The 71,730-nt window shown below is 44.8% G+C and overlaps 5 protein-coding genes across 5 annotated transcripts in view; 1 reads left to right on the top strand and 4 right to left on the bottom strand.

The window, feature by feature from the left end:
• Positions 1 to 2,387: 2,387 nt before the first annotated feature.
• On the top strand, positions 2,388 to 32,938 carry slit2 (slit homolog 2 (Drosophila); the record flags this gene model as incomplete). The annotated part of the gene is made up of 32 exons (XM_071541100.1): positions 2,388 to 2,459; positions 3,622 to 3,693; positions 4,390 to 4,461; positions 4,795 to 4,958; positions 5,463 to 5,601; positions 6,701 to 6,772; positions 6,981 to 7,052; positions 8,564 to 8,635; positions 8,902 to 9,045; positions 9,686 to 9,849; positions 13,475 to 13,625; positions 13,828 to 13,902; positions 14,277 to 14,420; positions 14,677 to 14,820; positions 15,184 to 15,350; positions 15,740 to 15,872; positions 16,850 to 16,918; positions 17,387 to 17,458; positions 18,499 to 18,570; positions 18,743 to 18,814; positions 19,896 to 20,059; positions 21,146 to 21,270; positions 21,502 to 21,599; positions 23,008 to 23,147; positions 25,077 to 25,170; positions 26,078 to 26,215; positions 26,574 to 26,814; positions 26,906 to 27,036; positions 27,170 to 27,324; positions 28,305 to 28,665; positions 29,259 to 29,473; positions 31,022 to 32,938. Coding segments are annotated over 32 exons (4,261 nt in total), but the record flags the coding sequence as incomplete, so codon positions are not given.
• Positions 32,939 to 47,869: 14,931 nt separating this feature from the next.
• Positions 47,870 to 49,273, bottom strand: LOC139662263 (D(1) dopamine receptor-like). Its single transcript, XM_071540907.1, has one exon. The coding sequence runs from the start codon at positions 49,271 to 49,273 to the stop codon at positions 47,870 to 47,872; it is 1,404 nt and encodes a 467-aa protein (XP_071397008.1).
• Positions 49,274 to 50,666: 1,393 nt separating this feature from the next.
• On the bottom strand, positions 50,667 to 52,641 carry LOC139662274 (uncharacterized). Its single transcript, XM_071540919.1, is given in 5 exon segments — positions 50,667 to 50,892; positions 50,894 to 50,925; positions 50,927 to 50,951; positions 51,771 to 51,912; positions 52,425 to 52,641. Coding segments are annotated over 5 exon segments (642 nt in total).
• Positions 52,642 to 62,705: 10,064 nt separating this feature from the next.
• chrna9a (cholinergic receptor, nicotinic, alpha 9a) lies at positions 62,706 to 67,042 on the bottom strand. The gene is made up of 7 exons (XM_071541000.1): positions 66,904 to 67,042; positions 66,521 to 66,666; positions 65,597 to 65,751; positions 65,075 to 65,255; positions 64,164 to 64,515; positions 63,184 to 63,800; positions 62,706 to 62,984 (listed from the first exon to the last, which is right to left on the bottom strand). Exons 1-7 carry the CDS (start codon positions 66,947 to 66,949, stop codon positions 62,814 to 62,816), a joined length of 1,668 nt encoding a protein of 555 aa, XP_071397101.1. The 5' UTR covers positions 66,950 to 67,042; the 3' UTR covers positions 62,706 to 62,813.
• A 4,650-nt stretch (positions 67,043 to 71,692) lies between these two features.
• rhoh (ras homolog family member H) overlaps positions 71,693 to 71,730 on the bottom strand; it is a 4,423-nt gene continuing 4,385 nt past the window's right edge. The window contains exon 2 of the mRNA XM_071540969.1: positions 71,693 to 71,730. This exon is cut by the window's right edge and continues 2,557 nt beyond it. The gene's annotated coding sequence lies outside the window, so the exon portion shown is untranslated.

The raw sequence follows: 71,730 nt of genomic DNA on the forward strand, positions 1-71,730 counted from the left end.
TTCACCATTGAATGTGTAGTTTACAGTGCGGCCCGTGTGCCGGCTGTGAAGTCCACACACAAACTGTCAAACTGTCAGACTGTCAACTCACATATAACACATTAACAGATTTTTACCTTATGTCTATATCTGATAGGCAGATATACTGGATGTAGACTCTAAGTTGATTATCCACACTATGCAGATGTGTGTGTGTGTGTGTGTGTGTGTGGTGCGCGTGTGTGTGTGTGTGCGTGTGTGTGTGTGTGTGTGTGTGTGTGTGTGCGTGTGTGTGTGTGTGTGTGTGTGAAGCAGGAGGGGAGCACTTTCAGAGTGTTTATTTGGTCTTAGAGTTGCAGTGGTTAAAGGAACACGGCTGTTTTCCAAACCCCCCCTGGTCTTGTAAAAACAGTATCAGGATACACTCTGATTTGATTCAAACCAGCATGTGTGTGTGTGTGTGTGTGGGGTGGGTGTGTAAAACAGCAAAAGGTGAGCCCTCTCTTTGGTCTATCGCTGTTCATTGATCTCAGCATCAGAGAGCTAATAATTTTCAAGGACAAGGTTACAACCACTCAATGTTTCTGCAAATGCAGAGATCCAGCCTTTTAAACGCTGCTCTCCTTCATTTCTCTTGATTCTTAACAATAACCTATCATTTCAAATGAGCGTGTAGAAGAAGCAGGTGGAAGTGCAGGAGACGGACGATAGCTGCAGCGGTGATTATATGATCATAGCCCAGGGAATGTGAGGAATGTGGCTGGGCATTAGCGTTAGCCGATTAGCATGCTAGAGGTCAAGGAGCCGCGGTAGGGGGTCAAGAGCTGGAAGGTCAAGGGTGAAAGGTCAGTTAGTCTGTCTGGGTCCTGGAGCCCGTGTTAGCCAGAGGGAAGTTGGTGGCTGTCAGACCCACACACACCGACACACACATAATACACACACGCATAGGCAGCCAAGCAGTGTGGGATATCATTAAGATGTCTAAGTGGTCCTCCCTCCAGTGAAGTTGAGATGTTTCCCTGTTAGTCGGGGATGATGTATATAGCTGCATGTTTTTCTACCAGCCACTGGGGTAGCACCTGCATCTCACAGCCTGGAATAAATCTGCACCATCCAGACAGCTGAATTCCTTTTGGGTTATAGAATCCATATCTCACACTGTGGTGTCTGCTTCAGATGGCTTTGTTTATGCTTGTGTTCGTGTTTGTGTGTGTGTGTGTGTGTGTGTGTCTATGTGCTTGCATACTTGTGTGTTTAACACCTAATTTCATTAAACTATGTGTGTGCGCATCCACTGGTGCAAGTGTGTGTGTGTCCTCACTAAATTAAGTTGCTATACAGCCAGTGATAGCGTGTATTTCACTTAGTGGATTTAGTGTATGTCAGACACCTGTGTATTTGTGTGGGTGGGTGGTGCTTGTGTATGTGTGTGTGTGTGTGTGTGTGTGTGTGTGTGTGAATGTACATGCATGTGCACACGTATGTCCACATGTATGTGCCACTGCAGTAGATTTAGTGTGTGAGAGTTTGCTGCCATATTCCAAGCTGCAGCTTAGTTAAAGTGGCTGGAAATTAAATCTCTGTAAACCCCAGCGCTCACACACACATCCATCACTCACTCCTTAAAAGCAGAGGAGAAGGAGAGAGAGAGAGAGAGAGAGAGAGAGAGAGAGATGAGTGGGAGTGATGAGAGGAGGAGGGAGAGAGAGAGAGAGAGAGAGAGAGTGAGAGGCTGAGGGAAGCAGAGGTCGCTAGTGCCCCCTACAGGTCGTTTCAGCTCTCTTTAGTCTCCTACCTGACTTGGATGGATGTTCAAAGCAGACAATTGAATTGTGCCTAGGTCTAGCTATGTGGACACTTGTCAGAGGCAGCGTTTTTTTGTGTCACTGAGAGATGAATAGCGACAGCTGATTATATTTGGAGCCGGAGTGCTCTGTGTCGAAGGAACTCAATTTTGCAGATGATCTGTCTGGCTCTCAAGTTCCCCCGCTGCATTTTGGTGATTACATCAAGTACTTGTGCTGCAAAGCAAGTGGTTCTGTGACAGCTTGGCTTAACTCTCAGCATTCATCTCTCTCTTTCTCTCTCTCTCTCTCCTCTCTGCATTTCCATCTCTCTCTCTCTCTACTAAGTGTAGTACAGTTTTTGTTTTTTTGTTTTTTTGTTTTTTTAGCATCTTGTGTCATTGTTTTCCTGATTGACTGTTTTCTTTGATGTAATCACGATTTGATTGTCTCTGGAATTGTCAAAATAAAGGTGTCTCTCTCTGTCTCTCTCTCTCTCTCTCTCTCTCTCTCTCTCTCTCTCTCTCTCTTACTCCCTCTCTCTCTCTCTCTCTCTCTCTCTCTCTCTCTCTCTCCCTCTCTCTCTCTCTCTCTCTCTCTCTCTCTCTCTCTCTCTCTCTCTAGTGATCTCAGTGAGAACCAGATCCAGGGGGTTCCAAGGAAAGCCTTCAGGGGAGCTGTGGAGATCAAAAACCTGTGAGTGGCACTTTGGCAATACTTTCTATGTGTGTGTGTGTGTCTGTGCGTGTGTGTGTGTGTGTGTGTGTGGCCCATATGCATGATTGTGTGTTTGCGTGTGTATGTGCGTGCACGTCTGTCCTTTGCTTTTTACCATGTGTGCAAATCTGCACAGCCCCCATGCGCCTGTGCATCAATATTTCATTGTGTTAAATGTCATGTGCCTCCTGCCTGCTGTATTGACTGGCGAGCGCACACTGCTGCTCGTTAGCAGCGCTGGAGCTTTTCTCTGTCCGTCACGTCAGTGGCTTTTCTCTGTTTTTTTTTCTTTCTTTGTTTTCCCTCAGTCATAGTTATGATGATTGAAGATAATTGTTGGTCATTTTGCAGGTACAGTAATTGCCCAGAAGTAATTTTCTAAATATGGATTTTTTTTATATATTTTGCTGCATCCTGCCGTTTTTTCCCAGATCAGATAATTTTTTTGAAATGCCTTGCAAAAATTATTGTAAAAGGACACGACAATGTGTGTGTATGTGTGTGTGTGTGTGTGTGTGTGTGTAGGTTTGTGTGTGCGTGTGTGTGCATGTGTGCGCATGTGTTTGTGTGTGTGTGTGTGTGTGTGTGTGTGTGTGTGCATGCATGTGTGCGTGTGTGTGTGTGTCTGTCTGTATTTCTGTGTGTGTGTGTGTGTGTGCACAATAGTGCGCGGGTGACAGCACATGATTTACTGTCCTTATGTCTTAATTAAATTGTTTCAGCAAAGTGATTCAGAGAGAGAGAGAGAGAGAGAGAGAGAGAGAGAGAGACAGAGAGAGGGGGGGTAAAGAGGTAAAGAGCAGCGCATACAAATTAGAGGACAGATAGAAGAGAGCAGGAAGAGGGGAAGGGATGCAGAGATAAATACATTGAGAAGTACGCCTGGAAGGAAGAAAAGAGCTCAAGAGACACAACTAAAGCGAAAGAGAAAGTGAGAGAGGGGGCGAGAGAGAGAGAGAGAGAGAGAGAGAGGTTGTTGATGAGTTTGCTGAGGGAGTCGATGCATTTTCATCTCTAACTGGCTGTCTGGCTGGAATTTCGCCTGGAGATATACTGTAGGACACCTTTATAGCTTACAACAGCTTCCTTTTTCTTCCTTGTATGTGTGTGTGTGTGTGTGTGTGTGTGTGTGTGTGAGCAGCCAATTGGACTATAACCACATCAGCTGTATCGAAGATGGAGCCTTCAGAGCGTTACGTGACCTGGAAGTGCTGTGAGTACCTCTTTAACCAGTCACCTTGCTGACAGCAGTAGATGATTGGTGGATGATGCCCACCACCAGCAGTGGGATGAGGGTAAAAATAATAACCTGGTTGACCTTTGAAACACTGCATTGTCTGTGCAGCAGCCAAAAAGCCAGGACAGTTTCATATATATACTGAAATGACGCTTATTACCCAGCCTCTATGGTATTATTATCATCATATAATTCATACATGTATTGTTATATCATCAGTGTGCCAGTGTACAGAGACCTTGTCCATCCAAAAAGTCGACCTTTGAGCACAGAGAAGCTTGTTGATATTCTCAATGACAGCCATTTAATTTTGACATTTGGCAAAGCATATTCAGCGTTTGCTTTGGGCTCAGGGTCATTAAATATTTCATATTGGGAGCAATGCCAGCTGTCAATTAGAGTAAAAAAAAAAAAAAGAACATCACACAATGTAAAAATTACAGATACAAGTTTCTGTAGGACTCAAGGGCAACTACGTAAGAGGAATAATTGGCTCTCATATTAAAGCAGCATGTGTCAGAAAATAAGTGAATCCGCTGTCCAGACCTGTCCAGAGTGTCTCCCCTGTCTTGCACCCAATGCATGCCGGGACCGTGACCTGAAAAAGAATAAGAGGAAGTGCATCATCCGTGACTGAATCTGTGAATCCGTCGTATGTCTCCCTCTCCTCAGCACGCTCAACAACAACAACATCAGCCGTCTCTCTGTGGCCAGCTTCAACCACATGCCGAAGCTCCGGACCTTGTAAGTGGCACCGTTGAGTAGTTTCCGCACATTCCTGCCCCCGGGGGAAAGGATTCCTCTCCTCCGTGTCCGTTTGTACAATTGATCGATCGATCCATGCTTCCCCCCCCCTCCTGTACCCCCCCACCACCACCACCCACCCACCCCCCCTATCCTCCTGTCTCCCCTGTCCTCAAATCCCTTATTTCTCCTCTCTCCTCCTTCACCCTTCAACTCCCATCCCCTCCTCTCCGACCTGCTGTCCCGTCTTACACCCCATCGCCTCCCTCCCTCCGCTCTCCCTCCCCTCCCGTTCCCATCCCTCCTCCCCCCCCGCCCCCCCCCAACCTCCAGTCGCCTGCACTCCAACAACCTGCAGTGTGACTGCCACGTGGCCTGGCTGTCGGAGTGGCTGCGGCAGCGCCCCCGCCTGGGTCTCTACACGCAGTGCATGGCCCCGCCGCACTTGAGGGGGCACAACGTGGCCGAGGTGCAGAAGAAGGAGTTCGTCTGCACAGGTAGGAGGAGAGGGAGGAGAGGTGGAGAGAGTGTGTGGCGTGTGTGCGACTGTTTCTGTTCTTTTTGTCTTTTTTCATGACTTAACATCCGCTTGCTGTTTTACCGTCGCGAACCCATCTTTCTCTCTTTGTCTCGTTTCCCTTTTCTTCCTCTCTTTCGCTCGTGCTTTTCAAGATTGGGACGAAGGCAAGTGCTTCATTCTCCCGTTCCATTGGCTTGGCTTTAACCCCACACACTGCATGCACTGAAATACTGTATATGTATTGGCTTTTCTCTAAAGCACTTTGTAGGACAGAACACAAGATTAAAAATGATACTGTAGCCCTGACAAGGTCACTTTCGCATTTATGGGACAATATCTCCTGCACATTGTGTGGACTGTCTTGCTGCTTCACTCTTTGATTTTTTCTCACTGCTTGAGCGTCCTTCGCCTTCCGGGAATTTACGCTGAGCACAAGCTATTATCAATGGGTAATATTGCCCCTGTGTCTCTGTGTGTGTAGGTCACCAGTCGTCGTCGTCTTCCTCCTGCAGCGTGCTTCAGTGCCCAGAGTCCTGCACCTGCAGCAACAACATCGTGGACTGCAGAGGGAAGGGACTGACAGAAATACCCACCAACCTGCCTGAAACCATTACTGAGATGTAATGAGACACACACATAAGTACACACACACACACACACACACCTGCGGTACTGTACATGCGTGCGCCCATGCACACACACACACACACACACGTCCACACTCGGTGATATCTCTTTTCTCCCCTTGCTCTTTCACTGTGTTGCTCTCCGTTTTCTCTCTCCATCTTTCTCTTTCTCTCTCTCTCTCTCTGTGCAGTGGAATAAAACCACACGTCTGTGAAATGAGAAAGCCTGGTCATGCAGCTGGTTGAGAAAATAATGAAGGGATGAGGGAGGAAGAATTGAGAGATTATTCTGAAGGACAAGACAGATCATATCACTGTCTAAGAGGGGACATGCTGAAACGAGGCCGGATTAGAGCCTTACACCAGATTTACAGGCATAAAGTATTAAGACTTTTTTTATGCAGAGCCTGATAGAATAGAATAGAATAGAATAGAATAGAATAGGAAAAATCCTGCACGATCGATCAGTGAAACATCTTGGAACACATTTAGTACTCAGGAGAGGGCTGGAGCGGGGCTGAACAGAAGAGAACAGCAAATGAAAAACAAACTGATTTTGGGGGAAATGTTTCACAATGAGATGGTTGGTTTGCAAATCATGTTCCACAGCCTTTCTTGTCACAGTGACTGAGCATGTGAAATGTTCAGAGAGCGGTTGTTTTGGTTTGCTCTCTCTCCCTCCCTCTCTCCCTCTCTCTCTCTCTCCCTCTCTCTCTCCCTCTCTCTCTCTCTCTCTCTCTCTCTCTCTCTCTCTCTCTCTCTCTCTGGCCTGGCTTGATTTGTTTGGGCCTAACTGACACAGAGTTAAACTGGCACTTTACGGAACACAGTCCAGATAGTTGAGTGTGTGTGTGTGTGTGTGTGTGTGAGCGTGTGGGCGCACACACATGTGCATGTTAAAGAGGGCAAAAGATCAGAGGAACATGACAGACTTTGGCAGCCGTCATCAAAGCGCCTTATCAGGAAATGTTCCCCTTAGTCACTGTGCCCCCCCTGGGGAAACCACCAGGCAGCGATACGGCAGAGATAGCTCTGTGATAGGGGAATGTTAATGTCGCTCCTCAATGGTCTGTGTGTGTATGTTTGGTTCCAGACGGCTGGAGCAGAACGCCATCAAGGTGATCCCAGCTGGGGCCTTTTCTCCCTATAAGAAGCTGCGCAGGATGTGAGTAGATGAGGAGATACACGCAATTGTACACCCTGTCAACCATCGGCGAAAAACCGCACTCCCGTCGTGTTTGTTCGGTCTTTGTCCTCCATTTTTCACTTTCTCTGTTTGTCTCTCTCCCTCTGTCTCTGCTTCTTGTTTTCCCTTTCTTCCTCCCTATTCTCTCTCTCTCTCTATCTCTCTCTCTCTCTCTCTCTCTTCACAGAGATCTGAGTAACAACCAGATATCAGAGTTGGCCGCGGATGCCTTCCAAGGTCTGCGCTCCCTTAACTCTCTGTGAGTACTGTATGATATTTATATAAGCATATACAATGCAGTTGATTGAAATGACACTTTGCCATAATAAAGCCCTTTGAATCTCATAAGGAATCTCTAAACTCTTATTGTCTAAATCTACTTCATCCCTCCTCAACCCCTGCCCCACACTAAGCAGTATAAGTAGGAAGCTTTCTCTATATTTAACTGAACAGTGGTGATCAGTCTTTGTGTGTGTGTGTGTGTCTGCAGAATGTGTGTGTGGCAGACGCTAAGCCCAAAACAATCTGATGCAAAAAGAGAACAAAGTTTCATGGGACTTTTTAGATGAAATCCCCAGTGTCTTCAGGGGGAACAGTGGCTTCCTCCTTGGCCCGAGTCTCAGGTCGGATGGTCTGCGGTCTACTTTGCGTGTGAAGGAAGCATGGAAAGGGAGATGGAGAGAAGAGGAGAGGAGCGGCGAGGGGAGGGGAGGGGAGGGAGGGATGTAGAGTTATTTCATGAAAGAGTTATATTAAGGTCTCGTCTCTCCAAAGTCAATAATTCATAAATGCTGAATTGCTGAATGGAGGCTTCTGCCACCTCATTACACATTCACCACAGAGAGAATGGGACACACACACACACACACACACACACACACATTCACGCTGACACACCACATAGAGTATGGCTTTCGCATTAAGCTGCAGTGTGTGTTCACTGTGTGTCGGTGTTTTGTGAAGTTTTGGTGAGAGAGGACGTAAATGAAGCATCGACTCCCTCGGTTCATGTGTTTGAGTGTGTTTGCATGTGTGTGTGTGTGTGTGTGTGTGTGTGCGCGACAGTACATGCTTACGTGTGTGTGTGTGTGTGTGATATAAATGAAGCGTCCACTCCCCGCACCGTATGTTTCCCAACCCCAGGTCTCTTAGGGACAGCCACTCAGCGTGATGAAATAAAAGCCGATCTAAAACACATGTCTTCAGCCTGCCTACACACACACAGCTCAACTCGGCATGGAGCGGAGAGATGACTGATAACTGTGTGTGTGTGTGTGTGTGTGTGTGTGTGTGGTATTTGTCGGGCAAGGCAGCGGCAGCCCCAGCCTTGACCTGTTTGTGTATGTAATCTGATGTATTTATAGAAAGCCTCTCTCCGATAACAGTGTGCATTCCTCACACTGTAACCCCAGCTAGATTTATGGACTATTTTATTTCATCGTGACATTTATGTGAAAAGTGTTTATCTCTGATTTTCTGCTCTACTTATGCCTCGTTTTTTTTAACGCCCGGTTCGATATACAGTGGGCAGTCAGTTAGACCAAGTCAGTGTTCATACTGTGTATCATTGTGTTAACATGATTTAACCTGTAGGCCAATAAAGCTTTGTTTGCTCACATTTATCATTCTTTTAATGTCTTTTCACTGTATGTTTTCTCCTCAGCACATTTCTATATATGTTGTTTCTTCATATTGCTTATACTCATAACAGCTGTGGTCTTTCTGTACTTTATTTGCATAACTTACTCATGTGTTGTGTATTCTCTATAGGGTACTATATGGGAATAAGATCACTGAGATTTCCAAAGGACTGTTCGAGGGATTGTTTTCTCTGCAGTTATTGTGAGTGAACACACACAAACACACACACACACACACACACACTGAGCTACAGTGAAGAGCTCACATCCACATTGATATTCACCGAAAACTGCTTACCAGAAACATTGTCGTCGAAGTGCGGACATCATGATTGAAAGCTCCCATCATTGACCTGTAATATTCAAAATACTTACTGAAGAGTGATAACAGCATAAGCCATCATCCTCCATCTCTCTGTCTGTTGTTCTCCTCTCTCTCTCCTCCCGTCTGTTTCTCCTCTCCTTCAGGTTGCTGAATGCTAATAAGATAGCGTGTCTGCGTGTGGATGCGTTTCAGGACCTCCACAACCTCAACCTGCTCTCTCTGTATGACAACAAGCTTCAGACCATTGCCAAGGGAACCTTCGCATCGCTAAGAGCCATACAGACACTGTATGTACACACACACACAGCTCCTACACACATATGCGCACATACGTATACTCAAAACCAGTGATGTCGAGGTAAATAAGTAATTTAAACACAAATCAATTATATTTTCAGAAAAATATAAAAGGAAAAATCCACCCTAAAACAAGATATTTCCAGTGTGACTGGATAAATGCTTACTACGCTATCATTATCGTTCTCTTCACTTACATCTATAACAAACAGCTGAATGGAACAAGCTCACACCTGTTCTCTGGGAGTGGTCAAAAAGCATTCTGGGAAATGTAGGAAATCACTAACTGAAGTAGAATTAGACGAGACAAAAAGGTGAATTTATTTTTACAGATTGGTGAAACATAACTGTGTAAGAGTATCCAAGGGTGGAATTTTCCTTTAATGAATGTCTTTTTGCCAATCCTCATATAAGTTTGATCAGTTAATTAGTATGATGTATGCTATGAATTTATCTAGTAAAGATTTCTATCAGCTGAAAAAGTGGTTAAACTATAAATAAAAAGATGGGTACATCCCTGCTCAAGACATATAGAAGAATACAGCTGTATGTTTTTCCGACAGCTTATTTTGTTTGTGTGTGTGTTTGTGTCCATGTCTGTGTGTGTGTGTGTGTGTGTGTGTGTCTCAGTCACCTAGCCCAAAACCCATTTATCTGTGACTGCCATCTGAAGTGGCTGGCAGACTACCTGCAGGACAATCCCATAGAGACCAGCGGCGCCCGCTGCACCAGCCCTCGACGGCTGGCCAACAAACGCATAGGACAGATCAAGAGCAAGAAGTTCCGCTGCTCAGGTATACACACATGCACACAAGTATACACACATTCACACACACACACACAAATGTAGCCATCGTAGAAGTTCCTGCTTTTACATTATGTTGCTCCACCCCAAGACGAATGATTCAACAGAAGAAAACATCCTGCAGTGCTAAAGCAGCATATAAGGGCAGTGGGTTGGCCTCTACAATGGCTACTACTGTATACAGGACATACACACACATACACACCAGAGAGAAATACACACATACACACACACACACACACACACACACACATAGACACAGAAATATTTACCCATAATATCCGAGCTGACACACTGTCCTCTCCTGTGTGATCATTATGTGTCTTCCTGTCAGGATATTCCCTCAGCCTCTCTCTACTAACCTCAGCTCCCCACTATCAGCAATATTTGGGGTCTCTCTCTCTCTCTCTCTCTCTCTCTCTCTCTCTCTCTCTCTCCCTCTGTCTCTCTCTCACACACACACACAAGCATACATACAGACCCACTGAGTACGCTCCACTACTCTCTTTACCTTCTTTTGTTTTTCACTCTTCATCTCTCTCTCTCTCTCTCTCTCTCTCTCTCTCTCTCCCTCCATTAGCTAGAGAACAGTATTTCATCCCAGGTACTGTAAGTCGAGCATGTATGTGTGTGCGACACTCTGTTTTGGTCACTCACGGCTGATGCTGCGCACTCACACTCTCTCACAGCGCTCGGAGTGACTTGCCTTGACTGACAGCCTTTGAATGTTTAAGTTATAACACAGGTCTAACCTCCTATGCACCACAATGCATTAGATCTTGCTAGATACTGTATCACGCTCTTGTCCTTGCACTGGGTTTTCCGATGGCAACTGTGACCTTGACAGCGGTGGGAGAGAAACAATTGGATTAATAAGGTTGGGTCGTGGTCAGTCGGATCCTGCGTGTGAGACTCTGTATAAACAGACGTGTATTTGCACAGGGATCACACAGACTCAGTTTAATACTAGTCCTCCTCGCTTCTTAGCACATCTAATGATAGTTAATGTATGAGCGTGTGTCCGCGAGCATCTGTGTCTGTTTCGCCCACTGCAGAACATCAAAAGGTCACAGAGTTACCATGCTCAGAGGGGTGTTGGGAAATATGTAAATCAGACTTGCATACGAGATCAGTAGTAGGGCTAAAGGCGGTCATTAGCACAGCGGCACACAGAGGAGTTAGTGTGAGTGTGTGTGCAGGCGCGCGCGTGTGTGTGTGAACGCTCACTGCAGTCATTAACTCTGAAGCTCACGGGAGGACAGAGGTTTCAAAGCCCAGATACCACATACGGGGCAAAGCTGAATAATTTAAGAACGTTTGCGGTTGAAAAATTGAATAAACACGCTCTATTCTGTGTTACAAGCACACTATCGCGCTTTAGATCAGTACCTCTAAAATCTACCAGTTTCATTTGCATGATGTCCCCTATTTCACGCTATGTTATTTTGGATCCTGTCTCATGTTTTTCATTAAACTAATGTTTGCTCGAAAAACTCTGGATGCTTTTATTCCAGTTTTACCCTTCCAACCGATTCTTATTTTAGTCTTGTGAACCAGTGATGTGAGATTTAGCTGCTGACTTGATTGCTGCCAAAGAACGCACAAAGCAAGATAACGCCACTTGCACTTGTGAGGGTTAACAGTTGCCGAAATATTATTTTCTTATTATGTTGGTATTATCTGGCTGCTGCGCTGTTTGCTATCCAACGATCCAAAAGCACGTCTCACATCACTCTACCTTTAAGCAAATTAGTCTGGGCTGTGTGTTGGATAAAAGCACCCACCAAATGTCATGTTATGCCAGCGCGATGCTCACTCTTCACGAGCCATTACCCCTTTAAATGAATCACCGCCTAGGGACTGCACACAAAAACATAGCAGCAGTTTGCTCAGTTTTTCATCAGCTTTCCTCCTGTTCAAATAAAATGTGAAATCCCTTCTTCTTTCTCCTACTGCCTCCTCTCTCACACACTCAGGAGTACACCATGTCGGCTGTAAGTAACAAACACACACACACACACATACACATACTCTCTTGCGTCAACTCCGCCCCCCCCCCCCCTCCACCTCTCGTCCCTGAGCCGGCCTCTGACCTGGTTGCACCTTTTTACCTCTAACACAGTGACCTTTGACCCTTCTGTGACTCCTCTTGTCTGTTTACAAACAAAAACAATGAGAATATTCTTGAAGCTTACATCATATCATAACGGTTCATGTATTTCTTCTCCACCTATCTGTGTGTGTGTGCCTGTGCATGTATGTGTGTGTGTGTGTGTGTGTGTGTGTGTGTGTGTGCGTGTGTGTGTGTGCGTGTGTGTGCTTGCGTTCCTGTGTATGTGTGTGTGAGTCAGTAAGTTGTGTGTATCCTACATGTCAGGGCTTCTCTTGCCTTCAGCACTGCTGTAACTCTCCTCCCACTCCTCTGCTGTCTGCAGCTGTAACTGCTCCTCTGTTCCTGCTCTCACTGTGTTTTGCCTCTGAATTAACTCTCCTTTAGATGTTCCAGTCGCGCTTTCTCCTCGCGCCCTCCCTCCTTCCCTTGCTTTCTCTTGATCACCTTCCTGAGCGTTCCTCCCATCTGATCTTGTCTTCTTGTCCCCCCTCCCCTTCTCCACCTATGCTATCCTCTATCTTAGTTCCAAGTGGTACGTTTCTACCTCCTCTTTCTCATCCCTCATCTTCCCATCTTTTCTCCTTCTTTGCATTTGATTTCCCTCCTATCCTAATCTCCTTACATTCAAACCAACCTAACTTTCCTCTCCTCTCCTCTCCTCTCCCCCTCCTCCTCCTCCTCCTCCTCCTCCTCCTCCTCCTCCTCCTCTCCCTCTGTCCTTCCCATCCCCGTGTTCCAGCGGAGGAGCAGTCAGTGAGCAGGTTGTTCCTTTGTGCTTGATCTAACCATGTGGCTGCCAGGTTCCTAAAGTGGAACATGGTTCCGTCAAGCACCATGGAACGGCCCTGCACAACCCTGCAGCATGGCCAAGACGCAAGAGACAGCACACTCCTGTCACCCGTACAACCTCTGTGTGTGTGTGTGTGTGTGTGTGTGTGTGTGTGTGTGTGAGTGTGAGTGTGTGTGTGTGCGCGCCAGTGTGCCTGTGCAATATGATAGATGACTGCCTGGGTGTGTGTATGCATTTTTCTGGTATGATCTCATTCTTGATGCTGTTTTGTTTGTGCTGTGGTTTCTAACACTCAGCAGTTGCTTTGCAGTCTGACAGGACTGAAAAACTCCTATGTGTGTGTCTTGAGCTTTAGTTTGTGTGTGTGCGCGTGCGTGCGTGTGTGTGTGTGTCTTGATCTAGAATTTGTATGTCTCATGTGAAGTTTGTCTTTAAAGGTCATGATACGCGGGCAACATTTTGAAGTAGCAATGCTGATGGGCAACGTTACAGACATCATAACTGACACCATTTTTTCCGTCACACTTGATAAGTCCCGTTCCAAATGAAAGCAACGCAGCCCGTCGACGCTCTCTCTCAAAATTCTCCCCGTGTATCTCAGCCTTCGCCCTGGCCTTCCCCCAGTGTTTCTGTTGGAACCGGCACCAAGTTAGCGCCCAGGCACTGAACAGTTAGGTGACACTTGTGCTTGTGCTTTGTGCTTGTGGCCAGGTACGGAGGACTACCGCAGCAAGCTGGGAGGGGACTGCTTCGCCGACTTGGCCTGCCCCGAGAAGTGCCGCTGCGAGGGCACGACGGTCGACTGCTCCAACCAGAAACTCACCAAAATACCCGACCACATCCCCCAGTACACCGCCGAGCTGTGAGTCACGCTGCGCTCCTCTACTACGCGTGTGTCTCTGTGTGTGTGTGTGTGTGTGTGTGTGTGGGCACGCTTACAGTAGGACTAGCTGAAACTTTCCCTCATTCTCCTACTCGGTCTCCTTTTGTTCTCTCTCTCTCTCTCTCTCTCTCTCTCTCTCTGACTATATGTGTGTCTTTCTCTCCTGTCTCTCTGTTCCTAGGCGTCTGAACAACAATGAATTCACGGTGCTGGAGGCGACAGGGATCTTCAAAAAGTTGCCGCAGCTGAGGAAGATGTGAGTCAGACATGGTGTAGATGTAACGAGAACAAAGCGCCACTCGCGGTGCTTCGGGAAGTCATGCGCGGGTCACACAGCGAGTACTACGAGTGACGAATGAGGACACGGAAATAGCTTTCGAGTGACTCAAATGAACTTTTCGCACTCTCTCTCTCTGTCTCTCTCTCTCCCTTTCTCTTTCTTACCCCTTCCTCCTCCTCTTCCCTTTCCTTTTTGCCGAATTCCCCCTCTCGCTGCCTTTCCCTGTCAATCCCTCCCCGCTCCTTCTACCTCCCTTTCTTCTCTCTTCTTTTCACTCTCTTTCTTGCCACCTTTTTACCCTCCCACCTCTCTCTCTCTCTCTCTCTCACTCCCTCTCTCTCTCTCTGCAGTAACCTGAGTAATAATCGCATCACTGACATAGAGGAGGGGACATTTGAAGGAGCCTCAGGGGTCAATGAGCTGATTCTGACCTCCAACAGACTGGAGAACGTACACCACCGCATGCTGAAGGGCCTCAGTGGCCTCCGCACACTGTGGGTACACGCACACACACACACACACACACACACACACACACACACACACACAATACATGCATATGCAATGACATTATCATATCAAGTATTAATGCAAATGCAATATTCAAATATGCACTCACACACTGTGGACATTGACACAGATGTTTAAAACATTTTTAAACATACACACGTGAGCATGCACAAAACTTATTTGTGTCTGTGCGTGCATGTGTGTGTGTGTGTGTGTGTGTGTGTGTGTGTGCGTGTGCAGTATGCTGAGGAGTAACCGCATCAGCTGTGTGAGTAACAGCAGCTTCGTGGGATTGAGCTCGGTGCGTCTCCTGTCACTGTATGACAACCAGATCACCTCCATGAACCCTGGAGCCTTCGACACACTGCACTCCCTGTCCACACTGTGAGTACAAACACACACACACACACACACATACACACACACTTTCTTTAGGGGCCCATGTGCACCCCACACATTTACCCAATGGAAGTACATCATCCCTGCACTCTATTTTGCTTCTAGATATATGCTTATCCACTATTCATCAACATTTCCTCTCTCATCTTTAATAAATGAAACAGCTAAACAACTTGAAAACACTTGCTGAGATCAATTCATATGAAAGGAGATAGACTCTGCACATTGTTTAAGAAAAATGAGCATCTAAAAAGAAACTGTGTCTCTTTTCATATCACTCTTATGACAAAGAGACGGCAGAAACCTCCACTCAGCACTTCCAATCCTTCTTCATTCTTTCTTCCACAGGAACCTTCTGGCCAATCCCTTCAACTGTAACTGCCACCTGGCCTGGCTCGGTGATTGGCTGAGGAGGAAGCGTATCGTCACGGGCAACCCTCGCTGCCAGAGTCCTTACTTCCTGAAGGAAATCCCCATCCAGGACGTGGCTGTGCAGGACTTCGCCTGTGATGACGGTTAGAGAGCAGATAATAGTTTTTGCACATGAAGCTCTGAGATGAGGTTTCCCTAAGCCCAAATATTTCTCTTGACCAGGGGCAGACGGGTATTTTGTTTGTGTGTGCTTTGTTCTTGGCATAAGGGAGTTTATCCTTTTACATTAACATATATAGAGTCATACTAAATGCATGCAAGTTATGTAGGACTGGTTGGAGATTGAAGTTGCTGAAAGTGCTAATGCTTTCTTTTTTTTATCCCTCTTTACCTCTTCTTTCACTCTTTCCTCCTCTTCTACAAAACTCTCTTCACCTTTCTACTTCATCTGCCCTTTTTCTCTCCCCCTCTCTCCCTCCTTCTATCCATCCATCCTTCCCTCTCTGCCTTTCCCTCCCTCCGTCCCCCTCAGGTAACGATGAGAACAGTTGTTCTCCAGTGTTGAGGTGTCCGGCAGAGTGTTCCTGCCTGGACACTGTGGTGCGCTGCAGCAACAAGGGCCTCAGCACGCTGCCCAAAGGCCTGCCCAAGGAAACCACTGAGCTGTGAGTCAGAGACGGACACACACCACACCCTTTACCACCGTGTAACCAATTCAGCCATTGCACTAGCCCCACTTTTTACATGGCTGCTTCGCTGTGGCTGCACCTCCTGAGAGAAGTCTGTATTGAGATAAACCAAGCGGTACCAGTGGCTGAACACTGTAGCATCAAAGTTGGAAGTTTTAGAAGAAGTTCAAGGTTCTCAGAAAAAACAATTAAGGCAAAAGTCATGACAATGTATTTTTAATTCAGTCTTCAAACAAACTTCAATCTTCTAACTTCAGTCTAACTGTAGAAACGGAGAAACTGTAGCTAAATATATTTGAACAAATATCAGCACACAGGCTTCGAGATACATATGTAGGCATAAGCTTGCTGAAGATTTTATTGTAGAAACAGATCCCACCACATACACACACACACACACACACACACACGCACACAGACAGAAAGAGACAGTCACGCACACACCAAATCCCTGATAATCAGAAAGTAATAGCTCTAAATGAAACAGCAGACAATGGGCTAGGTGGTATTTATCCTGTAGGGAACATGCATTTCTCCAATATTAACAAAGACTTAATTAATACACGAAATTAATAGCAGACTGTCACGCAACGACAGCAATAGGATCTCAGCTGCGTGCGTCTATGTGTGTGTGTGTGTGTGTCTGAGAGAGAGAGAGAGAGAGAGAGACTGTGTATATTAGGATGCCTGTGGGGATATTAAACTCCAGTGTTTGTTATGGCTCTAGCAGTAATGACTGTTCACACTGCTGGAGATGAGGAATTTCCCACATGGTTAAATAACTTCATTTTCTCCCTTCCCATTTTCTCTCGCTCTCTCCCTCTCTCTCTTTTCCTTACATCTTCCATATTGCTTTTTGCATGTACTTTTGTTTCCAACTCTCCTCTCTCTCTTCTCTCCCTGCCTATGTCTCTCTGTCGTTCTCTCTCCCTCTCTCTCTGCGTGTCTCTCAGGTATCTGGATGGTAACCACTTCACTCAGGTCCCTGTGGAACTCTCCAATTACAAGCACTTAACACTCATGTAAGTCTCGCCCACGCACCCTCAGCCCACACACACACACACACACACACACACATACATACATTCACACACATACACACTCAGACATTAATTCACATATAATGAAGACAGAGTTTTACGCCCGCGCACACACACTTTTAATTGAAACGTGACTTGGCCTACAGTATGTTCCCTGCACTCTGCCGTTGAAAACCAATACTAACTGACTGGAGTTCTGTCAGCGCTCTGTGTTGTATCACTTCTGATGTTCTCCTGTGTTTTTATGACCTGCTGTGGCCCTGATGTGGGCATAACTACCTGACTGTCTCTGCAAGCATAATGAAGTACAGTAGTGTAAACAAGAGCATCATGTACTGCATATACTGTAGTCTGTGTGTGTGTGTGTGCGTGTGTGTGTGTGTGCATGTGTTGACGTGTGCCTGTGTGTGTGTTTTATGTATCTGTTGTGGTTTCCTTTTTCCTTTTCAGTGATTTGAGTAACAACCAGATCAGCACGTTGTCCAACCACAGCCTCAGTAACATGTCCGAGCTGCTTACCCTGTGAGTCTGGCTTTACATCAGTCCCTCTGTGTGTGCGTGTGTGTGTGTGTGTGTGTGGGGGGGGGGGCAGGGTCAGAAATTAACAGAGGCTCGGGGGGAAAAATGCTCTTAAACGTTCATAAAAAAGCCTGTGAAATTGAAAGTGAAGGTGCAAAAATGCCCCCGATAAGTAGGACTTCCCTTTTTTACACCATTTTTTTTTTGTTGAGTTGTCATATATTCCTAAATGAATACTGTCTCCCATGGGTCACCGTAGGTGATTCGTGGGGAGTCTATGACTGAGCTTTTTTTTTTTCCCAATGCGTTCTGGGCAAGAAAAATGGAGCCGTTTTTTAATCAGAAAAAAACTGAGTGCGCAGCAGTAGAGCCGCAGTAGAAAATATTGTCACCACGCAGCCTGGAGTAGAACAAAATGCCGAGCTCACACAAAGCACTGCGTCAACAACAACAAAACAACCAACATTGAACTCAACAGTCAAGGGGTGGAAGATGGGCCAGTTGGGGACAAAAGGGGGAAAACGGCACCATCCTCTGCTGTAAGGCAACGCCGCCAGTTTCCAACAGCGGGAAAGACGTTAAAACAAATATTATTGGTGCAAATTGGGTTTTTATTTGCCAATATACAATGCAAATGTATTATTTCATATTTGAATAAAATTGCCCCAGAAAAGCACCTAAATGCCCCTAAAAATCAGATCAAAGGGGGAAAAATGCCCTGTGAAAAAAGGTTAATTTCTTACCCTAGTGTGGGTCTGTGTGTATGCAAGCTCAGGTACGTGCGTGTGTGTTTGTAGGCACCTATGTGTGTGTATGAGTGCGTGTTTCGGGACGGGGGATCGGGAGGGGTGTGTGCGTGCGTGCGTCTGTGTCGACGGGTGTGTTGAATTACGTGTCTGTGTTTGCTCGACTGCTTCGCTCGACAGAATGTAAGTCATAAACGTGATTGTGCTATGAAACGCCTTGCTGCGTCTGAAGCCTTCAAGGAATCTACCTGCGTGGTCATTTCTCTGCGCGCTAATGTGTTTATTGTGTGTGTAAAGCATCCTGAGCTACAACCGCCTGCGGTGCATACCAGTGAGGGCGTTCGACGGGCTCAAGTCTCTCCGCCTGCTGTGAGTATCTGTGCTGACACATTCGGGGTGGCGGATAACGGAGAAACGCTGTGAAGACAGTCTTTAGTCAGACTGATGTTAAAGAAGTGTTCCAGACTCTTAACATTCCTTCCCTTTTCTACTTTTGAGCGCTCTGTTTCTCTTTCTCCCGCTTTGTCTCGCTCCCCCTCAGATCTCTCCATGGTAACGACATATCGGTGATACCGGAGGGAGCCTTCAAAGACCTATCATCGCTCTCCCACCTGTGAGTGGCATGCACACACACACACACACACACACACACACACATACATGCACACACATCACATCACTGTTCATGTCTTTCTCTGATGGAAGTGTCTACCTTCTCACATTATAGAATAGCAAAAGAAAAAACACATTATCATGACAAAAGAGCCTTTTCTCATCGCCCGAAAGGAAAATGTCTATTCAGTGAGGCTTGTCTGTAAAGGTATTGGGCTGCCAAAAGTAGCAGAGCAACAAACCTGTCAACAGCCCCTCCTTCTTCCTCCTCTCCTTTGTTAGACTTGGATTCAGAGGAGACGAGGGCTTACAGCAGTATCCTGAGCACACCCACCCTATTTTCTGCAGCATTAACAGTAGATCCAAATAATTGCTATTAAAATAGAAGGGTGGGGTCACGATACTGCAATTGGGGATCTACTGTACCTTCCTCCCTTCAGCAGTGTTTTCTCCTCGTTCACTACAGCAACAAAATGGGTTTTGTAGGTTGTTTTCACTGGTAAAATAATGTTAAAGGTGCTACATGTAGCATTTTAACATGAGTGAATCATCACCACAGTAATTTTGAGACTGTAGTGTAATTATCATAAACAATATGAGACCATTGCTGATAAGATTGGCAGCCTCTACACTGCATCTTACATTGTGAGCCACCGGGTCAGATTTGCCTTATACTGTAGCACAAAGGGAGATTGCTTTATGGTACTAAACAGGAGGAGTACCACTGTTCTTCCCAACTCCACCTAGCTGCAGACCACAGAACAGGGCAGAGTCAAATGTGGGTGGGGCCAAACATTTAACTCCTCCCACTATGTGCTTTTCCAACCACAAGCCTTTACAGTCAGGTTAGCTGTGGCAGACATGATCACAGTTAATTTGACAACAATGTATTGATGTTTAAAAATGCTACTTGTAGCACCTTTAATATTGAATATAATAATAATATAAAAATAATATTGAGTGAATGAATACAACAAGGCTCGAAGCTCTTAGGAGAAACCTCATTGCTGCATATCCTGCATAACTGTTCCTGTCACTGAACTGTGTTTTGTCCTCCCTCTCCCCCTCTCGCCCCCTGGCAGCGCTCTGGGTGCCAACCCTCTCTACTGTGACTGCCACATGCAGTGGCTGTCAGACTGGGTGAAGAGCGGCTACAAGGAGCCCGGCATCGCCCGCTGTGCCGGACCCGGCGACATGACCGACAAACTGCTGCTCACCACGCCGTCCAAGAAGTTCACCTGCACAGGTAAACACACTGACACACAACTACACACAAATACACACACGCTACAGAAGCACAAGAGCACATACACACGTCAGCACACACACATACAGACATACATCTACGGAGGTTGAACAAATGCACTTTCTTAGGTCCAAAAACAAGAGCATGCACATCCATACTCTACAAACAAGCAGACTATTCCTATTCAGTACCATCCAATACACACACACACTTGCTGCGGACTCCTAGAGGGGACCACAAGTTGCCATTAATAAATACTGATGAGTTTGAATTTTACAATCCACAAATTTGTTTGTGAGCATGGTTTTGGCAGTAACTCATTATATCACAAAATGCTACTGACTGTTACCTTAACCCTGTTACATCACATTAAGTATGAATACATTACTGAAATCTATTTTTAACCTAATCTAACTGACGCACTGTAGAAGTCCCCGGGCCTTGTGGTTTTCTGGTGCCAGGTAAAGTAGCCAATCACATCGCAGTACTACCTCCTCAGTCCCGGCTTCCCCAGCTCCTTGAACCAGACCCAGCCCAGCTACTCCTTATCCTTTGAACTTTGACCCTGCCCAGAATGCACCTCTCTTCTTCCCCTTCAGTCCCAATGTTCTGACCTGCAGTGTTTGACCCGACTGTTGAAACTTTGTGTTCTGTCATGGAAATTTGGGAATATGTACAGTATGTCTTTCATAATGTCATGGTCCTGCAAAGGAAACCTTGCATCTTTCTTCTTGACAACCCAGTTACAAACCTGCAACTCAACCTCCTGCCTCTAACATCTATTTTAACATTCTTCATGAGTTTATACAAAGTCATTTTTCCTCACATATAGACAATGTTTTAATGCTGCAAGCTATTATATAATGTATAGTGGAATGTCAAAAATGACATAGCAGTCAATGGGAAAATCCACCAGTTTCTACTCCTTTTTAGAGATGCAAGGTTTTTGCAGGTCCTGACAATATGTCTGATTGTGTGGAAACGTATGCATTCGTACACCTCTAAGCCCAGATGTTCTTATAAACCTAACTCTGTGTGTGTGCGTGTGTGTGTGCGTGTGTGTGTTTGTGTGTGTGTGTGATACAGGCCCAGTGGATGTGAGTATCCAGGCTAAGTGTGAGCCTTGCCTGTCCAGCCCCTGCAAGAACGATGGTACCTGCTCCAATGACCCTGTACACTACTACCGCTGCACCTGCCCCTATGGATTTAAGGTACACATATACAGTACACACACACACACACACACATACACACAGACGTAATGCCTATATAAACCATCAGGTCCATACATTTTTGAAGTTTTGACACAGTTTTTGAAGAAGAGAGTATTCCAATGACAAGGAGATAATGAGAAGCTTTCAAGAATAAATGCTTCAAAAGCTGTTCGTCTCTGAATTTGTGTGTGTGTGTGTGTGTGTGTGTGTGTGTGTGTGTGTGTGTAGGGCCAGAACTGCGAGGAGCCCATCCATGCCTGTATCAGTAACCCCTGCCAGAACGCTGGCACTTGCCACCTGAAGGAGGGAGAGGAGAGCAACTTTTGGTGAGAGACTCCTGACATTGCACAAAAACACACACACACACACATACACCGACCCTGTGAAGTATAAACACATAAACACACAGAACCCCCTTGCACCCTGACTTTCCCCTTAAATTTCCCCTTTAAGTAGCTTCAAAGTTAGAAAAAACATTTTTCCACACTGTGCGACAGTCACATCCGTATTCTGTATCTGTTCGTTCCAACGCTTTATTGACACTATATCACGCTTATATTGAGTGAAATATTCAAAGCCAAGATGCCATTTTTTGTGGCTGCACCATGCCATCAAATGTAATTCAGTATGAAAATATATCTTTGGAAACCTTGGGATCTTGACTTGAATTTAAAATAAAGTTCTGTGGGTTTGAACAAAGCGGTGTGGGACCATCAGGGTGGAACAGGTTTTAAGCTTGCGTCCCGACCAGTTTAAGACGTAGATGCGGTGAATCACGCAAAACATCAGGTCAGAGATCAGTTAACCGGTGAACCGGTGATTACTGGGAACACACTAGACGTAGCATGTGATCCATAGACACTCGTCTGGTCGGACCGTCGCTGCTAATGACCGGTGGGAATGAATTTCCAGGAGGTAGCGGGCTCAGGGGAGCCGTCCTGTCCTCTGCCTGTCTGTGAGCCAGTTAGTGCTGCTGGGAGAATAGCCTTGTCTTCATTAGGCTGTTTAGTATTAATGTGGTGTTGGGTGGGGGGGGGTTCAGGGGTGTAGGGGAGGTGGGGTGGTGACTAACGCCTGTCTGCATGTTCCTAGGAGATTAGAGCCGCCCACTCAGACACTCAGGCTCGCCCCGTATCGCATCTCTCCCCGTTCCTGTCTCCGGCTCTTTCTCTGTCCTCTGTATTTATTTACTTTCTGAACCTCCGCTCCGTTCCTTTTGTGTTTCTGCACTCGGTCTTTTCTCTCGGTGTCTACGTCTCTGTCTTTGTACTCCTTATTTCCCCTCTCTGGTGTGGTGGGGTAGAATATTCATCGTGAAGAGCTGTCGTTGACTATATAATGAGATATTAATCCACCTGAGTACGTGCCGCATAGGAGCTCTTTATTAGGCCCATAATATACCACTCGGTGTGTGTGTGTGTGTGTGGGTGTGTGGGTGGGTGTGTGCATGTGTGTGTACGTACGCAGTAATAAACCTGAGTAGTAGTTATAGAGTTGAGGCACGCTCACGTTAACAGAATAATGACTTTCCGCTGGGGATATGTAGATGGAGCTGACGCTGCTGTTATGAGGGCGTGTGTGTGTGTGTGTGTGTGTGTGTACATGTATATGAGAAAGAGAAACAGTCAGTGTGTATGTGAGTATATCTTTGTCATCCAGAGATCGCTTAGATGTCAGTTGATCAAGTTCTGTATGTGTGTGTGTGCGTGTGTGTGTGTGTGTGTGTGTTCTCAGGTGTGTGTGTCCGGAGGGCTTCGAAGGGGACATGTGTGAGATCAACATTGATGACTGTGAAGATAATGACTGTGAGAACAACTCCACCTGCGTTGATGGGATCAACAACTACACTTGCATGTGTTCACCAGAGTACACAGGTAACACACAAACACACTCCTTTACACACACACACACACACACACACACACACACGCATTAGCAGATATCAGAGAATAAGCATACACCCACAGGCAGAACTTCGTCAACTGAAATCACACACACGCATACTAACATTCAAATTCAGAGAGTGCTTTTATTTCTCTGTACACAGAAACACACACACACACACACACACACACACACACACACACACACACACACAGATAAGTAGGCAATTTTACACTGATACACTCCAGACAAAAGCACACACTCTTCTGACTAACACTAGTGCGTTGCTACCTGTTTGTCTGCTTTTGTAGTGTGCTAATCATCGCTAACTGCTAACCTTTGTGGCGCCTTTGTTCTCTCTGTCTCTCTGTGTCTCGCTCTACTTTCTGGTCTCTCTATCATCTGTCGTCTTGTCTCTGTGGTTGCAGCTGCTACCAATGAGGTGGAGAGAGGTTAGTCTGTTCTTCTCTCTCTCCTTCCTGTCCCTCACTCCTTCCTTCCTTCCTTCCTTCCCTCCATTCCTGTGCTATATCCACGCTCCTGTCTTTAGAAACTGTATAATCAATGCCATAGATTTAAATGATGCAGCCTTGCGCAGAAATATCACTCTGTGCCAATAACTCAGACTGTTGCTCTGTGTACTCAGTGCATGTCCTTGATGTTCCAGCAGACCATTGGGTTGGTAATTAGTCCTCTCAGGTTATTCTGCTCCCTGCTTTCAAGTCCAAAGGTTGAAGTTATTTCATTGCAAATGCGTCACAATAATCCTAGCAAACATTTTGACATAAATATTGATACAACAGCTTGCACCAATGAATGAAAGTTGAAAGTCTGCAGTTGTCCATAGCTGCTACCTGCACTGCTTTGTGAAATTGGGACCTAAATATCTTTCTGATATCTGTTTCCAAAGCTAACATGACTGATCAAAAAAGAGTGAGGTCGCACGTCCAACACTGGGGACAAAATGACTGGATACAATACTCACATTTCACTTATTTATTGGAGCACACACCACGAAACACTAATGAAACACTAACAAGAAATCAAGAAAAGCCTTCATCAGACCATTCAGAGCATCAATGTGTTGTATTCAGTCATTCTTTCCCCCAATTTTGGATGTACTACCTCACTCCTTTTTGAGTAGCCATATTGGATATGATCTTTTTGGCTCAGCACTCGACAAACAAGATTTCCATTGTCAAAGTTCACTTTTCTGCCTCTCACAGTTTCCAAATAAAATCTGCCATAATGTCATGTCCAATGCTTGCTGGGATGTTACTCCAACCCTGCCAGTAAAGACTTGTTTACAAGATAGACGCTCAAATGTATGCACACACACACACACACACACAGCTATTCATTCCACACACGGTCTCATTGATCCCAGAGAGATCGCATAATTATTCCCAGAGCGAGCCTTGTGCTGTCAGGAGTATTGGTTTATTCCCTGGTGCCTGGTCAATAATGTGGTAGGAGCATTCGGAATTTCGGGAACATCAGGATCCACGTGGGAATATCATCGGGAGTATGACATTCCCAGAGATGAGATCATTTATCAAACCCCTGTATTGGTCGTGGCTGCAAGAGAGTCATCCATCATCTGAATACACGCCCAAACTCCCTAAAGAACACACATACACACATACACGTACACACACTCTCACACACTCATGCTCAAATGCTCAAAAAGTCGAAGGGACTTAGAGTTGAAAATATAGAGGTGGTTTATAATTTCACTTAATCTTTTATGGCTTGGAATAAGTAGGCTTTATTAATTTAGCAAGGAGAGTGAGGAAGGATGAAAAGGCCTCAGTGCAAAAGGACAAGCACTCACTTTCTACCTGTGTGTGTGTGTGTGTGTGTGTGTGTGTGTGTGTGTGTGTGTGTGTGTGTGTGTGTGTGTGTGTGTGTGTTCCTAGGGGAGCTATGTGAAGAGAAACTGGATTTCTGCGCTCCAGAGCTGAACCCATGTCAGCACGACTCAAAGTGCATTCTGACCCCTCAGGGATACAAGTGAGTGAACTGGACACACACACGCACGCACGCACACACACACACTCACACACACACACACAGTTGGTGAAGTTAGCTGTTGGCGGAGTTAGCAGTGTTTTCTTGTTTCTCTCCCTCAGGATTTGAGTACTAACATTTCTCACACTGAAATAAATGAGTTGCTGATTTTTCCCTCCAGAGATAAGCAGCGTGTCTGTGTGTGTGTGTGTGTGTGTGTGTGTGTGTGTGTGTGTGTGGGGAGTGGAAGTGTGAGTTTGGCTCCCTCATAAGGTTTCCTGTTCAGATCTTATCTGAACCTCGTTTCAGTTTCACTCCCCAGCGATGTGCACTAGGGTCAACGTAGTGTGCCTGTGCCTCTGCCTGCGTGTGTGTGTGTGTGTGTGTGTGTTTGTGTGTGTGTGTGTGGAACAAAAGTAGAGTCCGAACACTGAAAGCTGTTCCCAAGGTGTATAAATTTATTAACACCCCGACATTGGATGTTTGGAGCTCGGTTCTCTTCATCAGGTGATCTTGAAACATCGCGTCTAGGTGTTTTTATACAATAATGCACCTTGGGAGCCACTTTCAGTGACTCTAATTGCTTCTAGGTGCTTTATTCTGTCTGGGACCTGGTTTAGAATGGGACTTGGGTGTTTTTACTCTGCACAGTGTTTGTGCACACCCCAGGTTATGGTTTGTCAGGGTCAAGAGGGAATCAAGGTGTTTCACCGTAAATGTGGAATGTCTTCTAATATCTTGAACACAAGCAACAGTGACATCAAATCCACCTATAAATACTGGAGGTTCAATGAAATATCACATTATCATTACTGTTACTGTCTTCAAAATGACAAAATCCTTTTTTCCTTCACCGTCAATGTGTGCATGTATGTGTGTGTGTGTATCTGTGTGTGTGTGTGTCCTCCAGGTGTGAGTGTACTCCAGGCTACGTCGGGGAGCACTGTGAGCTGGACTATGATGACTGTGAAGAGAACAAGTGTCAGAACGGTGGCCAGTGTATTGACGCTGTCAACGGATACACCTGCGTCTGTCCAGAGGGATACAGGTGAGGCACACACACTTGAGCAACACACACACACTCACACAAAGGCACACACATTCCACACGCACACTCACACATGCATGCAAGCACACAAACGTTGCGTCAGCCAAGCAATCGCATTGCTAAAAGATGCATTCCAACCATGTGTTGGTAGTCATTTTATAAAAGCCATAATACCCTTAAGGATGTTTTTTACTGTGATTATGGGTACTTTTGTGTTGCCGATGGTTCCCAGCTGTGCCTCATACCTACTGCATCACCACCGCACCTGTAATCAAAGGAAAGAAAAACCCCTAAGGCATAATTGCTATATCTGATGTGTGTGTGTGTGTGTGTGTGTGTGTGTGTGTGCGTGTTGCAGCGGGCTGTTCTGCGATTTCTCTCCCCCCATGGTCCTTCCTCGCACCAGCCCCTGCGACAACCATGAGTGTCTCAACGGCGCGCAGTGCGTCGTCATGGGAACGGACCCCCGCTGCCAGTGTCTCCACGGCTACCAGGGCGAGCGCTGCGAAACGCTGGTCAGTGTCAACTTCATCAACCGCGAGTCCTACCTGCAGCTTCCCTCCAGTCTCATCTCACCGCACACCAACATCAGCCTCCAGGTACACACACACACACGCTCCGTCACACGCTCACACACCGTACACATGCTCTGGGTTTGCTTATAAACTGTAATGAATGTCCTGTTTCCAGATCGCCACAGACGAGGACAGCGGCGTGCTGCTGTACAAAGGGGACAACGATCACATCGCCATGGAGCTGTACAGGGGGCGCCTCCGGGTCAGCTACGATACCGGATCCTACCCCCCCTCCGCTATATACAGGTACGCACATACACACCTAAGCATTACCAAAAACTGACACCATCAACGTATACTGAGTAGTGCCACTTTCACATGAGGAAAGATACAGACGTGTAGATTAAATCTCTCCGTTCTCTCCCTCCCCCCCTCTCAGTGTGGAGACAGTGAATGATGGGAGTTTCCATGCTGTGGAGTTAGTGGCGTCAGACCAGACTCTGTCTCTGTCCATCGACGGCGGGGCGCCCAAATCCATCAACTCCCTCAGCAAACAGTCCACACTCAGCATAGATTCTCCGCTGTACCTGGGAGGTAAGGACAGGACCATGGTGTGTGTGTGTGTGTGTATATGTATGTCAATGTGTGTACAAGGTATATGGGTCATTATGTCATCATGGTGGTGTCTGTATGTTTGTTTGTCTGTATGTACACACTCTCCTATGTACAGAGTAACTCAAGCACAATACATGATATAAACTTCATACTGACACCACAGGTTCCCCCTATAGAAATTTGCATATTAATGAGAAAAACTGATTTTCTTGAAAAACTACTAAACTCCTTAATGCTTTAAGATACATAGTTCCTATTAATGCCCCCCTTGTGCTATGTTAGAACAAGTATGTTGATATAGAAATATTTGCCAATCAGTGCATTAATTAGCTTAATTACCCCTAATGACCTCATTAGCATAACTGGTCATCTTTAATATATTATGGTGATTATGGTGGGACATTAGGCAGCTTAAGTGCCTCTTGCCGTTAATTGCTCTCCTTCTCACACCAGTCCTTTTGTGTTGTTGTGCTCTTATTTAAGGGCCATTCATATCTAGAACAATAACTATAAAGATAATTATAAACTATAACAATACATTGTTGCTGAAGTATTCACACTACAGTAATATCTGTGAAAGTTCATCAGCAGAAGAAGCATCACTGCAGTGAGATACCGAATTCTCCGCCCACTTCTTTCCTAGAACTTTAATTTGATTGGTTGAAAATGTGTTATCGTTGCTATTGTTGCATACACAAAATCGCTCTCAGATCAAACCAAAAACATAGTTACTATTAGAAAAATATAGTTATCGTTTTGGATGTTTTTATAGTTATTGTGTAGAGGGAACACAGACATTTTATTTACTTAGAACAATTTAATATAGTTATACATAGTTGTCTTTATAGTTATCATTCTCGATGTGAATTGGCCTTTATTTAGTACACTTCAGATATACATTTGAGAATTCCTCTCTACATTACTGATGCTGTGATGTCTGTACCCCCGTCCTCCTCCAGGTATGCCGGAGCGTGCGTCCATGTCGGGGGGGCTGTCGGCCCTGCAGCACAGCGCGGGGGCTCACAATGGCACCAGCTTCCACGGCTGCCTCCGCAACCTCTACATCAATGGGAAGCTGCAGGACCTGGGGGCCGGACTGGGGCCGGGGGCCGGAGGAGCAGGCTCCGGGGCCGGGCAGAGTTCCGCAGGGCAGTGGCTGGGCCAAGGGGTGGAGCCGGGCTGCCAGCCCTGCCAGAGAGGCGCCTGTGTCCAGGGCGACTGCCACCCGACGGGGCACAGCGGCTTCACCTGCACCTGCCACCCTGGGTGGACCGGGACGCTGTGTGACCAGCAAGTCAACAACCCCTGTGACGGGAACAAGTGAGTGTGTGATTCAAGGGGCTTTTGTGCCTCTAGATGAAGGTGTATGTGTTGGTGATGGGATGTGTATCAAAACACAATAGGTAGTAGGGATGGGACGATATATCGAAATTCAATACATCGCAATACAAAAATGTGACAATGCGTATCGTGGGACAGAAAAATGAATCGCGATATTAGCTACATTTTATTCTGCTGTAGTAATCACAAATGAGACGGCTTGACCATCACAATTCAACAAGCTCTCCATCCAAATATATTATATTATTTGGACTTTGTAATTACATTTTTAAATTGTTGTTTACATTCTAGCAAGCCAATGCCATTGCTAGAAAGATTGGTGGCTCAGAAATATACACAGTTATGCACAGTCATACTTTTATTTATTACATCATATCGTGGTTGTATCGTATTGTGAACCCCATATCACATATCGAATCGTTTCGTGACATAAGCGTATCGTTGTGCTAGGATTCTGGATTCAGGATTCTCTCATTTTGAGGGTTTTGAATCCATAAAGTGACCAAGTTGAATGATTTATACAGTAAGTCTAAGTCTTTTCCTCTCCCGTCTCTCCCTCCTCCGCCCTGCAGGTGTATCCACGGCACCTGCCTGCCAATCAACTCCTACTCCTACTCCTGCCGCTGCCAGCCTGGCTTCGCCGGTGTCCTCTGTGACGAGCAGGACCAGGAGGCAGCGAACCCCTGCAGTCTGGCCCGCTGTAAACACGGCAAATGTAGACTGTCTGGCCTGGGCAAGGCATACTGCGAGTGTAACAGTGGATATACAGGAGAGGCTTGTGACAGAGGTGAGAAACACATGGGTGCATGATAGAGACACTGTGGAGTGCGTCATACTTCGAAAGCCACGCCCACCGTGGGGGAAAACAATAGTGCTAACAAACCGGCGATCGGGAGGAAATCTTAACAGATATGGACAGCCTGACAAGGTTTTTCCTGTTTTCGAGTAGACAAGTATAAGCAGACAAGTAGAATTATTTCGGCACACTGCCTCCAACAGAGATGGAAATGTACATTGAAAAAATAACCTTAATTGGCCTCCATCAATGTCCTTTTTCATTTCTCCAATAAAGCTGGATAAATTATCTCACACAGTGACCTGAAGTGAAATACTTCGAGACGGTTCCTTGTTTTGCTCGGGAGCAAAAAAAACTTGAATTTGTCGTTTTTGTGTGTTGTCTGTTTTGTGGTGAAGCCCACCACACAACAGCTTTTAGGCATGTTTAATTTGGGCAATAATGACAATGATGTGCATTCAGTCACACAAAGTGAATGGAGAGCAGTGCAGTGATTTCCACCACGATGGGCGTGGCCTATTTTATGCACTGTCTCTATAGTGGGGTGGAGGTCCACTGAGCAATTTCATGGCTAAAATGAGGCTACATAGGGTTTAAAAGTGAAAGTTTAGCAGATGTCTATGTCTTAGACTACATCTTCTGGGGTATATGACAGAAATATAGCATTATCTTGTACATATGGACTTCTCTGGTGCATATTTTGATATTTACAGCTTGATGCATTGTTTAAATATGTGATAACGTATTTATTGCTTGGTCTAAAACTGGGCTATATAGCCAAAAAAGATCCAGCTATATGAGAGCCAAAGCAGAGATGTAACGTTAAAATTATTGAAATTATGTCTTGTGCTCAGTGGGGGGTGGGGGGTGCGCATGTATATGGTGTGTGTGTTCGTGTGTGTGTGTGCGTGTGTGTGTAAATGATTACCTCAAGTGTAAACTGACCTTTCAATGACGTTCTCTAAAATAACAATATATACCGTTGTTCAACAAGTCTGAGCATGTTTCTCTTAACAGAACCTAAGTCTCTTCCAAGCTTCTTCTCTGCTGTTTGTTACTTGTAATCTCCTCTAATCTCTCATCAAAGGTCTCAGCAGTGTGTGTGTGTGTGTGTGTGTGTGTGTGTGTGTCTAACAGTGTTCAATGTCTCTGCATTAACGCTTCTAACCCTTTCAACTCAGCGTCTTCTGAGCTTCCTCTCAATCCTACGCGGGGGGTTACTCAGGTGAGACCATCTGGTCAGATCTTTCTCTCTGTCTTTTCTGTTTGTTTTTCTTGGCTCCTCTCCAAAAATATCTCCACCCACCACCTCTGCTTTGCACCTTCTGCCACCTGCCATTCACCTGTCTTGTTGTCTAGTCATGCCTCACATTATCCCTTGTCTTCGGCTATCTCTTACTGTCCTCCTCCTGTCCTCCCTCCAGTTTACTAATCTGTTGCTTGAGTTACTGTAACGTAACTGTGTCACCAAAAAATCACCCCCGGATAACTTGTAACCCATCTGTCCCCCACCCTCTCACCCCCACCCCGGTCCTGCAGAGGTGGCCTGCCGAGGGGAACGGGTCCGAGATGTCTACCAGAGACAGCAAGGCTACGCGGCGTGCCAAACCCAGGAGAAGGTCTCCCGTCTAGAGTGCCGGGGCAGCTGCCAGGGGGGGGCGGGGGGACAGGGCACCTGCTGCACCCCCCTCCGCAGCAAACGCAGGAAATATACCTTCCAGTGCACCGACGGCTCCTCCTTTGTCCAGGAGGTGGAGAAGGTGGTCAAGTGCGGCTGTACACAGTGTTCCTCGTAAAAAAAAAAAAAAGAAAGAAAAAGAAAAAAAAAATAAAGACAACACCCTCAGCAGAAGAGTTCCTCTTCTCCAAATATGTTTTGTGCTCCTGCTCCCACCCTGCCCCCCCAAACCCTTACTTCACCCCCTGTCCAAGCTCCCAAACCTCTGATTCCTGATCCCTCCTGAAAATACCCTCCACCCATCCCAGTCACCCCCCTCCTGTTTTGTAAAAATCCTGGAAAAAAAAGTCAAAAACAAAAAAAAAAAAAAAAAAGTTTCTTTTCTGTCAGTGCTGGACTGATGATCGATGCTTCCTCGGCGGGGATGTTGAATTATATTGTAAAGTACAAAAACAGACTTATTTTTTATTATGAAGTGGAGAAAAAGACAAAAAAACACGAGAGTTGACTTTTTCCTTACATCTGCTTCTTTTGGTTGGTCACGATGACTCCGACGGTGTGCCGCTCTCTCTCTCTTCCCTGGAGGACTGACCGGTCTCTGATGGACGACCGCTCCCTGTAGACTTCCTGCTTCCCGTCTGTGTGTGTGTGTTTTAGGAGTATCCTTAACCGGTAGTACCACAGACTCACCACTAGGAGGAGCTGAATTAAGGCACGGGAGAGGGCGGGCAGCGTTAACCCCCCTAGAACACGAGAAACCACAGCTGTAGTCCGCAGTGTCCCGTAACAGACCTCCTGAACCCTCCAGACTGTGTGCACCTGTGCACAAGTGTGTGCATGAATCTACACACAGCTACACTTAAACATCATCATTGTGACATTTTATACAGCTACTGAACAATACACACACACGCGCACACACACACAAACATATACATATATATATATAAATATACAAATGCGCTCACCTGTAGAAGAGGAGTTATACATTAGACATTAGTTGCCAGGTAAAATACACTACTTTCTGTTTATCTGCCCCCGTTCATTCATAAATGACAAGTATTTATTGTATCATAAATACCTGTACTTATTCAGTAGATCCCCCCATGTATCAGTCTGATTCTTTTAATATATATTAATTTATATTTGTCCTCTTATTTTTGTATTAAAAAGACATAATCTGTCAAGATAGGTGAACTAACAAAATGGTGTCCTTTATTTTGGTTGAAGAGAAGTTGTTTTTTTGACCACTGAAACTATTGTGTTTGCCAGAAACCTTAGTTACATTTTAATCTGCAAATGTGACGTGAAGACATTGTATATTTTTGTCGCGTTTCCTGAGAGTTTGTACTGTGCCATTACCAGAAGGTCTTTATATTAGAGTATAAATGTATAGATAATTTCCCTACCTATGTATTTCACACAGAAATCTTGTGAGTAGCAATGACCCTAGAGGATGCTTAGAACTGTTTTTACCTTTTTAACAAATTTATGCTTAAAGAATACTGTGACTTTTTCTAAATGAAACTACTTTGTTAGCCCCTTGGTCTCCGATGTTAACATGTTGCTGCTAAGTTTTTGTACCGTAGACTTGGATCCTGATCTGTATGTTATATAGAACTTCCTGCTCCTACTGTACGGGGCGCCTTGTGTAACAGATAAATATGTCCCCCACCTCTACACATGTGCGTTGTGCTTTATATTCCCCCTTCCCCCATCCCCAGACTAATGTCAGTTCCCTGACTGATGTTTGTTTATTAAACACAATATTTACCTCACACTTCTCACCTTTTGCCTTTTTTGTCTCACTAAGAGATATAATTCATAAATACTCCCCACAGCATAGAATCATTAAAGATTTAGTTTAATATGGAAGCTGTGAGCACAACAGGGACAAAAAAGTTGGGCGGTCACCCTCCTATGAGGAATCTGTGGAATAAATTTCTCACATACAGCTTTCATCTTGTCTGAGGGCTGTATGGAGGATACAGAGGTGGCTGTGCCAGACATTTCTCCTTTATCTGCCCTCACCCCTTCCCTCTCTCCTCAAACCTTTTCATAAATCATTAGTATTCTTGAGGAATTTTGGAGTGTGCATACTCCAGTTCAACCCTTTTTTAAAGGCCAATTCTCATATCTGTGTTTTTGCACTGAAGCTGCTGAGAGTTGATATTTTGTGCCAGTATTCAGCATCTTTAAATTTGACTATTTTTATGCCCCAGAATTGTATTCCTGTCAGGGTGGAAAAGCCTCTGAAACACCGTTTAGACCATAATGGGACAGTATAGCTTTCCATTTAAACCCATACTAACTGTTTTAGAATTAGCAGAGTGACCAATGGTAATGGAAACTCTGGGATACATTACTGCCTTAAATGAATAATTAATTTTGCGTGAAAACTGGACACATCAAACCCTTGGATTCATTTTAATGCCCACCCCACTCCTCTCCCTCCTGCTTTCGTCTTTGTAGCCTCCCAACCATGCTCACGCTTAAATTGGTCTTTGTGGGCAGTTGATTGGAGAGATGAGGGCACACAGGAGATCACTGGTCTTGCTTCTCGGAGGTCAGACATACTCTGGTAATCTCGCATCCATGGGTAAATGTTCTGAAAAAGCATCGTTGAGCTAAAATAATCTTTGTTTCTTTATAGGTCAATGGGCAGAGAGGATATCACAGCTGAGGTTTGGAGAAACTATGCATTGGGTGAAATACACATACAGAAGAAAGATACACTGTATCATTGTATCACTGTGTTTCATGTAATAGCATGTTCGATATGCAATTCAATAATGCCATCTACTGGTCAGCAGCTTAATGACTCCCTCTCCTGTTGGATATGGATTTTGTTGGTGTCAGTTTAGACTCAGATTACTTATTTAATGGCTGAAGGTCTCTGTGTTCCATGAAGCTTCAGGACCGGCTACCAGCACCCATAATAATAATAACACAATAACAATAGAATGCTCCTCTAATTCTGAGTAAGTACCTCAGACACTGTTACAATAAATGAGATTCACACTATAGACTCCCATGACTACATACAGCTGTAGAGAAGATCTGCTAACAGTTGCTTTGGTATCATTTTGGCATCACTGTATGTAAAAATATTAAATGTAAATGTCTGGTCATCAGAGAGTTATACTAAGACTTTGACCTATGATAAAAATGAATGAAATTGTATGACTATATAATCTATCTAACAATAGATCAATCTAACGAAAAGTTCAAACTCAAGTTCTGTATATAATGATTTTAAGCGATTTAAAAGTGCAAAGTAGAGTAACCTGAGGCAAAGTTATAGAATGTATTGATTTGAGGCTTAAGTCATGTAGGTGAAACGGGGTGTTGCATTTTGACTGAGCATATTCTAACTGTTTGACTTTAAAATAGGCAATAGAATAGAAATTATAGAGTAACACTTTACTTTACAGCCCACAAATTAGGGTGTAACTAGTTTGTAATTATGGGATACTAATAAAATAGCAATGCTGTATTTACAGGGTAACTAAGGTAATTAAGGGTAATTAATGAGTAACAATTTTGTAATTATGACAGATTTATAACGTAGTTATGGTGCAACTGTTTTTGTAATTACTGCATACTTAAAAAATAATCACAGGGTACAATGATGTAATTAGGGGGGACAAAACAAGTGTTATCTGTGCTTACAGGTTCATGCACTGGAAAAAGGCCATTGTAAAGTGCTACCCATGTTCCTATTAACTACATGGGTTGATGCACAGGTTTGTCTGGAAAAAAGAAATTCTACACCTAAAAGCTGAATTGAAGATGAATAACTTTTCTTTTTATTTTCCTAAAGTAGGTGGTAGTAGTAATAGGTGGCAAATTAGTAGTTCATTAGTAAAAGAGGTATCTAAATACATACTGGAACCTCTCGCTCATATTTTAGGCCGATCTATGGAAACTGGTATTGTTCCCAAGGATCTTAAAAAAGCAAAAATTATACCTTTATTTAAAAGTGGTGATCCAAGCAACTTTACAAACTATCGCCCTGGATCTATTTTACCTTGCTTTTCAAAAATTCTGGAAAAAATAATTTACACCAGAATTTTAAAGCATTTAAATGAGAATAACATCTTATATGAGCATCAATATAGATTTAGAAAGGATAATTCTACCTATATGGCGCTTTTGCAACTCGTCAACAAAATACATGCAGCTACGAATGATAACAAATTTGCACTTGGTATTGTTTTAGATCTCTCTAAAGCATTTGATACCGTTAACCACGATATTTTGTTAGCCAAATTAAAACAATACTGTTTCCAAGGTGATACACTAAAGTGGTTAACTAGTTACATGAGTGAAAGAGAGCAATATGTATTAATAAATGGTTTTGCTTCAAACACAGTTCAGATAACATGTGGCGTACCACAAGGGTCTATACTAGGACCCTTATTATTTACATGAATGATTTATCATTAGTTTGTAAATTTTCTTTTCCCATTTTGTTTGCTGATGATACCAACATGATTTTTTCACATACTGACTACACACTCCAATAAATAATACAAATGAGGAAATGGTGAGAGTTGCAAGATGGTTGCAACTCAATAAGCTCTCATTAAATATTAAAAAGTCAAATTTCATAATATTTGCGGGAAGGGGCAGGAGGTATGATAGGGATTATGCTAGAGTGTCAGTAGATGGAAAAGAAATTTCTCAAGTCTCTCACACTCGTTTCTTAGGTATTTTAGTTGATGAGAATTTAAATAGGAAAAAACATTAATTTTATTTATAACAAAACTGTGAAGTCACTGGGGATCATCAGCAAACTACGAAGCTTCATAAATGTCTCTTGTTTATTAATTTTATATTATTCCATGATTTATCCCTATCTGATTTATGGTAATATTGTTTGGGCAAATACATACCTCTCCAATCTTCATAAACTTTATTTGCTGCAAAAACAATTTGTAAGATTGGCAACTTTCTCAAACTCTAACGAGGCCTCTGTCCCCCTGTTCAGAAAACTGAACATTCTTTCAGTATATGACATAAATATTCATCACATACAGTATGTGTATTTATATATAAATATATGTTTTTGCCTTTTTCTCTACCATCATCGTTTAGCAACTTCTTAAAATTTAATTCCCAATTTCAATCATATAATACTAGACAGTTTGATCATCTTCACCTTCCTTTTTATTAAACGAAACATGGCCAGTACTCCCTTAGATATCATGGTGTACAGATGGAATGGTGGAACGCTAAAGTACACGTTATAAAGAGCTCGTTATCTTTAGAAAAATGTAAAAGGAAATTGTCATCACATTTAATTCATGATGTCTAATTATTTTTTGACGTGTATATATATTTTTTTCTCTTTTTTTTCCTCTATTGTTTTTCATGTATTTCTTTGTTTTTATTGGATTGTTGTCTACTGATTGTTTAATTTTTTTTTGCTCAGTTTGTGTGCTTCTTCTTGTCATTTATTTTTTGTTGCATTTTTCTAAACTATGTTAGTTTTGTTTTTCTTTTTTTTTTTCTTTTTTTTTCCTTTTTTGTTATTGTTTGTTTTCCTTCTTAAGTTGAGGGGAGGTCCGTTGTATAAACCTGTGGCTTCTTGACCTCTCCTGTCACATCTTTTTATTTTTTTTTCATTATCTGGATTTTATGTAGTTTTATGTGTGTGCAAATAAAAAAATAAAAAAATAAATAAATAAATAGGTAATAGTAATGTACAGTAGTAGTAGTAGTAATAGTATTAGGTAGTAGTAAGATTAGAGTGAGCTAACTTGTGGGTTAAAACAGTGAAAGTGCAACAGGAATTAACAATTAGATAGATGGTTTTACGCATAAAAAATACAGTATCTTACAAATTCCAAATATTCAGTCATGTGTTTTTTAATCATGTAGTTTATAAACCATGTACAAAGTGGGACTGACATTGCATTCATTGCATCAACAATATCTACCTTTTAGAAAGGAAAACATGGAGAGTGATTTCCATCTTGGTAAGCCACATGTATTTATAATTTTATTATTTAACATAAAAGGATTAGTACAGAGGATTTTGTTGAAACAAAACTATGATGAAAGGCATAAGATGAATCTATGATGAAGCATGTTGACCTTGAATGAAGCTACATTAGGTGGCCTTACGGTTATTTGATTATTAAGATGTTGCCATTGCATTTCTTTCAGCATCCATGCAAATGGTCGCTCAACTCAATGCCCTTAATGACGATTGCCATGAAAATATCAACTGCATGTTTGCGAAAGTCCTGAATAAGGAGCAATATCTTTATGCTGAAACCTCTAGTTTCTCTGGAGTGACTGCTGAGCTCCACTGTGATCTTTCACCTCAGTCTGCTGTTGGTCTCGGCTCCAAACCTGCTTGTGGATTTGAGAGCCTCAATATATGGGATCCAATAGCCAGCACAGCTTCATCAGCATGCAAACTTCTCTTGGATATGGACAAAGGAGACCTTCCTCCCACAGAGAAAGAGTCTCCTCTCATAACTGAAGACACAGCGTTAGGTAATGCTGGAGCATCCATCCACCCAGCTCAGCTTGTTGCGGCTCGGTCCAGCCTGCTCTGCCTTGTTGAGGCTCCACCCCATGATGACTTCAAAATCATTGAGCGATTGAGGCTGCTTCAGCACTCCCCCTTTGGTTTTGACGATGACTACCACCTGGAGGCAGTTTGGAAAGAGATACCTCTATGCTCCCCCATGTGACACATCTGGATTTGTGGCTGACTGCTGCTCATCCTATGGATCCACTTTGGGCTGCCTGGATGAGTGGGAGCTACTGTTCAAATCCCACTTTGACTTGAAGAAGGAGAGATTTGGTGAGGAGCTCTTCTACGTTTCATCACATCTCTCTAGATTTGCAGTTGACTGCTCCCCACAGCATGGGCCGACTCTGGACCAGCTTGACAAATGGGAACCTGTTGTCAGCAGCACTGATTCTCACCTGATGTAGTTCCTCTCAGTCCTCCTGGAGGAGGATGAACTTGGTGAAAAGCACATCCATGCTTCCTCAACAGTGAGTTCTACATTTATGGCTGCCTGCGCTGCACACCATGCCCCTACTCAAGATTATCTTGATGAATGGGAGCCAATCGTCAAAGCTGATTCTAAACTAAGGCTGTTCCTCCAGGACTTGGAGAAGGAGGACGAACAATGTCCTTTTATCATCAAGAGGGAAACGGTCAACTCTTGTGCACAGATTGAGGCTGCTGCCGAAAGCTGTCACCATCCTGCATCAACCTGAATGTTGTGAAGGAACAAAAGTCCCTGTCCTCTCTGCTGGACCTAACTCCACCTCAGAGGTGGTTCTCCCCGTCTCTCTTGATGAATACACCCTGATTCACCTGCTTAAGGAAGGATCAACCAACCTGCTTCAGGAGTCCCAGGCTCCAGCCATCCAGGTTGAGGGCAAAGCTCCACCAAGCCTTGTGGTTGAAACTGTAAAGGACACTAAGGATCTGTCCAGTCTGACCCTGGAAAACACACTTCTACCCGTCCAACTGGTCGAGCCTACAGGACCTCAGAGTTCCAGTGCCAAAGACAGCCTGTTGATAAAACCAAAGACGAAGAAACGTGGCTTCTTTTCTTGGCTATCCCGCATATTCCAGAAGAAGAACAAGAAATCTGCTGACAACATGGCAGTGACGCCGCTCCAACAGGCCTGCCAGACAGAAGCAGATGAGCCAAAGCCCTGCTGGACTGCCCTCTCACCTGCAGTCCACTTCTGAACTCCTGTCATCTTCCTATCCACTTTACAATTGAACAACTGAATCATTTTATTTGAATACATTTATTTGCACACTACTGTTACAGTGTCTCTGCACATTTCTTCAAAACACACCTTTATTCCTGCAGTTATGGGTAACCTGTAGCCTAAAGCAGTGAAAGTATAATGGAATTAGTAAATATATGTTGTCCATTAACATTTTCTATACCTCTATTACTAACAATATAATCTATATTTATTATAAATGTGGCTGTTTTTTCACTGAGAGTCAATTTTGCTTTTATTATACCACTCAAAAAAGAAAAGACAAAAACAAATCAAATTATTATCATTATTATTATTATTTACTATTATTTTTTACACTGATAACTGTGTCATAATGCTTCAGTGCATTGAGTTGAATTGAACACACATGCCGTTGGTCTGAACAGGATCTGTGCTTGTTTAAATATGCAATAATTACAAAAATAGTTACACCATAACTACCTTATAAATCTCTCATAATTACAAAATTGTTACCCCTTAGTTCCCGGACTTCTTGTTTTGCTACTCTACAGCATTATTATTTTATTAGTACCCCATAATTAAAAACTAGTTACATCATAATTAGCGGGCTGTAAAATAAAGCGCTACCGAAAATAGGTTTGGCCTTCACTCTGAAAGAAACATTTATTTACATATATTGACAAATAGATTCACAAATTTGTTGGGATTCTTCCTAGAAATTATTTAGAAAATCAATGATAATGGTTTTGTGTGTTATGCACAGGGTCATTGCACACAAATAAACACTTGGTTATCCTTTTATACGGATGGAGAAGATCAGAATCTCCCCGACAGCCAAGCATCGAGGTCGTAGTGACGCGTGAAAAAGTGGAGGATGCATGCCGAAGCTTCGATCACAAGCAGACTACGGAGAATCGTGAGGTATTGAATGATGCCAAACAGCTTCTCTTCAATACTTATGACAAGATCAATGGGGAGGAGCTGATGGGGAGGGTGCGGAGAGTGGCGGCAGGGGACACCCTCGCTCCTTTCCTCTTCATTATAGTCCTGGACTATGCACTTAGGCAAGCCATCAGTGGACGGGAGAAGGAACTCAGCCTCACTATTACACCTAGGAGGTCTAGACGACTCCCTGCTGTAGTCCTAATGGCCCTAGACTATGCAGATGACATCAGCCTGCTATCTGACCATATGGAGCAGGCACAGGAGCTCTTAACCAGAGTGGAGACAGAGTGTGCCAAGGTTGGCCTCAGGCTAAATGCCAAGAAAACCAAGGTTATCACCTACAACATCCTCCCGGACCACCCACCTCTAACGACAACAGGAGGCACTGCTCTGAAAGAAGTCAATGACTTCAAATACCTGGGCTCATGGGTCAACTCGTCAGAGCAAGACCTTAAAGGGAGGAAGGCACTCGCATGGAAGGCTCTAAACGGCATGGCCAGTGTGTGGAACTCCAACCTCCCCCGACATATCAAGCTCAGCTTCTTCTCTGCGACAGTAGAGTCCGTTCTCCTATATGGCTGTGAATGCTGGACCCTGAAGCTCACCCTGCAGAAGTCCCTGGATGGGTGCTACACCAGAATGCTGCAAGCAGTACTAAACATCGAACAGAACGAGCACATTACCAACAAGCATCTGTATGGGGGGTTACCAAGGTTGAGTGAGAAGATAGCATCCAGGAGAATGAGGCTAGCCGGTCACTGCCAGAGACACCGGGAGCTCCCAGCCAGCAAACTGGTGCTGTGGGAGCCAACACACGGGCATCGATCACGAGGGCGTCCCACACCAACGTACGTGGACGTACTAAAGAAAGATGCATGGGCGGAAAGTACTGGCGAGCTAGCCAGGTGCATGGAGGATCGAGATGACTGGAAATGCCACTGGAGGGCTCATCCGAGGACGACCTAATTGATTGAATTGATTGATTCACACACACACACACACACACACACACACACACACACAGACTAGTGGCAACAGGCTGGAGATGATGAGATCACCAGAGAGACCAGAAACCTCCAAACAACAGCTTTGTCCAAGAACATGCCACAACAGACACACACATGCGCACACACACACACACACACACACACACACACACTTACTTTAGAAATTCATCAAAGCCTTTCAGTTAGTTAAAGTCAGGTGTGCTTGCACGTGTGACGGAGCGGTGGATAAGTAAGACAATCTAGGCTTCGCCGTGAACATGCATGGCTCATTATTGATGAGCTAACAGCCAGACATCCAGCTATAGGCATTACATTACTTACATTACGATTTAAGCAACCAGAGTGAGTTACAGTGGGTACACCAACAGAAAAAACGTAATTTCCTACATTGTCAACATTATACACAATCAAAAAAAGTTGCCATCTGCTGCTGGCTGATATTTGGTGCCAGGTGATGTCACCACCTGTTGTACTCTAGAGCTTGGTCCAGTAGGAAACAGTCAGACCAAACACTCTGTAGCTGTAGTCACTCCTTCAGAAAGAGCCAAGGCCTCTGCCAAGTCTGTAGACAAAGAGGTGGGAGGGGGCTAAACACACAAAAGAAAAGGTCTCAGTCTGTAGGTGAAAGCTAATGTTTCTAAGGTGTGATATTTCTTTTCTGACAGACACCCATGCCAGCATTCTCCACACTGAAATACCTTCAAACTGAATCTTGACTTTGCTTCTGATATGGTAAGATAGGGAGGCTGTTGGGTCTTTGGGTTAGAGAAGCTGAATATTTCTGGTGTCAAAAAATATCAGTAATTACATGTAGAACACAGGGTATAATGTTATAAAAGGCTGGAAGTATGTAATGTAACGTCATTACAGCACACAGGGCACTGCATCACATGGGACATAAATCTGACCAGGTGAAGACATTGGAATAGAGTGATAAAAACTGCACTGTGCTGGTCTCTAGTGGTTTTGGTGGAGAAATACAACCATACAATATTCCATATAAATCAGTGAGTCAAGATCAAACAATTTACAGATGGTGTACAATCTACAAAAAAACTGTAATGACTGTGTGGTCGCCTATGTGTTGGATTTCCCCGTGCTGAACTGTGCAGCAAGAATGGCAGCAGGTTTCAATGACACATCTAGCATAAGAATCACAATGGAGTCCATCAAATGGCAGGTAACACTTTACAGGAACCTCTGTTGATAACACAGTCATAACACCTGAATAACACTCAGGAGGACACAGAGATTGAATGCTTGATGACTCAGATGTTCATGGCTAAACTCAAGCCATGTATATTTTCAATTAAATTGGTCAGAAAGATTGTAATTTTTAAAATTGATGCACGGCACCACCGCTGTGTCTCAAATGAAAAGTGGTGACGCAACATCTGATCAAAATTAACATAAGTAGGGAATCAATATTCATGAATGTGCCATATAGTTCTTATGAAGCTCCTTCAGCCAGTATGAATGTGTTAGAAATTACAGTTCAAGTGAAGTGTTACACAGTGATGTACATGGTGCTGGGATTGGCTCCAAGTTCAGAGGGGGTAAATCCCTTCAATGGAAAGGTCAGCCTAAAACAAAGCAGAATTCATGTAGTCAATAGAAAAGTCAATAGACAGTGAACATGAACATATCTCTTTCAAAGCTAGGAACAATGGCCAATAGTATTAATAATAATAATGTCATCAATAGCCTTAGACATTCTGCCTAGAACCGAAGGCTAAGAAGCCAAGTTTGTAGACACAATGACAGTAAAGAAGTCGCATTTTCTGCTTCATAACTGAAATGAAAAGAAAGGGAAACGCTGCTCTTCTCATGTAACACATTTAATAATTCAACTAGCTTTTCAGCCTACTCACACCTTTATAAGAGTATGAAATGTCTGTCAATAGAGCAATGTGAGTACGTAGCTGCAGCCCGGATCCGTTTTACTTTCTATATCAGATAAAACATTCTGATGTATCCACCATATTCTATACTGTATATTCAAACTTTGTCATATATCTTTAAAGAAAAGTTAGTTTCCAATTCATGTTTTGTCTCTAGTTGACAACACAGCTTTTCTCACTTAAGGAGAGAGTCGCCCATGTTAATGAGTATTGAATAAACTGTCAAAATAAACTGAATTTGTTTTTCTGTCTAATGGCAACTTGAGGATTAAAAGGTGTGTGCCCAGAGGTGATGCAATACGCTACATCAGCAACCTGATTATGAATATGAAAACCATACATTTTCTGTAGTAGAACCATTTTTTAATTGGCATGGCAGTAGCCTGAGGGCTAGTGTGGCAGGGTTACATCTGGATTATCGCCATTTCTGTTCATTACATCAGCGAGGGAAAGTCTTCCAGGGGGTGTGAAGGAGTATCACCCTCCTCTCTGAGCTAACAACTTGCTGTCAGTGCACTCTTGGACAAGGTACTTCATCCCCAAAAGTAGTTCAGTTGTCAACAGCAGAACACCGCATTTGACAGGACAGCTCCCAAATGCGATTGTGTGTATCTGTCTGAGTGTGTCACTGGGCATAGCTGAAAAAGATAATACATGACAATCCTGTCTTGGATAAATAAGTCTCTTAAGAATGTAAATAAACTCCATATTTTGAAGATGAGTGTACCCGAAGTGTTATCTTGTTGATGTAACCCCCTGGTGTAAACTCAATAGTGTCTTTTTTCAAGAGGTAGGTTGCGTAAGAGAGTGAATATTCAGCTGTTATGGTGGTGTGGTGCTGTGGTGAGAGCGAGGTTCACAGTCGGAGCCGGGCTGAGGGCGAGTGCTGAACACTGCCAGTGGTCGGTGAGCATCACTTGCACCCGTCCTGAACGTTGTTGTCACTGTCCCCGAGCCAAATTTTGCACTCTGCTTGACAGGTCAGTGCACTCTCCTGTGTCGGTCACTACCCCAAAATGTCACTCTCTTTTACTCTTTTGCAGTGCTGCTGAGAGCCTGCTTTAATGTTACAGGTTGCACAGTCACATTCTTTTGTTTTCGCCTTGCTATCTGGTTTAGTAACCATGTGATTTTTGTTTCTCAGAAAGTGCCACATGCACAAAGAAATGTTTTTTCTGTTAATTTAATTCAAGGCCGCTAATACAGGTTAGCGAATGCAGTATCTGACTTCTGCCACTAGATTTCACTATCCTCTTGAATTTACCAGATTCATTTTCTGACTAGTGACATTCATGTTCCAAAGCTGGACCAAGACAAACCATGGCTCTCGCTCTCGCTCTCGCTCTCTCTCTCTCTCTCTCTCTCTCTCTCTCTCTCTCTCTCTCTCTCTCTCTCCCTCCCTCTCTCCTGCTCTGACTCCTGTGACCGGTCTATTTTTAGATGTTAGTAGGCCACTGTGGGAGCGGGGTGGCAGGTTTTCTGATGCCTGGCACTAATAATTCAACTGCTCCGCTCAGCAGCAGGAAATAGAACCGGCAGCCGGCCCTTCGCCTCCCGCGGCCCCGACTGCATGTGGCAGTCTGCCCATCTCATCTGGATATATTCAGATTCGCTTGTCTCTTTATACCTACAGCATTTCATAACTAAGACTGTGGCTTCTCCCATGTGTCTAGCCACTTCTCTTCTCATTCATTTTGTTTTATTTTTTACTCACTGTATATCTTTTTTTTAGTCTTATTTTTGGTTTCACTGTAACTTTCCCATGATCCTGCATTCCCCTGACCCTCAAAATCTCCATATTCCTCATGTTAATCCCCATCCATTAATATGTCTTCTTCCATTCATATTCCATTATACACACTCTCTCTCTCTCTCTCTCTCTCTCTCTCTCTCTCTCACTCTCGCTCTCTCCTCATTCTGTCTTTCTCTCCAACCCCTCCTTTCTCAATCTTGTCTGGTTTGCTCATCTAAACTGACCTAATTCATCTCTGCTGGCACCAGACAGGCTCAGTGATTAGACTTCACACACTCATACACAAAATACACATAGACATACACACGCACACACGGTCTAGCTCTCAGTCTTGCTCTCGCTGCTCTTAAACACACAGAACACGTGGGATGGGATAATATGAAGGCTCGTCTTCTTATAGACGTCATGGTGATCCAGGACCAGATCTGTGTGAACGCTGTTGCTCATATATCTGTAATATTGCTGAGACTGGAAACTTCTCCCTCTGGAATCCCAGGATTAATGGAGGAAACAATGCAATGATCTGATCTGACGTCCCTAAAAGAGCCAGAGGGGATTATACGGTCTTTTGGATCATATGAGTTCACACACCAGATCAGAGGAGACAAGTATGGGAAATCAGAGCAAGCCTATTGCCCAAGACTCATAATGCGTAAATGCACATATTGTATTTAATACAATATTTATAAGCATATTTGTGTGCTGAAATTCTTTTATGGAAAAAAAAAACCTCTTATTCACTGAGTCAAATTACTATTTCTGAAATAGGTCAGTGTATGTGCTTTAAAAAATGGTGTAGTACCAGTCTCACTGAAAAGGTCTGAGGCAAATTCTGTGTCCTGTGGACTTAAAAACTAATCTGATTGTCCGGCGATGCACTGTTACTGTGTAGCAATTGAAAATGCATGACCTGTTAACTCGTCTGCATTAAGCCGCCAGCGCATTACATGTAGGCCTAGAGAAACGTGTTGAAACACACCTATAGTGGAAACACTCATAGAAGAACAGACGCACACAAATGTAATATACACATCCAGAATGTATTATAGTGTATATTTTTTTTAATTTTCAGTAACACTTCTTAATCCAAAACTGATACAAACACAGGACATTATGGTGGGCAAACTGTATTCATCATGTACCTTTATCACTGCTAAGGCCTCACAGCAGTAGAGTTTCCTTTCCAGACGGCTGTGTTTTGCGCCCTCGAGATCAGGTCATGCACCTGAAGCACGCAAATCGATTAGCAGCCCCCTCTGCAGCTCTGTCTGCACTGCCTCCAGCACTTTTAACAATCACACAGTCACAGTACAGGCGAGTGTGCCCCATTAAAAGGTTCCCTATAGGCTAATACTACCTTGGGAGACACAGTAATGTAGTGAGCTCCGTTTGGGGTGACGTGAGGATTAAAATGAAGAAAGGATGAAACAAGGACAGTCATTAGTCAGTCAATATTTATAGCTGTAATCACTTTCCATTATTCCTCAGAGAAAAGCCCCCACCCCCCCCACCCCACCCCACCCCTCTTCTCTGCACCCCTGCACTGCGCTCCAAGACAGTCAGAAGAAGGCCTGAAATTACTTTTCTCACGGTAACCTACATGCAACATCTGTATATGGGCGACACATTTTTAAAGATTAATTTTACCTTTGTTTTATTAATCCTCTTTGGCATGGTGACTATTCTTACACAGAGTGGGATATAGGCCTACAGCAGATGCGTGTTGTATGTAGGTTAAAAGCCCATTACACAATGAACGCCATAAGGCCGCAAACTCTCCACCGCACGTGCCTCCCCTCTGGAAACCATACAGTTACATAGCATGTCTCTGTGTTTTCCCAGTCCTCCATTGTTAAAATAATCACAGATACATACATGTTATCATCTGTGACAAATACAGACACTACTTATGTTAATCGCCTATGCTGTTTCAGTAAAATGGGGAATTAGCAGCGGGTTGAAGTCGATGCACTGATCCAAATTTTCATAAGCTGCCTGATGAGCATGATCACCATCAAAATAATTGGGCAGTTCTTTCCATGATAAAAAATCACAGTGCGCTGTTACACTGTTGGCTCTGTTAAAGCCCACAGCTCCTCAAGGTTATACCACACGTTTTCATATTTAACACCGACAAGGAACTCTCATTAAACAAAAATGAGCAGATGTTAATGTTAATCTGTAGAAAAAAAAAAACAGGCTGTGAAAGCAGCAGCAAATAGCCTCCACTCTCCTCCTTCCTCTGCATGTCTTCTGTGTTTTCAGTCATGGATTTTTAGGCACAAAGTTGCACAGGAGTTCTTCATGGGCAGGATATAGAACTGTGAGATCTGTGATTGCATGTCTTGATTTATGCTGCGGTAATCCCACTTCCAGCATCAGCCCCATTAAAACGCAGACTATATATAATCACCCTTATGTTTCAGCAGGGTGGGCTGAGTGTAAAAGCCTGTTTGTTCTCACTGGTCGGGGCATCCTCCACACGAACTCCCATACAAATTATTAATGTTTTTTTTTTTCCTCCCCAGGAGATAGAGGGGGGATAAGAGTGCACAGTGCATTCACCAAGAAGTGCAGCTGACAGCCGCTAATGTGAGTTAGTTACATAATCCCATTTCTAGACATTCTGAGAAATCCTAAATTCTGTTAACTCTCTCTCTGTGATGGGGGATGGGGAGAGCCAAGCAAGCCATTCAGCCTTGAATGGAAGCAACACTGCAAAAAATGTCCATCTTGAGAGGTCAATCCTAATTTGGAATGTTAAAATCTTACTTTTCTTAAAGCAAGTGAAACATCTGCCACTGGGGTGATTTCACTTGTTTCCAAAGCAGTTTCATCTGTTGTGAAGTGTCAGTATCTTGAAATAAGGTGGATCACTCCAGTAACATCAATAATGTCACTTCATGAAGGTATTTTATCCTCCATGTCCATGTTAACAATGCATTCAGACCTAATCCAGCACTGGGTCTTAAAATCTTACTTTTGAAAACGAGTGGAAAAAAACCTGACAATGGGGTGACATGATTTCACCTGTTCTTTGGCAAATCAACTTGTTTCAAGACTTCTCCCGAGTCAAGTGTCATTTTCTCCAATGCAATGGAGCGAGCTGCCTTATTCTGCTTTGTTTCAAAATATTGTCACTTGCCTTTTGACAATTCCTGAAACAAATGGCAGTCTGCTGCACTTTTTGGCGGTTTTGTCCCATTTGATTCAAGGAAAAATAATTAAATACTCAACTAAATAAGTTGCTGGATATTTCTGCTGTGAGGTATCACGTTCCTAAACCTGGACCACTGAGTCTATGTATATTTGGCTGTTTGTCCTGCTCTCTTACCCTCATGGGACTTCATGACAAATAGATGTCACTCATATGGGTATCTGCGCCAGTCTGTCCTTGTCATTACTTTCCTCAGTGTCTGTCACCTGGGTCGAGGCTGTCCCCCTGTGATAAAACACAGTCATCGTGGTATTGCCACTGTCCTCACTTCCCCCGGTGTTCGCGCCGCAGGAGACGACCAGCTCCACGTTCAGCGGGCTGTCCTGCTTCAGGGATCCGACCTCGTTGCTCGCCACCACGGTCTCCACCGCTGCACTCACCGCGGCCCAGCAGCCTCGTCCTCCGCGGCAGCCCAGGAGGCGCAGGAAGGCTTCTCGGAAGTCCGCGTTGAACGCGTAGATGACCGGGTTGAGAGACGAGTTGCTCCAGCCGATCCACACGAAAACATCGAAAGTTTTCTCACTGACGCAGTAAGGGCCACGCTGGGCGCCTGGCGACCCCGGCCCGGGACAGAAGGGGAGCGCGCAGTTCAGAACAAAGAACGGGAACCAGCAGCAGACAAAGACGCCCATGATGATGCCCAGAGTTTTTAGGACTTTTGTCTCTTTGCGGATGGAGACCCTGAGCGCGCGGTGAGGGTGATGGGATTGGTGAGGGTGAAAATGGGCATGTGGGTGAGGATGAGGATGGAGATGAGAGTGATAAGAGGTCATACTGAGGTCTGAGCACAGGTGGGGAAAGGGCTCGGGTGCGTCCGAGCGGCAGCTCTGTGCGTGCTCCGCCGCTCGCTCCAGAGAGGATATCCTCCGTATCTGCACCTGGGCTATCCGGTAGATGCGGGTGTATGTGACTACCATGATAGCCACGGGGATGTAGAAGCTGATGAGGGACGAGGAGATGGCGTACGTGCGGCTCAGGCTGGAGTCACAGCTCCCCTCGACGCCGCTGCCATTCTCCCCGCGAAGCGCGAAATTATCCCCGGCCGGGTCACCGATCTCCGCCCGGTGCCAGTTCAGCTGCACGGGGACGAAGGAGATGACCACGGACACCGTCCACGTCACACCGATCATAACGGAGGCCACCTTCTTGTTCATATTCCTCTCGTAGCGGAACGGGCTGGAGATGGCCCAGTATCGGTCCACACTGATGACGCACAGGTTGAGGATGGAGGCCGTGGAGCACATGATGTCGCAGGCCAGCCAGGTCTTACAGAACCCGCCAAACGGCCAGAAACCGGCCACCTCCGCCACGGCTTTCCACGGCATCACCAGCACGGCGACTAGGAGGTCCGACAGCGCGAGGGACACGATGAAGATGTTGGTCACTTTGGCCCGCAGGTGCCGGTAGCGACAAACGGCGGCGCACACCGTGAAGTTACCGAGCAGCGTCCAGATTATGAGCAGGGTCAGGACGCACCCCGTTAAAACTCGGTGCGCCGTTAAATACCCCCGGCTGCCAGTCCCTGCCAGCGCCAAGCCGGTTGTGTTATTCATTGCCTGGTCTCGCGCATGGCCATGTCAGACTAGAAAAATAAGAAGGCCACCCATCGGAATCCATTAACAGTATAAAAAAAAAGAGAGCGAGAGAAAAATAGTCACTCAGACAGATTGGAGAGTGCGCGTCCTCCTCCGGTCGGACTGATCTGTGATGCTCTTATGAGCGCGCAGCAGATTTAGTGGAGACCACATGCAGCACCAGCTGGTACCCACTGCTGACAAATAACAGCCCCGAGCCACACACAGCTGAGCGAAGTTTAGCATCTGAGAAAAGCAACGGCCATGTCGAGCAAAGTCAAAATATGTGTGTGTTACTTTACCGTCTTTTTCAACAGTAGGCGACCTACTGTTTTATATGTTTTCTGTTCTGCCGACTGCTGGCCATCTTATCTTATGTGTTTGTTTGTTTGTCCAATTTCCCCCAATTCCCCATCAAGAGAGGGCTCAGGTCGTCATTGTAACAATAATTTGTACGTAGAATTCCCTAGTTAAAAAAAATAAATAAATTAAAATTAAAATTAAAAAAGAATAATAAAGCTCTATTAACAAAACAGGTGTCAGAAAGTGATTTGCAGTACAGTAAAGGACGCAGTTCTTGTCTGTCTGTGTTTATTTCTGTTTATTTCTGAAATTATTCTGGACCGTTAAATCAAAGGAAAGATGCAGAAATCAGTTTGTGTTGATGGAAATGTGACTGCATGTGTGACAGGAAAGGAGCTGTCTGTGGTGCTGAAACAGTCGTCCGGTGAAGAGCAACGGCTCTAATAACTTTGACACAAGAGATACAAGGCATCAGAGCGTGTGTTTGCCAAAAAAGAGAGCTGATTTCCACTTTCTGTATAGCTCATTATTGGTTTTCTTTTTTTTTTTTGCTTTTTTTTTTTTGCTTTATTCAACTTGCAAGCGTGCCAGAACTTTCCAAAATAATAATTCCCCTGTGGTAAGACGCAAAAAGGCACTTAGGTTAGGCTACAGTACAACTACATCTAAAGCAGTGGTTCTCAGCCTGGGGGTCGGGACCATCCACAGGGTCAAAAGATAATTTTTTTTCTGATTTATGGTATAGGAAAAAAACATATTTCTACTATATATGTATTATCATGTGTATTCTTTCTGATTTTCTCTCAGTTTTGCTTTTTTCTTGTGAAATATTGAATAGTTTTCAGCCTCTTGGCCTCCTTTGAAATAACCTTAAAAGGGAAAATCATATTTGGCTGAACTGTTCACCACTCCTTTGACAGGTGGGTCACCAGTAGGCTTCATTTTAAGGGGTTCTGGGTCAAAAAGCTTGAGAACCACTGATCTAAAGCACAACTTGTCTTTTACTTCAGTGTTCAGTTTTACTTCAGTGTTTGTAGGAGGCCTTTTCCTCCCCATTCAGGCAGCCATGCTAATCCTCCCCGGTGATTCCCAGCAGATAGGTTTCAGCCAAGGCCCGTATCACAGCGTAGGGGTCACAGTTGGCAGCGGGACGTCTGTCCTCCAGGTACCCACGGCCCTTCCGACTGACGTGGCCAGGTATGCGGACACTAACATTGCGTTGGGCCGTGGCTGCAGAGAAGTCATAGAAACTGGAGGTACAGCGTTGACTGGTGAGGCGACTGATGTTGTCCTTGCACACGCAGGTGCTGAGAGTGACGCCTGCTCAGCCTTTCGGATGGGGTCCTCAATGTGCCTGTGGTTTCCCAGGGAATAGACTGGATTTAGGCAGTTATTTTTTAAGTTAATTTTTAAATCAGGAGGAGCCTGTGATATGTGTATTTGGACTGTTTTGAGGGTCTATCCTTGTGAGAATCAGTTTGAGTACTCAAAACAAATGTCCTCAAAACCTTTAGCTGGAGGACATTTTGGCCAGTCCTCACTTATTCAAGGGGCTAGTTAGGACTTGGGTTTAGGGCTAAGGTATATGGTTATATATTGTATATAACCATGTTATATACAATATATAGCACCCTTTTATATGAAATTCAGCTACATGGTTGCAAGACAATTTATTTAGAAAATCTGACGGTAAAGTACTTTCTCATCCTGTCTTTCTTACCTCAATATGAAGAGACTGCTGATGCTTACTGTAGCAGATATTTTTCAAAGGGAGCACATCTATGTTTCTGGGCAAGCCCGATTTCTATATTTGGACTTGATTTATTGGTTAATAGACAAACCCATAAATCACAGGCTAAAATCTAAATTCTTATGCAATTTGTTGTGACATTAATCCACAAATCATCATAAAATGCAAACTTTGTAACAACAGTAAATCCAATTGACTCTACACTTGCTAGTTATTTTCATATGAAAATAATGCATAACTAAGATGGGGATAAACAGATACATTTTCTTGCACTCTTCCCAAAAGTAATTGCTAAATCTGGGGTGTATATAAAACAAACCTGTAGAACAATTCTGACTAAAACCCCTATAGCACCCTTAAACCACTCCTATGTTCCGTAGCTCAAAGTGTGTTGTCAGACAGTTAAATGCTGTAATATGTTACCCGTTGGCATGCGGTTGCACTTCACACAGCACCAGTTTATTAGGGTTGAGGTTGAAAGGGTCTCGAAACATTCTGACCGGGACCAAAAGAACTTCAATCACTCTCTCATCTCTCAACCAGCAAGCGTCCCACTCTGGGATATCTATCACAGGTGCACATTGTCAAAAGAAATGGTCGTGTAAAACAGATAGAACAGATTTTTTTTTTTTCCTTTCTTTATTTTGTTATTTAGTTTGTCATTTGTTTGGTTGTTTGTTGTTTGTTTTGTCATTGTTGTGTTATATATTATTGTGTCTTGTACTGTCCTGTTTTCCATTTGTTTTGTGAGTATTCATTTGGGACCCCCTTGAAAATGAGATGATACATCTCAAGGGGTTTATCCTGATATAATAAAATTTCATATATATATGGATAATTCATACAAAACAATGGTACAAATGAACAATACCAGCTTCCTAATTTAAACATTTAAAAAATGAATAGCTGCAGGAGCTACAGTATATGATTTGTTGCATCAGGATGTGTTGGTACTGGCATGGAGAGTCCAATCTGCTGGGGGGATGGTTACCATGTGACGTTTGTGACATCGTGGATCCAAATGCAATCGGCAAACCATCTCTGAAGGCGTCTCATATGGAGCAGCCCCAGTGGAACCACAGGGTGAGCCGCCGCCATGAGACCCAGGAGCCACATGACGGTCTAAGCCGTCACTGTTCCGCCCTGTCTCCTGCCGAACCGCCTCCAACACGGCCGTCTGTCTGGGATCTGACAGACACGCCCGTAGTGTGGCCAGCTGCACTCCCAAATACACCACCTGTTGGCTTGGTATGGGTGCGCTCTTTTTCCAATTTTTGCCTTCCTGAGAAGTCATGATTGACTCTCTCACACCTGTGAATGGGGGCGCTACGCAATGAAACTGGAGTGAATAGCCCAGTCGTAACGTCCTGTCCATCCATTCTGTCAACACACACTGGGTTCGCCACTGATAAAAGTTTGTCAGGGGGCGAGCAGACAGCTGTGGAGCGGAGGAGAGAAATTCTCTGTATGCAGCCTCGGCCCTCACTGCCACCGAGCTGCCCGGTAGGGGCAGAACGGTCCATGGGGGGCCGGGGGCAAAAGGGCTGGAGAGGCTCAGCAGCCAATGAATGAACGGCATCTGAAGCCCCGCCTCCACACTCGCATAACAGTTGTCTGATGTTGCTGCTATTTGCTCAGTGGCAAAAACGGCATTAGAATCAGCAGACGGCTACACAGTCCCCTTTGACGTCCACTATTCGCTTCAAGGCGGAGTAGGCAGCGGAGAGGGAAAACGGCGTTGACAACGCTGTGTGAGAAAGACTGTCCTCACACACATCCGCTTGCCTCTGAGGGGAGGCAACAATGACGTCAGCAGAACGGTCCAATGAGCGGGGGAGCGGAGTATTTTGAAAACTCGTCCGCTCTCGCTCCGTATACACTGGCCGACGTCTAGGAGAAATCAAGCCCACTGTCAGAGACGAGAGGCGGGGGGGCGACCTCTCGTTCGAGCCGGGCGTGCGTCTGATTCCCCGTGCTTCACGAAGGATCTGCCGTCTGGAGGTCATCCGCCGGCCGAAATGGTTGAGAGGCCGCTCTGCCGTCATTGAGTCTGCGTTCTTGTGGACGAGTGAGGCGGGCCGAAGAAACGGTGTGACGGTCTGTTGTTTATGCACCGTTCTTTCATGGAAAAAAGGTGGAGAGTTGGGAGCGACTCCCGGCGATGCATCCCGTCGTCCTGAAGCACGATTGGGTGGGTTAACGTTGCCGATACCAGCCTCCAACTCACGCTGACTCAGGAGACCGGAGGGCAAGGAGTGGTTACGCAACGTATCAGTCGCCTGCCGCTCTGCTGTGTTTTTCGTGTGGAAGAGCGGTAAAAGCCTTCTGGCAGGGCGGGCTGCGTCGCAGACGCCGACAGGTGGCGAGAGGAGGATGTAGCGGAAGAGGAAGCCATATTACGCCATCCACGCCTCTTGGACGCCGCCGTACGCCGTTCCCTTGGGTCCCTGGAGGTAGTCTTCTGCTTGGCGGAAGAAGACGCCAACGTCAGATGCTGTCGCAACTGAGCCTTTTCCTCCTCTAAGCGTTGGAAATGCTCTCACAGCCAAGGTGACGGATGCGCCGAAGAGCCCATCAGGCGACAAGGAGCACCCAGCAGGTCCTCCTTGTCCTTCTTCTGAAGGGCTGTCAGACCGAGCCACACGTGTCGAGTACTGACGGTAGCCAGAGCCATGGCACGTCCAGCGGCGGTGGCGAGTCCCCTGATTAAATTGTTCATATCTGTCCCGCAATACGGGATACATGATCCAATTCAGAAGCGGAGAGGGAGGCTTTTCCAGTCGACGCGGTGGATAGGGACACCCCCAGCAGCCCCAGATTGTTGGCCATGGCTGCCGTCTGGGCCGCCAGGTGGAAAAACTTGCCATAAAATTCCACCGTCTCCTTGTCTCTGGGTTGAGGAAGAGCATGTCTCCTGCTGCCAGACCAGCTGGTTGAGCCAGGAGAAAAATGAGCGGCCAGCACGTCATCGAGCGGGGGAACACCAGAGCGACAGAAAACGCTTGGAAAAATCAGAGAGGCCGGAGATAGGAGCCTTGCAGCGGAGCGGCTCCTTCCAGGATGCTTCCACAGCCGCCCAAACCTCGTCCAAGGCGGGGGCGACGAAGACCAGCTTGGTCTCTGCCACCCGCCGATAGACTCCCTGGGCCAGGCGATCAGCGGCGCGAGGGAGTTCGGGGGGTGGAAGCGGGATCCCGGCGTTCTCGGTGGCCGTCCTCATCATGCTGGGGAAGTCTACTTTCAATGATGGATGAGGTAGAGCGACGGAGGTGAAGGATGCAGCCGTGACAGAGACGGAGGAGATGTTGTCATCGCTGTCCCCCGGCGGCATTCCTTCTTCATCCTCTGCCACCAGGGGGGGAGCTGGCGGCGGAAGCACTGTGACAGGGGCAGGGGAGCAGGGCTTGGGCGAGCTGCCACCGGCCTCCGCCTCGCTGTCATCGCAGCGGAGCTCGATTTCAGGGGAACGCTGAAGCTGATAGCGTTCGAAATGAGCCCAATGCTGCCGGCGTCTCATCCTGGAGAGAGCCCTGCAGCTGCTGCAGTCCAGCGAGTCGGAGACATCGTCCACGGCATGTTCTGGGCCGAGGCGCTCGAAACACGCCTCATGCAGATTTGTCATCGTGATCAGGCCGGAGCAGCCCGAGCAGTCTTTAGCGATGTTGGTCTCAGACGATGCCAGGCAAATTAGTTCATCAGGCGCTGAAGAAAAAGTGGCTGTTGAATGAGGGGCCACTCGCCATATATAGTGCGAGGCCCCATAGAGGGCTTATAGGCTCATCCTGATCGGCTGAGGCGACTAGATGAGTGGCTAAGCCAGTAGAGCCTTGTTAGAGGGCGAAGCCTGTGTGAAATAGAACTGCGCTGACAATGTCACAGTTGACAAACGTATCCAGGTCTTTCCCAACCAGAAACCCTGGATGACAAGTGAAGTCCAGACACTTCTCAGAGTCCGCAACACTGGTTTCAGGTCAGGTGATAGGGCCCAGTACAGCACTGCTAGAGCCTGAGGAGAGGCATCAAAGATGCCAAGGAGGCCTAACCTAACCCTAACCCGAGAAAAATCGAGGACCATCTCACAGACAATGACCCACGGCGGGTGTGGCAGGGAATACAGCACATCACGAACTACAAGGGCAGCAACCCTGTGACTGTCAACGCCGACGCCTCGCTGGCAGAGGACTGTTTCTTTGCTCGCTTTGAGGTAAAAAGGTTTAACATAGATACACTGCCTTCACCAGCCTCCAGCACCCACATACTCACTCTGCAGGAACACGAAGTGAGACGGGTGCTCAGGTCGGTGAAGCATGTGCTGACCAGCTCTCAGGGGTCTTCACCAAGATCTTTAATCTTTCCCTAATACAGCCATCATCCCACCCTGCCTAAAGTCAGCCATCATCATCCCTGTCCCCAAAAAGCCAGCCATCAGCAGTCTTAACGACTACAGACCGATCGCACTCACATCAGTAGTCATGAAGTGTGTTGAGAGACTGGTCTGTCAGCACATCAAAGCCAGCCTCCCACCCTCCTTCGACCCACATCAGTTTGCTTAGAGAGCAAATAGGTCCACGGAAGACGCCATCGCCATAGCTCTTCACACCGTGCTGAATCACTTAGAACACCCGGGGAGCTATGTAAGGATGCTTTTCATAGACTATAGCTCAGCATTCAATACAATCATTCCAGATATACTAGTCGGCAAACTGTCTGATTTAGACCTCCCCCTTCCCACTTGCGCCTGGATAAAGGACTCCTCACTAACCGGTCACAAATTGCCCCCCACCTCTCCTCCACCCTCACGCTCAGCACCAGCTCACCACAAGGCTGTGTGCTGAGTCCATTACTCTATGCTCTATACACCTATGACTGTACTCCAACCCACCCCACCAATACCATCATCAAATTCGCGGATGACACCACTGTGGTCATCTCAGGAGGAGACGAGTCGGCCTACAGAGATGAGGTCCAGAAACTGACAGTGTGGTGTTCAGCAAACAACTTGACACTGAACACCACAAAAACAAAGGAACTCATCATTGACTTTAGGAATCACAGAGCGGACCCTGCCCCTCTCTACATCAATGGGGTCTGTGTGGAAAGGGTTCCCCCAAATTCGTGGGAACCCACATCTCTGGGGACCTCTCCTGGTCTGCAAACACCACTGCGGTTGTTAAGAAGGCTCAGCAGCGACTACACTTCCTGAGAGTTCTCAGGAAAAACAGGATGGAAGAAAAGCTGCTGGTGGCCTTCTACCACTCCTCCATCAACAGTGCACTGGGGTACTGTATCTCAGTGTGGTATGCCGGCTGCTCAGCAGCAGACAGGAGAGCTCTTCAGAGGGTCATCAGCACCGCACAGAAAATCATCGGCTGCCCTCTGCCCTCCCTGGAAGACATCTCCAGCATCCGCTGCCTCTGCAGAGCCAAAAACATTCAAAAGGACATTCTCATCCTGGACACCACCTGTTTGACCTGTTGCCCTCTGACAGGCGCTACTGGACCATCAAAGCACGGTAGCACCAGATTTAAGAACAATTTCTTTCCCTGGGCCATAAGCACACTTAACTCCAACAAGCATTGAATGACCCCTCACGTGCAATATGATGACTGTCTTTCTAGGGCAACCTACTGGATCTAGTGCAATAATTACATTTATTCTAGTGCAATAATTACTCTCATACTAGTGCAATAATTACATTTATTCTAGTGCAATAAGTGCACTTATTCTAGTGCAAAATGATTGTATTTATTTATTTTACTTATTATTTTAGAACCTGTGTTGTTGTTGTTTACTGAGGTTGTTTTGTTTTGTTTCTGTTTTGTTTCCCTGTGTCTTTTAATTGCACTGATCAGGAGTAGCACTCCTAATTTTGTTGTATTCTGTACAATGATAATAAAGGCTTTCTATTCTATTCTACACACGCACACACACACACACACACACACACACACACACACACACACAGCCTGTTGCTGTGGATAAAAACAGAATTTTGGCGAGGGACAGAGCCAGATGGCACCGCTGAGGTCAGGGCATCGGTGAGAAACACTGGAATAGCACTTAAGCAATATTTGATCTTCTTTATTAATGGCACCAACGTTCTGTTTGAACACCGTTTTAGATGAGGGAGAAAGAGACAGACAGGGAGAGGCAGAGGGTGGGGAGTTGATAATCAGATTATCTCGTTCATTTTTGAGAGTTTGTACTATTTTTGTGCATTTGCTGATTTAGGACACACTGGAATTACATCCATTTGTTGAAATGAAATTGCTCTCAAAAGGGAATTCATTTTATTTCTTTTCACAACTGTGAGGTAATGGCTGCTGTATATAATTTGACTGTATCTAAATGTAAAATCTCCAGGAGCAAGCACATATTGCACTTATACAGTCATAAATAAAAAAAAGTCAATTAGTAGAGAGTATATTAATGTTGCAGCACACATATTCATATATACTAGTCATTTTCTTCAGTGATACTGTTGGTTGCTGTACTTAGCAGGGTGATCATGTTATAGCTTGAAGTAGTTTATTTGTCCTGACACACACACCTACATTAAATACACTATGTTCGAAATGCAATTACTGTATACAGCAGGGTGCCCCAATGCGCTCTAAAGCTACATTCAACACCACCAGTCCCATCTCCTGGACATATCCGCTCACAGGTCCGATAAATGCTGTGGTGGTTCTGTGTTCCCCTGCAGACCTCTTCAGGACGGCCTCGTCGCACAGCGCTGAACACTTCTTCTCACACTGCTTCTTCAGTTTGCGTATTTCCATCTCACATCTTTCGTTCTCGCTCCACAGGCTCTCATCCAGCTGTCTCTCGAGCTTCTCTTCCTTTGCTTTTTGTTCCTCCATCTTCGCCGTGATGACCTCCAGCTGGTGCTGGAGGGCCTCACTTCTCATTCTCTCCGCTCTTTGATTTTCCACCTCTCTCTCCCTTTCGCTCTGGTTCTCTTCCCTCTCGTTTCTGAGCAGCTCTTCCCTTTGCTTTGTCCTCTCCTCCTCCCCCCTGGTCTGTTCCTCCAAGCTCTGGGTGAGCTTATCCAATTCTTTTTGCAAAGCATCTCTCTTTATCTCCTCTCTCCGCCTGATGGCCTGCTCCCTCTGTATCTGCTGAAGTTGCCTCTCTCTCTCTTTCTTTTCAATTTCCACTCGACCTTTTTGGATCTTCTCCTCCATCGCTCGCCTCATTTTCTCCTCCCTCTCTGTCTGCACCTCCATTGTTTTGGTGACTTTGTCAAGTTGCTCTTGAAGAGCCTCCCTCTTCTGCTCCTCCTCCCTCCTTATCTCCATCACTCTCACCATCTCTTGGATCTTCCTCTCCTTCTCCTTCTTGTCATTCTCCTCCATCTCTCTTCTAGTGGCCTCCTCCCTCTCTCTTGCCAGTCTCTCCTCCTTCTCTCTCTGCATCTCCTGTTTTTTCCTCAGCTCCTGAATCTCTCTCTGGCTCTTTAGCTGAACCATTTCCAGCTCTTTCTGGTACAACTCTCTTACTGCGGCCTCCTGCTGCCTCTTCACCAGCACCTCCCTCTCCTTCAGCAGCCTCCTCTCCTCCTGCTGCTTTTCAGCCATCTCTTCCTCTGCTTTCTGGAGCATCTTGCTGGTGTAGCAGCTTCCTCCGTTAGCGGCCAGCATGCTGTCCACCATGGTCAGCAGCTCAGACACCTGCTCCTTGCTCTTGGAGTTGTGGTTGTTGAAGACGCAATATCTGCCCCCACATCTGTCCACCAGCTCGGCCAGGTCCTCACACCCCTCTATCAGGCAGTGCCTCGCAGATGTCCCCTCTTCCAGACGGTCTCCGTGGGTGAAAACCACCACTGAGAACCCCAGGGCCTGGGGACCCAGCGCCTGTTTGATCTGCCGCACTGCCTCCTTCTTCTCCTGGGTGAACCTCCCAATCTGAAAAACAAGGAGGAAGACGTGGGGGCCAGGGAACAGCAGAGTAACACTCCTCCTCAGCTCCCTCTGCACCTCCTGGGGAGTCTGTTGAGTGTCTAGAAGCCCCGGGGTGTCCAGGAGCGTGACGTGTCGTCCACGGACGTCTCCGCAGGCCCTGCGACACCGCTGGGTGACAGAGCAGCTGCCAACCTTCGATTCAAAGGCCATGCGACCCAGGATGGAGTTGGCGGTGGAGCTCTTTCCGCTGCCAGTCTTCCCCAGCAAAACCAGTCGGACCTCAGTGGAGGAGGAAGGCTGCTTCCTGCCTGATGGAAAGAAGGGGATAGGTGAAGAGCAGAATCAGAATAGATACTGAGTTATGTTCAAATATTAGAAAAAAGAAATAAACAAACAAACAGAAAGGAAAGGAAAATCCCGACTGACCTGCACAGGTGATAGAGTACAGCTGCTTGCTGATGGATGACATGCTGTCTCTGGTTACTTGCCTCCACTAACTGAGGACAAATGACAACAGTGTATCTCTATTTAGATCCCAGTGCTGAGGGTGTGTCTGTGGGTGGTCAACTCAAGGACGCCCCTATGACAAGCAAATCCCCTCTGAACTATAACCTCCAGGACCTCATCATTATTGTGTTTCTGTAATGTCAGTCAGGAGAGAGAGAGGGCCAATAGTTTGTCTCTTAAACCCAACAGATTATATCACTGAGTAAACACACTGGAGCAAGGGGGCATGGTCCAGTGGAAGGAAAAATCTGGTAAGCATGCAAAGAATTAGGGGGAAAAAATCTGAATTAGTTGATGTCAATGTGATCAAAGTCCAGCAGACTAGTCATTTGATTGTTGCGGCTCTTGATCATTGAGAGTGAGCTTATCAGCTGTCATTTAGGAACCAGCAGTGATCAATGAGGCAGGCTGCTGTCAGTGTTGAGGTACTTCAACAGACAAAACTTGATAACTATGACAGAAAATATATATATTAGCATACTCAGTGTTGGCACTATTTCTCCAGAGGAGATGAAGATTGCAAAATATATTTACCTGTGCATTATCAGCCATTTATTTATATTTTCTTAAGTAGTATTCTATAATGTTATCTCATCGGCCACCATATGCTGCAGTTTAACAGTGTATTTGTTTACTAGCTCCACCAGATGGAGTCAGAGATAAGTCTGAAGTGACTAGTCTGTCTCTCTTTTATCAAAGTCTCTTGGATAAAACACAAAAAGAGCAAAGAGTGACAGAGGCGGGGGAAGAGCAGAGTGAACCTCGGCCAGGCGTGAACTCACTGGAGAGATCTCCATGAGCTGAAAGGGTTCAAGACCAACATTGAGGTGGCTTTCTTTCTACTGGACAAATTAGTGACTTAACAATAAGCGTACCAAAAATCTGTACCAAAGCTTTTTAATCAACTCTTTCTGGAACATTGTGGCTGATCGCTGGGTTTCTAGTCTGTGCACAATGGCATAGTTTACTAACCTTGTAGTTAAACCTAACGATAAGCGATATCAGACCATCCTGAACTAACGTGTGCTATGTGGAGATTTCAATGAGACATAATGATATAAACCAATATCCACACGTGGGCCAGCTGTGTTGCTGTTTTCACCTCTTTTCTAAAGCTTGTTGTCAAATTCCGCTCCGGAACGAAGCTCCTCCCGGTCCATTCAGCAGCTTTTCACCCTAACCCTCCCTCGCTGTTTAAAAGCGGCGCTCTCCCCCGCCCATTCCTGAAAGAATTTCTCGTAATGGTGGAATCAGTGAAGCAAGCGAGTAAACTTTTTCAACTAGTAAACTTGCTACCTACCTCTTCACTTGTCATTGTGGGACATGTAGCCTGAAAATTTCACTTATTGCAGCTTTAAGCTATCTAACCTAGCCTAGCTGATCAGCTTCATTGTTCAGCACATCAAAGCCAGGCAGCAGCCACTTGTTCCCACTTGCCTTGGACAATAGCAAGTAGCCTATAGTGTTAAATCGCTCACGCCAACATTAGCTACTTGAGCTGAAATAATTCCAAGTGAGTGAACACGCAACTAATACAAACATTTTACATGAACTAAGTAGTGTGACTAACTTAGTGTGACCAAACTAATAAGATGAATATTAATGCTGGGCCTAGTTAGCTAGCATTAGCTTGTGAGCTAGCATTAGCGTTTTCCAGCAGCAGCAGCAATGATCATAAACATTGTAATATCATTAATAAGATTTGTCTGTCCATTTACTTTTGTAGGTTTGCATTTTACTGTAGCTGAGTGATTGATACATTTGTCTGTGTGATTATTAGTGCTGGATAAGATTTCATATTGAACAATACTATCCACTACTACTGTCAACCAATGCTTATGCAGAACCTATGATTTTACAGTAAATAGACTTTATAATTTCAGATATAAAAATCGCATATAAAGTTCTCAGCAAGATTTGTAGCAAATTGCTAAAATTGGGAGAAAAGCATATTTGATAACAATATATCAAATATTTAGGCTATTTTACACTGCACCAATGAGATGTGTAGTATTTTGACCTGTAAAGTTAGTCAAAAGGTACTTCCTCCCTTTGAGCTCCAGTCCTACAGTTTTGTTTGGATTGGTGGATAAAGACTTTGTGTTCTAAATATTGTATTATACAGTAAGGGATCTTTTTTAAGGTAAGTAGGGGATCTACTCTTTCTCACAAGAACTCACATCCCAGTATTCTTTCTTCATGTAAGCAGGTCTGGGACATCTATTAGTAGGCTATATAGCCTGGGCCTAGAAAAACACTTGACTGGCTCTGATTTCTTTGCCTAGCACCTGTCTACCATGGATAAACCTTTTAGGGACATGGGATGATACAGTAACATCTACTGTCTGCGCAATGTGGCTTGATCCTTGCACTCATTTTTGATTGTGTATAATGTTGACAATCTAGGAATTTTAGCTTTTCTGCTGGTGCACCCACTGTAACTCACTCTGTAAAAGAGCTTCATCTGGTTGCTTAAATCGTAATGTAAGTAATGTAATGCCTATAGCTGGATGTCTGGCTGTTAGCTCATTAATAATGGAGAGTCCATGCATGTTCAAGGCCTAGATTGTCTTACTGCTCGATCGCTCAGACACACGTGCAAGCACACCTGACTTTAACTAACTGAAAGAATTCGATGAATTTCTTAATTGTGTGTGTGTCTGTGTGTGTGTGTGTGTGTGTTTGTGTGTGTGCGTGTGTGTCTGTGTGTGTGTTTGTGTGTGTGTGTGTGTGTGTGTGTAAAAGGATAACCAAGTGTTTATTTGTGTGCAATGACCCTGCCCTCTTTATGTAAAAGCAGAAAGCAATGATGAACCTACACGAACACACACACACACACATGCACCTACATACATACAAAATACTGACATCACAAATACCCTTTGTTTGTTGACAAATCTTTTTGTTTTGATTTATCATTATACATATGAAGACATTTGACATTGCATTGAACTGGAAATGAGGTGACTCTTGAATAACACTGGGGTCCAACAATGATGATGATGAGAATGATGGTGGTTATGATGATAAAATGATGATAATGATGAGGAGGCTGTCAGGTTGCCTTGGCGATGATGAGGATGCTCATGAGGAAGACCATGATGAAGAAGATCCACATGAAAAACCTATCCATCACCTTGGCAACCTTCTTCCACTCTGCTCCCTTGGCGTTAGTCGCTCTCTGTTCACGGAAGCAGTTAGCGATGTACTGGATGTTCTTCACCACCTGAGAGAGAGAGAGAGAGAGAGAGATACACTGAACAGCGCTGAAGATGCTCTTCCTCATACTCATCCATGAAGTTGATTATGGGCCAAGCTTTTAGGCATAGCAGGATCTCTCTAATGCCTAAGAAACATTAGAAGAAGAGAACGTAGATAAGTAGGTAAGTAAGTAAATGGCGAAACGGCATGCTGAGGTGATTCACCTGTTTGTGTTGGGGGCAGGGGCAGCTGCAGGGGCAGGCTGAGATGTGAAGCTTCTCCGGCTGGTAGAGCAGCTGTTCCTTCAGCCCCCCGTTCAGGTGCTGGAGGTTACGTAGAGGAGGGGCCTGGTAGTCCAGCTCATCCCGCCTGATGTGGTGGAACCGTCGCGGCGGCTCTCTCTTCCCCTCACCCCTCTCTCCTCTGGTGGTGTGGTTGTTGTGGTTGTTGTAATGGTGGCGGCTGTTGTTGGCGTGGCCGTTTGCCTGGCGAAGGTTGTTGTGGTTCTGCTGATGCTTGCTGTGGTGATGCGGACCGTGGCCGTTGCTGTACTGGTACGGGTCACTGTCGTGGTAGAGAGTGTCGTGGAAGCGATCGCCGTGGTAACCGCTGTCACCCATGGGTTCATCGGTGTAGAGCGGGGTTCTCTCGCTCTCCGGCGTGGTGCAGTTCTCCCCCACCTCATAGACGAAGAAGATCTTTGACATGTAGTCTATGATGAGCACCTTGGCCCAGTGAGGGACGGGCTTGGCCTCGGCGCCACAGAAATGAATGTTCATGATGAAGATGGTGAGAGAGGTGGAGGCTGTGATCATAGTCATGGTGGCTATGTAGTACTTCCCTAAAGGAGAAAAGACCAGACTTACATTGGGGAAATGGTTGACGGACAACACAATCACACACATAGACACTTACCCGATTTTACCTTCCTTGCTCCCACATACATAGTCAAACTGCACCATTGATCTGGAAAGTTTTACCACTGACCGATGTAGGCCCCAATAGATCATCATTCTTCCAGATAGAATGCCCAATAAGCTAACGTTTCAAAGCACCAAATACATATCCAGCCATTTAGAGGTGTATCCAACATTGTCTCAAAGCCACACAATTGAGTTAGAAGAATTACAAATTGAAGCACTGAACACCTAGAATACTTTGAAAGGCCTCAATTTTTGTCAATCTTACGAGTCTTTGCGCTCACCTATATAGGGCACGCTCTCAGAGGGAGGCATGCTCTCGGCCACCATCAGCTGGAACACAGTGAGCGCCAGCAGCACCGTCACCCCGAGGGAAACCTTCTCCCCCGAGTCAGCTGGCAGGTAGAAGCCCAGCGGGGCCAGGAACGAGATGAGGAAACAGGGGAGCAGGAGGTTGAAGATGTAGAAGGAGGAGCGGCGCTTCAGCAGCAGGGTGTAGGTGATGTCGGGGTAAGGGTCGGAGCAGCAGCCGTACATGATGACGTTTTTAACCGCCGGCATGCCGTGGCACTCCCACTCCACGTTCTCCACAAAGTCGGACAGGTCACCGCTGTCCATGCCCATGGTGATATCCACCTGGGAGGAGGACACACACAGACAAACTGGGAGTTGTAGCTGTAAAGCATGCATGCATGTACTCAAATGCACACGCACATAAACACATACGCGCACGCACAACTGTATTCACATATGGATGCACACACTAACAATCAGGATGATGAATAACTGTTATTTGTGTGTAACTCACCATACATTTTTTTTTTTAAATCAAGAGGTAACAAGGAGAAGTCATTCATTTTCTCTACTTAAAGGGAACTGGAGCCTTTGTCTTCCCCTCTCATCCTATTGAGGAGCTAATTGGTTGCACATTTCTCTTTGTCTTTTCACCTACATGTATATTTGCTCTTTGAGAATGTTCTGGTCAGAACCAGTGATGAAAGTCTGAGGACTGAAATGTCTGCAGCTTTTTGAATTCACTTTTGTGCATGCTGAGCATATTTTTGCTTGTAAATATCACTCTAAATAAAAGACAGATTTTGCAATAATCCCAGAATATGGACTGATTCATGGAGACTTTTTTTTGCCCAAGTTTAGAAGGTTGGATGCTCTCCATGTGTCCCCTCTCATTACACACCTGGTTGCCATTGTAGGTCCAGGAGCCGAAGGTGAGGTTGCACTGCTGCCAGTCGAAGGGGAAGTAGGAGACGTCCACCACACAGGAGCTTTTGGTGATGGCTGGGGAGTCCCAGATGATCTCACCGTTGTACCGCAGCACCACATTGGTGTCGGCAGGCCCTGACGACTCCTCATCTGCTCTGTACAGACACAAAGAGGGAGACATGAAGGGACGCATCCGTACGTACGCACTCAGTCAGACATACACACACAGTGATACACTGGTAAATAAAAAGGTGGGTAAACTATGTCCTCCAGGTTGTGATCTCTCAATATAAATAAAAATCAGTTCTATTTTCATAAAAGTACACACACAATTATTGAAGTGTTAAGTCACAAAACAGGCATTTCAGAATAAATATAGTGGGGTTTTTTTCCACCTTTTCATTTTATTTTGCTCTCTTTCTTTTTCTCTGTCTGCCTTTCTCTCTTCCCCTCCCCCCTTTTTCTGTCTGTACATCTGTCCCTACTAGTTACTGACTTGTTGTAGAGGACGATGTCGGGCCTCCAAACCAGGTCACTGGGGATGCGGATCACCTCTAGGCCGTCGTAATCCTCCTTGTCCCACTTCAGGTAGGCGTCGTGCCAGATCTGCCTGATCCACAGGTAGGTGGTCAGCACCTGGTTCCTCTCATCCTACACACACACACACGCACACACGCAAGCACACACGCACACACACACAAGCACACACGCACACACGCGCACACACATACATACACACACACAGATAAACATGAACACATACAAACATGGCACATGCCAGTGCAAACATGTACACATAAGCCTGTACAAACACACAGCACATGTAAACACAAACACAATGGATGCAATCCCTCCTTTACACGCCAATCCACTGCTACTCACTGCTGACCTCTAGTGGTCTCTACAGGAACAGCAGAATGTGGGTTGGTCTGAGAGCCACACATTTGCTCTGTAGCTCCTGAAGTAAAGCATTATCAAATTAGGACTTGCTAAGTATTGCATTGGAGACAGCACTTATTTCCAATTTGCTACAGCCAGATATTTATTTGTATACCCTCTGTATGCACAATATCTTTGACATTTTGACAGTGGCCTGCAGTTCTGCCATACCTTTGATATGTGCTAGAATGAATCGTGATTGACAGTAGCACCTCATCTGTAATTCTATATCTCTTCTAGTCAGAGCATCTTCACCTTAGTATGATTTAGCCATCAATCTTTGGCTGTATATCTCCACCATTAACCATATAGAAGTGAGCCACGACATCGCATCTTGAGCTTTGTCCTATACTCACCGTGATCTTTGACCGTTTGGTGTTTAAAGTATAGTATGTGTGGTTGGTTAACTGTACATAGTTGTGTATCTCACCAAAATCTGGGTTGGGGTGACGGCACATAGTTGTGTATCTTCTCTACTCACCATATCTTTGATCTGTGACAGGGTGATTTGCAGGGTGACGTTGAGGGCCTTGTCTGTGTCCTCTACGGGTCTCAGAGCGTTGGAGTAGTTCTCCATCAGGTCATTTAAAAGTTTCTGGGCGTAATGACCCTGGGCACCGTGTGACACTGAGAGAGGAGAGAGAAAGGAGAGAGAGAGGGCAGGGAAGACATAGAAGAAAGAGAGGAGAAAAAAGGGAAGGGGACAAATGGCAGAGATTCAAGTTGTCAGACTGTAGAGAGAGGCAAGGCAGGGGCTTAAAACAGAGAGCACAGTTACTATTCAGTTGCCAAGTTACAAAACAAACTACTGTATGTCTGTCAGTCAGATATAGACATCAAACTGGTCCATCATGGAAAACTGACCTTGCACCAACAGGCTGATCCACACCATCAGAGCTACCTTCCTCATTTTCAGCCAGTCACAAGCCGAAGGATCAATTATTCAATGAAGCAGTCGGCAAGACGGTCCGGGTCCCAGTCCAAAATGTCACTTTAATGTGAGCTCCATTGCATTCTGAGGCTGTGCGTGCCGAGACCACAGAAAAATCTAGAAATCGAACATCCTGTCAGAAGCTGTGAATGCTTCACTAGTTGTTAGTCGCAGTTCCCCTCAGTCGCTGTCCGCCTGTGTGTGATCGCTGCTCTGGAACAGGACCTGGGGCTATCACTCACTAGCACACATGCACACACACACATACACACACAGACACACATACACACACACAAACAGGTACACCACGGTATCACATAGCACATAGGGAATGGCTGAAATCTGATGCCTGCAGCCCTATCCACCTGTGTACACGACCACAACTAGCTGTATGACACACACACACACACGCACACACACTGTACCTTACCGCATTACACAGTCACTGACAGGTGTCAGTCACACACATACAGCGACAATCGCTGAACCATGCCCAGGTCATCTAAAATGAACATGCATGTCACTGAGCATGCTACACATGTCGCATGCTACACATGGCAATGAACTTGACACAGGTCCAGGTTCAGATTTCAGCCTGTAAATAGGGGTCCTTAACATGAGGGCAGTAAAGCTCTACACTGACGGTAGATCAGTGATAAGAGTGGATTTCATCTTCTCTTTGTCTGTTGGTTGTTAAAGAGATCAGTAACCAGAGAGCACGGATAGCCAGTCAACCTCTGTAATGTAGTGATAGGCACAGAGACAAAACACCTTAAAATGCTAAATTTGCTTTAAGTATATATAATAAAAATACTAATACTAATATAAATACTACTACTACTACTACCACTACTACTTATAATAATAACCTTAATGTAATAACAACAACATACTAAAAAGAAGAATATATTCATATTATCGGAGGAAGATGAAGGCCTCCACTGATGAAGTAAAAAAGATTTATCACATAGAGAAGGTCACACTTGTGTGTATTTGTCACATGACCCAAATCATTTCTCTTTTGAAACTCATCTTATCAACTTCCAAAAGAAAATTGTGTTCATGAGTGGTTGTTTCATTTGCTGGAATTACCTGAAACTGCTTTCTCTAGTCTCTAGATTTGATTTATCCATTTTTGTCTTTATATTGTTGTCACAAACATTCAGTAAATATCTGAAAAGCATGATCTGTCAACTTTCCCTAGATAAATTAAAGTTTTTTTTTTGTTTTTTTGTTTTCAATTATGCAACATGTCTAGGATTTTTGTTCTGATAAGTGAGCTGTCTAAGATTGGTTAACATGATGTTACATCATGTTAAAGTTTTATAATTCACATAGTACATGAGAGGTTTACTCTCTAAGGAAAACTCTTTGCAAGTCAAACCCTTTCTGCCAAGGGCTGTACGTGCGCTTACAATTATCATAATGTAATGCAAAAATAAAATAAAATATCCATCAAAAAATATATTTTGAAGGCAAAATATTGAAATTCAGAGTAATCAGTATTTTAATTCTTGGTAAAATACGACTCCATTTTACTGTTACTATTTTTTGAAGCATATGTCTTAAATACCACGACCACCATTTTTGGGACAAAAACGATTATCTTCTTCATCGTAAGAGTAAAGCACACAATGAGTTTTTAAAATTCCTTTATATTTGGATCAACACTTGGATCGCACCACTTTGCACACTACTGTGGAGTAGTGTGCAATGAGACTGAGTGATGCTTTAGTGTGTCACTGAGTTTCTGTGGTACTGAACACACTTACACAGGTGTTTCCTGTGTGAGTGTGTGTGTGTGTGTGTGTGTGTGAAGGAAAGAGACAGAAAGAGATAGCGAAATAGCAAGCGCATGTCAGCGTTACATTGTACAGTATGTTGAGTAAAAGACAAAGAGAAGCTTGTGAAAAGTAACTGTCAATCAGTTAAGTGGGTTAAGTGTGTGTGTATGAGTGTGTGGGAGGGGCAGGGTGAGAAAGAAAGACAGCAAAAAAAGAAAGAGAGAGAGAGGGAGAAAGAGAAGTCTAACTATTGTGTGAACATGAGTTTTATATTGTATGCACTGTAAAAGACAAAGAGAAACTGAGCTTTTGAATTGTAATAGTGGCAACAATCAGGGGCGTGTGTGTGTGTGTGTGTGTGAGAGAGAGAGTTCTTGCATTACAAATGGGGGAGAGACGGGGGCAGAAAGGGAATGAGAGCGGAATGAGCATGGGGGAGTTGCAGAGAGTAAGATGGTGAGAGAGAATGACAGAGGGAGGGAGACAGAGAGACAGAGAGAGAGAGACAGAGAGAGAGACAGAGAGAGAGAGAGAGAGAGAGACAGAGAGAGAGAGATGAGGCATTGTGGTAGGCTTGTGGGAGAGCGCTGTCAGAAGTGTCACACAAGAGATGAGCGCTCTGACCACACCAGGCAGTCAGGCTGAACTCTCGCAGCATACAGTTTCTCTTTGTCTCTCTCTTTGTCTTAATCTCAGAAAACAAAAATTAGCAATATGTAGAAAGTCATTTTTTACATCTACACTCAGATTTGATTCTATTGACATGTAATCAACAAGAGTAGCTACTACTGCGTAACTTAATTACAAGGTAAATGCTAGAAATGTCCAGTTGATTCCTTGCCAGCTGTATCAGACAATAGTCAACTTGTAAAAGACAGTAATCATTTGAAGGTGTGGTGTTAGTACTTAATACTCTTTCATGTTTCATCTCTATCCTCTACAACTGTGGTTTTCAACCTGGGGGTCGTGACCCCTCATGTGGTCGCGAGGTCATTTTGGAGGGTCACAGGACGATTTTTGGGATAGGAAAAAATCATATTTCTTCTATACAAATTTATTATCATGCCTATTTTTTATGACTTTTCTCTTTTTTCCATTGTGAAATACTGAATCGTTTTCAACCTTTACGCCTCCTTATTAATCAGATGAAACAAACTGAAAAGGGGAAATCATTCTCTGGTTGAACTCGCTGCATATGTAGCCAGTGACGGGGAGTCGAGAGTAGGCATTGCTTTGTTATAAGGGGTCATGAGCCAAAAAGGTTGAGAACCACTGCTGTAGGACAAGACGTTTTTGCTGTTTTTATCCTACAGTGAAAGAGAGTGACGGCTATGCAGAAAGACTTTGATACAAAACTTGGATTGTTCACTTCAGTCTAAGTATCCCTGCCTGTGTGTATGTACATGAGTGTGTGTGTGTGTGAATTGTGTGAGTAAGTTAGTGTGTGTATATGTGAGTGAATTTGTGTGTGTATCTGTGATGGAGTGATGGAGTGACTGAGAAAATGAGTGGCTGACTTTGTGTGTGGTTTTGAGCTTGTTATTGTGTGTATTCATGCGTGTATATGCATGTAGGCTATATGTGTACACACGTGTGTGTGAGTGTGTATGTGTGTGACAGGTTGCTGGGATGTGGTTAGCTGGTTTTCAGCCTATCCTTGAAACTTTACCTGTGTTGTATCTCTCATCCTCAGCAGCTCCGACAACCACATGAGAAAACGGAGAGAAAGAGCGGGAGAAAGTGTGAGGGGGGAGGGACAGTATTCTACATGTTTCTGGTAGTTTGGTCTTTCTGTGCTTCCATTATCACTCAGTTGTAACATTAAATCTGCCTCACACACTTTGACACACACACACACACACACACACACACACACACACACACTGGTTCTCTCAAAGAACCGTCCTTCTCTCTCTCACATACATACACAAACCCCCTGACACACACAGACACACACACAATGTCATGTACATGCACACAGGCAGGCATGTGCACACGCATACACACACATACACTATATAGACACATAAAGGCTGAAGCTACACTCATATGATGCAAGACAGCTGTGAGTGTTGCCATAGATACAAAGGTTTACAGTCATATCTATAATCTAAACCATCACTGCCACACTATACAGTCTCCCCCTCTCATCCTGTGTGTGTGTGTGTGTGTGTGCGCGCGCGCTAGCCCTGCCATTGTTCTCACCATTGCTAAGCTGTCTCTTGCACGTGTTTATTAACTAGTATACTGTTGTTGATAGGGAGAAACTGGATATAGAATGTTCACTTGTGTTTGCAGTTTTTTCACATCATTCTGAATTCAACTTTATGTAAATACTGTATTAGAGACACAGTAGCTGTGGTTTTACAGCGTAATTCAATGGATTTGTAAACAATTCGACTGAATCATCATTCCTTTGCATTCAACGTCTTCCAAGTGATAACCTGTAGTAAACTACTACAGTATGATTTGACATTGGTAGCAGCTGCGGCCTACATATCCATACAGAGTGTAAGTCCTGTGTGAGGCAGAGAAGTGCGCTTCAGCAATGGATTTCTTGTTTGCGGAGTGCTGAGCCAAAAACGAATTCAAATCCAATACGGCTACTCAAAAAAGAGTGAGGTAACACATCCAAAATTGGGTAAAAATAACTGGATACAATACTCAAAAATGTACTCAAGAAAATGTATTTTATCCATTATATTTTTTCCAGTTTTGTATGTGCTCTTGTTAGAATCTAAGTCATATATGTGACAAATCTTGAATGAAAAATAGTGTTAGAAACAACACATTGCCCAAGAGAAAAAGTTACAGATACGAACGAAATAAACTTGTGTGTTGATGTGCTGAATCCTTAATTTAATGTAGGCCTAAGTGTAGTGAGTGAATTGTTGATTTTTTACAAGGGGGTATGCATTTAATAATTTAATGAAACAGAATGCAATAAAACAAATCAAAAATCCACTATAGGCACAA

This window comes from Centroberyx affinis, unplaced genomic scaffold (assembly GCF_046629955.1).
Source record: "Centroberyx affinis isolate AG114_WGS23_722 - 3 ecotype Tasmania unplaced genomic scaffold, CSIRO-AGI_Caff_v1 ptg000214l_1, whole genome shotgun sequence".
Classification (NCBI taxonomy): Eukaryota; Metazoa; Chordata; class Actinopteri; order Beryciformes; family Berycidae; genus Centroberyx; species Centroberyx affinis.

What these genes read in the sequence shown, in the direction of transcription:
- LOC139662263 (XM_071540907.1), bottom strand. Translation starts at nt 49,273, where the DNA reads ATGAATAACACAACCGGCTTGGCGCTGGCAGGGACTGGCAGCCGGGGG.
- chrna9a (XM_071541000.1), bottom strand. Translation starts at nt 66,949, where the DNA reads ATGAGGAAGGTAGCTCTGATGGTGTGGATCAGCCTGTTGGTGCAAG. An exon ending in GATCAGCCTGTTGGTGCAAG is followed by an intron (nt 66,667 to 66,903) that starts GTCAGTTTTCCA and finishes CTCCTCTCTCAG; the next exon opens with TGTCACACGGTGCCCAGGGT. An exon ending in GACATCGTCCTCTACAACAA is followed by an intron (nt 65,256 to 65,596) that starts GTCAGTAACTAG and finishes GTGTCTGTACAG; the next exon opens with AGCAGATGAGGAGTCGTCAG.